Raw genomic sequence first — 60948 nt, forward strand, 5'->3', positions numbered from 1 at the left:
TCCACATCAGCGGCGATAGTACTCCACCCTGTGGACAGCCTCCACGATCCTTTTTACCCGCTTTCGGAATAAAGACCACTTTTTCCCGTCTCCATGCCCTTGGTATGTAACCCAGTGCTATGCTCCCCCTTACCACCTTAAGAAGAGACTCTAAGATAATTCCTAGGCTTCTCTGGATAAGTGCTGGGAAAATGCCATCTACTCCGGGAGATTTCATTGGTTTAAAAGTTCCCACTACCCATCTTAGCCTAGCTTCTGAGCATACCTCTTTTGCTAGTTTCCAGCTCTCCTTCCTTCCCCTTTTATTCGTTGTTAGGGTGTCAGGCAGACTGTTGCCGCCTGCCACCGAGAGGGTAGGACCCCGGGAAATGAGTTCTGAGAAGCAGGTGTACCCTGTCCTCCTCATTCTCGGTAAATGTCCCATCTTCCTTTTTCAAGCAGACAGAAGATATTCCCCCATCTTTGGCTACAGCCTTGTACAGCTTGGTTGCTTCTGTGATCTGTTCAATCCCTTCACAGAAGTCCCTGAAGCTGTTCCGTTTCGCTTCCCTGATCGCGTTGCTACACGTAGTCAATGCAGTTTTATACCTCTGCCAGTCTCCGGTTTGTTTTGCCCTGATGTCACCGCCCCCTTGAAGGTGGGCAATGTTGTTGCTCAAGTGCGTTGTGTAGGGTTCCCAATCCGTTCTCTTGGGATTCCTTATTATTCTTTCTATTTCGGAGTTACCCTCAATGTCGAATCTGATTATCCTGTGGTCAGACAGAGGCTTCATCCGACAACCTCCAATTCCTGACCATTCCGTTCATTAGGGTATTTCCTAGAGTTATATCTAGTACCTCCTGTCTGGTGCTGGTCACGAATGTAGGAGTGTTCCCTACGTTGTATATTTCTAACTTATTGCTAAGAATAAATTCGAGAAGGTACTCACCTCTACGATTGGTGTCGCTGCTTCCCCAGACTTCGTGGTGGTGGTGGGCGTTGGCATCGCAGCCGAGAAGAAGTGGTAACGTCCTCTCCTCGCAATACTTCGTCAGGTTTGCGACTTGTTCAGGTGGAGCCCGGATTTCGTCTCCTGGGAAGTATCACGATGCCACAACTGCCTCTCGAGTGCTCCTTCCGGCTTCCAATGAGACTTGGAAAGGCACAAGGTCCCCGGTTAAGAACTCTGAAAGACATATGTATTTTAAATTACGTTTGAGAATTATGCAAGCTCTTGGTTTTTCACAAGAGGAGTCCCAAATTACCTGCATGTCTCCTCCTTGCAGACCGCGAATCTGCCCCCCGTATACCCAGGGCTCCTGAGCCAGCACTATTCCAATGTTCTCCTTGGAATTTGCCCTTGCAATCACTTTCCTGCGCGTCGCTGTCCACCCCGAGCCCTAGGAGTCCTAGGTCTAGGTCGTCCAGCTTCTGCTCTTCACTGGGCAGCAGGTCTATTTCCCTGTTGATCCAGTCCTTTCTGCCTCTATTGCTTTTGAGACTTCTTCAGGGACCTCGGTAAGTTTTCCACCCGATGCCTCCTCCGAGGTCTCTTTCCTCAGCTTTTCCCTGTGCGCATGTACGGGTATGTTGCCAAATCGGTAGTTGATATGACAACTCCGACGTTTAATTACCTCCATGGATCGGTCATCTACCCCGATCGTGAGGAGTTTACCCTTGCCCTCTACCTTGCTTCTGAAGACTCTCCATAGTCGAGTATGGAAATCTTCATTCTGAGCAATTAGGAGGTTCATTAGGTCTTCCGTTTCTATTGCCGCGGCCTTTGGCAGAAAAACTGTCACTATCTGGGCTCCTGGTATATCATCCCCAGGACATGTTGACAGTTCCACCCCTTCCCAGCCTGGCAATCTAGGAACTATGGTTCTAACCCATTCTGCGGTGTCTTCCGTCGCGCAGTCCACCAGTATAAGGCCTGGTCGAAAACGTATCCCGGTGAACACCAGTTTCGACGTCCAACCCTTGATGATCTGCTTGACGACAAGGTCCTCAATGATTTCCTGCTCCTCACGAGTGAGTATTTGGTCGGGAAAACTTTTTGGCAGTATGGCCAATCGAATGCCCTTGACCGCACTAGTATAGCTAATGACGGGCTTCCTGGGTCCTGCCTTCACTCCTGACCTGCCCGGGTTTTCTCCCCCCTTGGGTTCAGGTTTGGATTTTTTGGGAGCATTCCCTTCATGCGGGCTGATCTCTGCTGCTCCCCGCTTTCTCGGCTCTGGTAGAGACGGCTTAGGTCTGTCCTGAGCCTTCTTAAGGGCCTCTTCTAGTTTCAGGCCTTCCTTCAGATAGCGCAGGTACCACTTAACACCGGCGCCACTAAGACCTGTCTGCCTCCTGACGTCTGTCATATTTATCTCAGACCTGCTTTTGCTGGTCCCTGCTCTTTGAGCAGTGGTGTTCGTTAGATGTTGTCCACGCAGTATACCAATGCTCAGGTTGGATCCACTGCTTGACGTCCCAACTTCTCCCTTCTTGGTTGTAATCACCTGGCTCTCAGTAATTCGGAGACGTGCCTCCGCCTGATTAACCAGTTTTGGTGTGGTACGGGGCCCCGCTTGTTTGGTTTTCGTTTTCTTTTCTAGTTTTGTACTCATTTAATTCCCACGAGTTACGGGGTTAAGAGGTCCGCCGTGCCAAAGCCCCCCGTAGCACGGTAATGTCTAACTTACTCACTGAGGCGACCAGGTATCATTGAGGCTCCATTCGTATACAGTCAGTTACTGCAAACTATCCAATGGGCACGGTTCGCATGACACCCTGGATTGCGGAAGGTGTTTTTCGACTCCCCAGTCTAGATCCGTAGCGTTTTGTTAATAGTAGGGTCACCTCGTACAGGGTGTGGCTATCACCACTCACTAACGGTCTTGATAGACGAGAGGCTTGACCCTTGAAAAGGCACACACCGTCCGAGAGGAGAGGCAGCTCATCCTCAGAGAGATAGGTTGGCCTCAGGGAGCTATGTTCCGCATCAGTCTATCCTGCATGGCACAACTTGACCCCTTTTATATGGTAGAAGAGGGTCCGGATGAATCTGCGTTTACAACTTTAAGAGTGCGACAGTCACGGATGCGGAAAGGGACCAGACTACACAGCAATATTCAAGGATATTTCGGACAAGGAAATTGAAAACTGTTAAGGAGGGCTGAACTGAGCTAAAGCCGGAGAAGGAACATAGAATCAAACCAGACATTTTGGAAGCTCTATTGATGATGTCAACGAAGTGGGAAGTGAAACGAAGTTTGTCGTCGAATGTTACGCCCAGGTCTTGGAAGGAGGTCAGTAGTGAAAGGGGTTGTCCACTCAGAGAATAGGAAAAAGATGTTGAGGCAATTTTACGTGAATAGCACATTCAGTAGCATTTGCTGACATTCAGTGTTAGCTTGTTGACCAAACACCAACGAACCAAATTATCAAGGATGAACTGCAAGATAGCACAGTCCAGCGGAAACGAAACGGAGGGGAATAATTTAAGATCGTCTGCGTAAAGCATACACGGGCAGGGGAGAATGGAGGCGAGTACATTAATAAAAACAGGAAGAGTAGGGAACCATATAGAGCCTTGGGGAACGCCAAGGAAAGGAGAGAAGGAACGAGATGAGTAACCATGAAAAGGAACTTTGTAGGAACGGTATGAGAAATAGGAGGAAAGCCAGGAGATGACTGAGGGAGGAAAGTTGAGTAATGAGAGTTTAAAAAGAAGAATATGATGGTTAACGGTATCAAAGGCTTTGGAGAAATCAGCATAATAGCATGTACCTCATCATCATCATCAACAGCGCAACAATCCGTACGCGGTCTAGGACTACCTTAATAAGGCACTCCAGACACCTCGGTTTTGCGCCGAGGTCCACCAATTCGATACCCCTAAAAGCTGTCTGGCGACCTGACCTAAGCAATCGCTCCATCTCAGGCAGGGTCTGCCTCGTTTTCTTTTTCTACCATAGATATTGCTCTTATAGAGCAACGTAACCCCTTCATCAGTACAAAGCTACGTCAATTTGATTGAAAATGGTCCCGTTTGGAGAGGGCCATGTATGTCTGCGGACCGCTTTCCGCGCAAACTTGGTACTTCCAACAACCATTTCGTGCCATACTGCTAACTGAATAATCCCCAGTTCGTTACTATTGGTATCCCTATGTAAGCTATGGGAGCCGACGTATCGCCTGAATACGGGCTTCATCCCTACTTGACTGTTGAAATCTCTAAGTATGATTTTGATTCTTGGGACAGGCTTCGTGAAACCGCTGAACTGCCTCGTAGAAGGTATTCTTCTCCGACTCTGCAGCCTCCTCTCTAGGGGCGTGAACGTTTATGAGGGTTATATTTCTAAACTTGCCTCGCAAACGCAGAGTGGATATCCTTTCATTTTTTGGCTGACTAAGAAACCTACTCGAGCACATGGTTTACTGGATGGCTGCTATAATATATGATGTTGCGCCTCTTCTCCCGGAAACCGGTCCCTATCCATCGCACCTCTTGCAACGCTGTTACATCAGCCTTATATTGGGACAGGGTATCGGCTAGTTGTTCAGCAGCATTCGGTCTGTACAAGGAACCCAGGTTCCATGAAATCCATCATGTCCGAGGCTCCTTCTATGGCTTCTTAACTTGGGTTTTCCCGGTAGGGTTGTTAGCCGCACCTAACCCCCAACCTAGAGGACCAGTTGGTACATTTTGTCCCGTTTTTAGGTGCGGGAGACTCGCCTTTATCCTTCTCGGTCCTCGGTTTTTCATGAAGAAAGAACTTCCAGCGATCACGAGATGGAGGTGGAGATAGAGTTTGGTAGTAGAACTGTTGGTGTTGGTTCAGCAGACGTTTCCCAGGTTTTATGCTCCATCGTGGGTACCAATCCGCGTTTCGCCATGGGGCCTATACTACCCTCTGCCCGCCTCCATTCCATCCCTTTTGCCATTCCAAAATTGATTCACTTCGTGCTAATTGTCGACGATAGGTATAGGACTCGCTGATTGTATTTGATGGGCCATACAGGTGTCGACCCTCGTTCGCAAAATGCCGATGGGAACCATGCTTGCTATCACACAGACTGCTTCGACTGATGTTGTACGGTAAGCGCACGACGTTCGCAACACACTCATTCGGTATGGAGCTGCGATTTATCTTCTATTTGCATTCAACTTCAAAGACGGTGCCCGGACTGGAGCTGCATAAAGCAAGATGGAGCTGACTACTTCCGAGATAAAGAGCCGACGGCTTTGCCTAGGTCCATCTATATTTGGTAACATTCTTGCCAACAATGTAGTCACCCCTGAAGCTTTGGTTGCTGAATTTTCAAAATGAGGCTTGAATTTCAGTCTTTGGTCAACCATGGCTCCTAGGAATTTAAGTGTTGACTGCGACTATATGATATGTTCACCAATCGTGACTTTTATCAACATTTGCTTGCTTCACTTATTGATCAAAATTACCTGGGTTTTATGCTCTACGAGCGTCAGACCAGCTTCCTCTAGCCAAGACCTGATTTCAAAAATTGCCATGATAGTCACTCCGATGTCGTCTGCGAAGCCGATGATTGTCACTCCTTTGGGCAGTTGCAACTTTAAAATTCCCTCATATATTATTATCCACAGGAGAGGACCGAGAACTGATCCTTGTGGAACCCCACAGGTTGTTTTATACGTCTTAGATCCATCGTCCGAATCTTAACACAATATCCTCTTCCGCAGAAATTCCATAACTATGTGCACCAGGTATTTAGGAGCGCCCAGTTTGACTAAAGCCGCAATAATTGTTTGCTCCACTTTGGCGTATTGAAGGCATTCTTCACGTCGAGAGTAACTACCGCGCAAGATTTATTGGCCTCCATTGCTTTTTCCGCAATTTCCTTCACCGTGCTGATAGCATTGACAGTAGATCTTTTCATTTGGATTCCGAACTACCTGTCTGGGAAACCACCCTCCTTTTTTGTAATTGGTAGAAGCCTATTGAAGATGAGCCGTTTGAAGAGTTTGCCGATGCCTTTTAGCAGGTATACAGACCTATAAGTCAAAGGATTACCCAAAGGTTTATTTGGCTTCGGGATTAGCACAAGCTTCTGTTTCCTCCACTTTTGCGGAAAAATCCCATCTTTGAAGCACGTTATTAATGTTTCAGCGAACCACATTAGAAGTGTTTTGACGGCCACTGTCAGTGAGTTATTCGGAATGCCATCTAAACCTAGGGCTTTATTTTTGGTAATCTTGTGTGACAGACTTCTTACTATTAGTTACAACATACTTCCAGGAAAGTGGAATGAGGACTACCAAGCAAAGTCCGTGAATAAAGGACGGTTCTTATATAAACTCGCAGCTCCCAATCAAGAATATTGTCGCCCTCTTACTCGTGCGTGTCAAGGAAATGAAAACCAACCACAGAGTCCTCATTGGCCGCACATTTCGGAAGCTTGCTTGTCGGTCCAACACCAAATGGATGCGGACTTAAGAACCCTCCACCTTTAAACCAAATATGTTCAGCTCTGCCCAAGCTTTGGACCATCATGTTCAGCGAATTATATAAAAGAGCATTCAACATCTGTGAGCCGCTTCGGTCACGTTGCTCCTAGGGCAGAGGTGAGGCAGCGTCTGACAATTTGCCTCTGCCCTGGTAAGAACCCGTAAGGCCGTCTTCGCCTAATATATAAGGTTGATTGTCTGAGAGATGTGCCAGCAGCTAGAGTTGCAGCGATTAAGGTTCCTGTGGAAAGCTCTCTTCCTTCGTTGGAGTAACTTATTGCAATCCCTAATAAGGGATAGGGTTTCCTGTGAGACGAAGCCATACTTGGAGTAGGAGGATTTTTAATAAAGTGCGGGCTTATTGATAGTATTAGAAAAGGAAAGGGAAAGATCGCAACATGAAAGTCTATTTCTGAGTTGGTATGGGTTTTGCTTAGGTCAAGAGGTGAGCCAAGTGCTTGAGCTAGATCAGCACGAAAATCGCCCCAATCTACTTGATTATAAGACCTGGATATATGGGGTTGAAAGTTCAGATGGTGCGTCTTGAAAGAGGGTACCGGTAAGTAACAGAGTATGATGATCGGAAAGGGATTCCAAAGTAGAACAATCAGGAACCGCTTGTGCAACGTCAGGGAACATTACAAAGGAGACAATGAATGATGAGCCTCTAGGGAAGGAAGGAACCCCGGCATTGATAATTTCTGCTAGAGGGTAGGGTTCATCGAAGAACCATTCGTGAAAATGAATACATTTGAGTTGCCAGTGGAGTCTCCCCCGAGGATAAAGGAATCATGTGACGCAGCGCGTTCTAAGATCACGTCCAGCTCACGGAGCATTCCTCTCCCAATTCTGCTAGGAATGTATAGAGCTCCTATTAACACAATTATGGATCTTCCTCCGACACTGGGAAATCTAGCTGCCACGATAGTTATATTAGTTTCTGGATCACGCAAAGGAGAAAGGTGAGCTGATATACTTTTTTTTAACCAGTACGGCCATGCCTCCTTCGAAGACTAAAGATGAAGAAGTGTGGTGCATAGATTCTAGCCATAGGAGCCTCGTCCAGAGAGGTTTCACTAAGGAAAGAAATCTCCGCTCCGGTAGATTTAAGTAGGTTAAATAGCGCTAGTTTCTTGTCGTTTAAGATAAGGGAATTAACATTGAGGGCATCGATAAGGAGATCTTAGTTCAAAAACAAAATTAATATAAGCTAAGGGTTTGTCTTGGGAGATAGATTGGCATCAGATGTCCAAAAGGTGTCGACTTTGCTGAAGAGGTCTGTCAGCGGCAGTTGAAAAGGTTAAGGCATTCATTGGTGAGGGCTTATATTAGTGGTGGGGTCTTTTTTTTTTATGGATGGAGGTGGGAATCTTAGAAAGACGCTGCTGCGCCAGGTTGCAGCAGTGTGTGGGATTCGCACCCACTAAAACCACCCCCACTCTTCCGCCCCTTCCCGTGGGACCACCGTGAAGTATTACTTCGCAGAGGAGGCTCTGGTTCGCTATACCAGCTCGTCCAGGTCACGTCTCCGTCGCGCCGCCTTCCGAGCTCGATCCAACTCCAGGAGTTTTGTCTGCACCACGGCTACTGCCTCATTTACCGCCATCCAGTTTTCCTACGACTTCAGCATTTCTTCCACCAGGTTCGAGGGCTCGATGTCCGCCCCTAAGATGCTGTTCAACCTCATTTTCTGCTGCAGAAATCTGGGACAATGGAACATAACGTGCTCCGGGTCTTCGGGTGTAGCACCGCATTCAGGACAGTTGGGAGACTCGTCCAACTCGAAGCGATGCAAGTACTTCCTATAACCACCGTGTCCCGTAAGGAACTGTGTCAGGTGGTAATTCAATTCTCCGTGCTTTCGGCTGACCCATTTCTCGATACACGGGATCAATGTATGGGTCCACCGGCCCTTGTCGGAGTTATCCCATCGTTGTTACCACTTGCCACACAACTCTCTCCTGATGGCTTTTCGGAAATCCGCATTCACCTCGGCTGGATTTGCCTTCCGTTTTTCGTAGAGCCATTGTGCCTCGCTCGCTAAAAGATCTATAGGGATCATTCCTGCGATGATACACACTGCCTCCGTCGACGCTGTCCTAAATGCGCTGCACACCCTTAGCGCAATTGGCCGGTATGCCGAACTTATCTTCCTCCGGTTGACAGCGTGGTTCAACGCTCCCGCCCAGACAGGGGCCGCGTATAGCAGGATCGACCTCACCACTCCCGCGATGAGTAGCCTGCGACTATACTTCGGCCCTCTCACGTTAGGCATCATCCTTGCAAGGGATGAACTAGCATTTGCTGCCTTCTCCCGCGCATAATCCAAGTGTCCCCTGAAACTCAGCTTGGCATCGATCATCACTCCCAGGTATTTGACAACCAATTTTGAGACGACCTCACGATTACCAACCCGGATGGTAACCGTGTTGTTCTTCCTATGGTTGGTAATGAGGACCGCCTCCGTCTTTTCGTCCGCCAGGTCCAGCTTGGCCATTCGTAACCATGACTTGATGGTATGAATGGCTTCATTTGCATAAAGCTCCACGTCCTCGGGATGCTTTGCAATTGCAACTACCGCCAGGTCGTCCGCAAAACCAATCAGCGTTGTCTCCTCCGGCACACGAAAGCCAAGCACTCCGTCGTACATTATGTTCCACAGCAGCGGTTCCAATACAGAACCTGGAGGCACACCTGCTGTCATAATATACTCCTTCGGCCCGTCGTCCGTCTCGTACCAGAGAAGTCTGTCCGAAAAGAAACTCTCGATGAGCCGAGCCAAGTAGCTAGGACCACCCAGTTTGGCCAAGGCGCCCTTAATGCAGCCGCAGTTGGCTGAGTTAAAAGCATTTTTGATGTCCAGCGTCACCAGAGTACAGCATTTGTCCATGGCCATTGCATTTCGAGCCAATTCCACGACCTTTGCTACTGCATCGACCGTAGAACGGGCTCGTCGAAACCCATATTGCCGCTCTGAAAGACCACCCGCAAGCTCGATGAACGGGAGCAGCCTGTTGTATATCACCTTCTCCAACATCTTCCCCATGGTGTCTAAGAGACAAATAGGGCGATATGAAGAGGGCACGCCGGGTGGTTTTCGGGACTTCGGTAGCAACACCAGCTTCTGCCTCTTCCACTGGGCGGAAAACACTCCTTCCGCCATGCACGATTCGAATGTGCTTGCGAACCACCTTGGTCTGGCCTTGACCGCCACCTTCAGAGCCCTGTTTGGAATTCCGTCCATTCCCGGAGCCCTGCTGCTCCCAATACGTCTGCAGATTTCCCAAAGTTCCTCTTCGGTAACATCAGGGATCGAGAAGACGTCTTGCTTAGCTGCCAGTTGGGGTTCTCTTTCGTCCTGCTCCTGCTGCGGGAAATGAGTTGTAATTATTTGCAACAAGAGCCGTGGGCATGTCACTTGAGGTGATTTTTGCCCGCGGATCTTCTTCATTACAACTTGGTAGGCTGTACCCCACGGATTCGTATTAGCCTCCATGCAGAGCTTCCGGTAGCATTCCCGCTTGCTTCTCCGAATGGCCTTCTTAAGGTTGCTTCGCAGATCCCTGTATTCCTCCTCACGCTCCTGGTGCTTCGGCCTTCCCCTTGTCCTGTGGGAAAGTCTCCTCGCTCGGAGACAAGAGGATCTCAAGGCAGCGATCTCCGTGTTCCACCAGTAGTTTGGCCTCTTGCCGTGGTGCAAATGTCGTCGTGGCATCGTAGCGTCGCATGGTTCGTTTACACGCTGTGACAGCTGTGTGACCCTTTCCACCGCTGTTCCATCCGGATCATGGGCTCCCTCCAATGCGGCCAGGAATGTCTCCTCGTCGAAAGCTCTGAGAGACCAGCCAACCGCCATGACTTCCTGAATGGCTTGTCTCCCGCACGCCCAGATTGCGGCGTTGCCAGACGCATCCACCGCCCAAGTCGCAACGCCGTGGTTTCTGTACGGCTCGCAAATAACCGCGACATCGACATTCGACTCTCGAATGGTTTGCGAGAGCAGGTTATGAGCTGCCTCACAGTGATTGAGATTGATTTGTAGCTGATTCCGCCGGCAAACTAATAATAGCGGTCTGTGTGCCGCCATATGCCTTCTTCATCCTTTTTATGGCACTCTGGTCTATATCGCTAAGGTTGAACTGTTGCTTTAGCGCAGCACAGATGTGCTCCCGTGAGGTGACCTCATCTAGGTCCTTGCATTCAACCACTATCTCCTGTTTCCAAGCTCTTACCTCAGCTTCCTCTCCTAGTACACTTTCCACCTTCCCGCGGAAGTTATCGGCCGACTTGTCAGCGAATCTACTTAACTCCAGCATCAGATCCCCTCTCTGTGTTCGCCTGATACGGCTCACACCATCCCCCAAATCCTTCAATACCGGGTGTGACTTCACCTTTCGGAGGATGTCGGCATAGGACATATTTCCCTTCTTGGAAATAATTATTATTTCCGGGCGCAGCTTCTTTTTGTCCTTTTTTCTCTTGTTGCTCACCTTAGTCCATTGTTCGGGCCTCCGGGCGATGGTTTCTTCCACTTTTGTAGGTGTTGTGGCTGCAATCGTGAGATTACCAACTTTCGCGGGTACTCTCGCCGGCTCCGCCTTCTTTGGTGAAGACGCTTTTTTCTTCTTCGGGACTTGCTGTGGTCCTAGAGGCTCGCTGGTACCGTCTCTAGCCCGTTTTCCTGTCTTCCCGCCTGCCTTATCATGGGGAGGCGTCACCTGCGTTTCCCTGGTGACCTTGCCAACTGACGCTTGGGAATTCTTTTCTTCTTTTTTGGTGGATATTCCGCCTCTCCTTGATGAACTCGCACAGTTCATTTATTCGTTCCCCGAGTGTAACGAACGCCATTCCGGTATGTTCCCGTTTGCTTTCGCGCCATGCGCCACAAGGAATGATGTCGATCAAGGAACTATTCACGTTTCTTTCAGAGTCCTGCGACAAATCTCAACTACCAAAAAGAACCATTGTTCTCGGTGGTGATCTCCCAAGCTTCTAACTCCTCCTAAAAGGATCCGGTGTGGACCTAATTTCCACTCCACCATTATCTATAAGAGACAAGAGATAGTGGTGGGGTCTGAAAATGGGTAGTAGACAGAGAGTTATACTGTGGAGGGGTCACCGGTGAAGGTAGGCTGGGGTATGTTTGGTTGGAGAGGTTGTGAGTGGTGGAAGTTGGTAGGATTCGTAATGGGGACAAAAACGTTGCTTCCTTTCGATTGCTTTGATTCTTTTAGTGCATTTCCAGTAGTTAGCTGGGTGGGATTCACCGCAGTTGGCGCGCAATATATCCAGTATATTGAGCAGTATCTACTATCTTCTTCGCAAAAAAACCAAAACCAAAGTGGTGCTTCTCAACCCCTTTACGTCGCTTAGCTTACCTTAACATCCTCGCCCAATTCAGCCGTTCCTAGACAAATGTTAACGTATGCCCACGAGGAGAAATGCAAATATTCACATAAATAATTCTTCAGATAAAACAATCCCAACGAAAAATGTCACTTTTTTCAATCTTGTACGGATTTTAATTGAATTTCGTTGATGACAATAAAAAAAAAACGTATAAACCCCTTAACACTGCACACCATATTATCCTGAAGTCCTTGCCATTTGACAAGGCAATTTTTACAGCCCGATGCAGGGATGGTATTGAAATGCAAAGCGTTTCTCCCTTTTCTCCCGTTGATGTCGATACCGAGGTAGTCAGGACATGAGTGCTAAGATGCGTGAATTTATGGCAGTCAAAGGAAATTTTGTTGTGTTTATTGTCCTGAATTCCGAAATGAATTCAATTACGTAAAAAAAATTTAAATGGATTATTTATGAGGATTGATCCTGAATAGAGAGGAATTAACAAAGAAATTTATCCGCTTCAAGGATTATTTTGAAAGAAAATATTTTCGGTGTTGCAAATCCGTGGATTGGTTTTTTTTCTACTTGAATTTAACATTTTAAAGAGGTTAAAATTTTGAAGCATTCGCTGGAAATTTCATTGTGATTGTGCCTCTCCTTTTGCTTATTCCACCCTCTGCTGTGGTTGCATAATATCAAATGTGATGATAATGAATCTGAAGCATAGTTTTGAGGGTAGCTAAGCAGGAGTGCATGCAGTTATTGTATCAGAATTTCCACTTTAGTCTGATATTGACATTCAATCCCTCTCTCAGTTTCTAGTCCCTGCACTCCCCTCCTTTACAACTATTGCAATATCAAAACTAAGATCCTTTAACGAAAGTGTCAATCGAAACCTTTGATTTGACCCCAAATGGCTACATCCCGCAAAATAAGGTTACGCTTCTTTTCGCTTGTACGAGGATCCTCCCCTCCAACCTTAATGTGAAACGATAGCACTTTCTAACTTTCCACCAAACTCGATGTCAATAGGTTTAACAGTATCTGAGACAAGTCCCTCTAACAAAAACAATGGCAGACGGACAGAGAGACGCTACCAGCGGGGCCAGTATTAGTTTCGCCAACGATACCGGACTACCAGTTAACGCTTCCTTGCAGCGAATTTCCGCTAATGGAGCAGTTTGTAACACTAAGTCGTAGTCGGAAAACCCTGTCCTTATCATTACGCGGAAAAAGGCCATATCAGTGAAGATTAAAGATGGGTCAAGCAGTGCACTGCAAGATAGACTAACGTGGAATATAACTCACTAAGGCCAAACTATCTTTCTTTGAGGGTGAGCTGTCTCTCCTTCAGGACGATGTGTGGCTTCCCAAGGACCAAACCTCTCATCAACCAAACCCTGTGCGAGTTGACCCTATTATCAACAAAACGCTGCGGATCTAAACTGGTGAATCGAAAAATACCTCCCCCAATCCAGGATGTCATACGAACCGTGCCCATTGGATAGTTTGTAGTCGGAGATAAATGATTGTATTCGAACGCAGTCTCATTGATACCTGGTCGCCTAAATCAGTAATTTTGACCTTACCGTGCTACAGCGGGCTATGGCACGGCGGACCTTCTAACACCCATACTCGTGGGAATCAAATGAGTAACGTTGCAAAAATGAAGGAAATAAAAAAACTACAGCCAAACAAGCGGGACCCCGTACCGCACACAAACTGGTTAGCCAGGCGGAGGCACTTCTTCGAAATACTAAGAGTCAGGTAAAGAACTGAACTCAGCAGTTGGACAAACTCAAAAGACTGGCTTGCGTGAGTATCAGTGGAACGATGAGGACATGCCCAACGCATCCTTCGAGGTCCTTCTGGGTTTTTTTTTTTGGGAGTAGGGTAGGTGAATGCGTTTACGCACAGAGTGTTGGACTCCCGCCACAGCACGCTGGCGGACTACCAACTAAACACCTCCCTGTCATCAGAGAACTAGCCTGGAACCGTTTGACATATTACTTCGGGCTAGCCCTCCCGCTCTCCCGGCTTTGGGAGCCTTCAAGTCAGGGAATTCCTTTCACCAACGGGAGGGGAGGGGAGGAAGGGAGTTGATAGTTCAGGGAACCCCTTACCATCCGATCCCTCTGCCGGTCGAGTTCAATCTTCTTCGTAGTAAGAAGAGCCCGAACATAATGCCCAATACGATTCCAGCTGCCAGCGCTCTTCAGCATCTCTCTGACAATGTTGTCTGGAGAGAGCTCCCCTGTGTCTGCATAAAGCTGCTGGCGGAGGCCGTCCCACCTCTCGCAAGAGAAAAAGGCGTGTTCAGCGTCATCCGCCACTCTATTGCAGAACATACAATCAGGAGATCGCGCCTTCCCAACCCTGTCCAGGTAAGACTGAAAACCTCAATGCCCTCTTAGAAGTTGGGTAAGGAAGTAATCAATCTCACCGTGCTTTCTGTTCAATCATGGGTCTAATTTGTCGATGAGCCGCGCAGTCCATTTGCCCCTTGGCTCATTTTGCCAAGAAAGTTCCCACTCGTTAAGGGTGCGTTGACGTTCTTCACGGGCAACCACTTCTCTTAAGTTTTCGCCCTTACGGCGATAGATAGCTTTGCGCTCCTTGGCAAGGAGGGCAACGGGGATCACTCCCGCAATCACCATCACAGCCGGTTCGGAGACCGTGCGATAAGCAGACGCCACTCGCAAAGCTCCCCGCCTCTGCACTTGAGCGAGGCGTTTACGATGCACCCCCTTGTCAAGGGCATCAGCCCATACCTCCGCACCATAGAGAAGACGGACTGCGTTGCTCCCATGAGGAGACGTCTCCTAGTTGATATAGGGCCGCCGACATTCGCCATTAGCCGACTCAAGGCCGCGACTCCTGCTGCAGCCCTGTCCGCTGCTGCTTTGATTTGCTCGAAGAAGCTCATCTTCGAGTCGAGCATTAAACCAAGGTATTTAATCATTGGTTTTGACTCTATAGTCAACTCGCCGATCGATATGGGACGCAAGGTCGGGATTCTCCTTCTGGTCAGGATGACTACTTCGGTTTTTCCAGCGCAAGGTTGAAACCGTGAGCAGTCATCCGTCCGCTTACCCGTTGCATCAATATGCCAAGTCTGCTTTACGCCTGTTCAACAGTGCGTCCGGCAACAAGTGCCGCAACGTCGTCTGCATAACCGACCAGGCGCGACTCTTCGGGCATATCAAGTCTCAGCAGACTATCGTAGGAAGCGTTCCAGAGGTCCGGCCCTAGGATGGATCCCTGCGCTACTCCCGACGTGATTTCCATCCTCCTCTGGCCCTCTAGCGTCTCATAGAGCTGGGAGCGGTCTTTCAGATAATCCCTCAATATCCGCCAGAGATAGCTTGGCACGTGAAAGGAGTTCTCTAGTGTGCCTGTCCATCTTACGGAATTGAAGGCATTTCTGACATCAAGCGTTATGAGGAGCACTATCCATCGAGATCGGTGGCTGTGTGCCCCGGCTCGATTAAACACATCTGCGACCTCCATAACAGCATCCACTGTAGATTTCCCTGTTCTAAACCCGAACTGCCTTGCGGATAAGTCCCCGGCAGCACGAATCGCTTCAGCGAGTCTACCCCTGATGAGCTTCTCGAGCACTTTTCCGACCGTGTCAAGCATACACAGCGGTCGGTATGCAGACGGGAGCTCCGGGTCTCCTTTACCCTTACTGATCAACGCGAGTCTGACCACTTTCCAGCGACAAGGAAAAATGCCCTCCTCCAAGCACGCGTTGAACGCTCCAAGCAGCAATTCTGGCCGTTAACGGAACACCAGTTTGTAAACTTCCGCTGGGATGCCATCAGGACCTGGCGCCTTCCTGTTTTTCATAGTGAGAACCGCTTCTTCAAGTTCTCCCATTGTAAAAAGGGGGCAATGCCCGACGCTTTCCGCGCTATTCACATCAACCCGTACAGGGTATCTGGGAAACAATGTCCGCACAATGCGGTCCATCTGGTCGGTGCTCAATATGCAGGGCTTCCGCAGAACCCCGATTTTCCGAGTGAGAAGCTTATAGCCAAGTCCCCACGGGTCATCATCCACCTCATTAACAAGATTTTGCCAGCCGCGAGCTTTGCTTTTCTTTATAGCGCTGCGGAGTCTCCTTTTTGCTGATCTATATTGTGCCTTTATGGCACATGCCTCCTCGTTGGCGTACAAACGTTGTGCCAAACGGCGGAGCTTATGACACTCCTTCCGTAGGTCGGCAATTTCCGCCGTCCATCAGTACATAGAAGGTTTGTCGCGCCTGGGGCCTCTCCGGGGCATGGAAGCCTCACACGCCGTCGTTATCAGATTCATCACTGAATTTACGACGGTGTCAGCTGCGACACCACCACCCCCCGGAGTGCCCCCCAGCGCGGCCCTAACTGCTCGAAGAGCTTCGACGAACCTTCCGATGTTCACCCTCGCGACATTCCACACGCAGGGGGAACTACATGTTGGTGCTCGCCGGCAAGTAGCGTCAAACACTTCGAACGCAATGTACTGATGATCACTTGCCGAGAAATCTTCTAGTACTCGCCACCTGTCCACCGATGATGCCAGAGATTCCGACGCAAAAGTGATGTCGGGAATGCTTCCTTCACAACCTGGGCGCCGAAACGTTGGCGTGGATCTGGTGTTTAAAATTACGAGCCCGATTCTCGTCGCCATTTCCAGAATCAGTTTCCCTCTGGAGTCTGATTGAGGCATGCCCCATTCAAGAGCCCTGGCATTAAAATCACCGCCAACCAGAATTCGTCCCTCCGTGCTCGAAACGGCGTCCTCCAGAGCATCAAGCCGGCGCTGAAAGTCCGGAATCGACTCATTCGGCGTCAGGTAAACCCTAAAAAACGTTATCCCTAAACACCGGATCCAGACAAATCCGTCCCCCCGGCCTTCGGCAAGAACACGAAGTCGATCGTCGTCCCGAACCCAGATGGCAGCGGTGCCCGATAAGTCGAGATACCATGAGGACAGGTCCTTGTTTCGGTATTGCTCGCTAATCAGCACTAGATCAGCATTTACTTCCGCAGCGAACTGTGCTAGCAACTGGTGAGCGGTTGCACTCCGGTGCATGTTAATTTGCAAAATGCGGATCATGGCGTTCGCACCCTGGCCCTCTCCAATTCCGCCCTGAAGATCGGACACCGTCCCGAGCCCGCAGTGTGTGCGACGCTTTCGCCAGACGCGCCACAATCCCTGCAGAGAACACAACTCTCGCTTTCCTTGCAAGTCTTCGCTTGATGACCCGCTTGGCCGCATCTCCGGCATGCTGTCCTCCTGTCCGGACCCTTGCAAGCTGCTATCGTGTGTCCATAGTGCAGACACCTGTAGCACTTGGTGGGGACTATCCGCATTCGTACTCTGCATACTTCCCATCCGATTTTGATTCTCCCGCTGTTAAGGAGTTCCCTCACATATTGCTCGGGGACTTCCACCACAGCGAGCTTTTGGCCTCGAACATTTACAGAGGTAATACCTACCCGGGCATTGGTCACCTCTGGACATTCACGCTTTAGCGCCTCCTCTACTTCGGCCTTTTCTGAGCGGCACTATTTCTAGAGAGCACATGGATTCTAGGCTGGAAACAAGAGCCTTCTCCCCCAATAGCCCCTTGACCGCTTCGCTGAACGTGCTCTTGTTGGTCGTCTTTGGGCCCAGTTCGACGAGAACTCCACCACTCCTCGTTCTCCGTATCGAAGACACCTCTGCTCCGTTCTCCTCGGGTTTGATCCTGTAGCGGATTTCACTAAGGACTTCCGCAAATGTCTTGCCTTCCGTCGGCTTAATGAGCAGAGCCGACGGTCTAGTCCATCTTCGTTTCCTCGTTTTTTCCGCTACAAGCCAAACAAGCGGGACCCCGTACCGCATACAAACTGATTAGCCAAGCGAAGGCACTTCTTCGAAATAATAAGAGTCAGGTAAAGAACTGAACTCAGCAGTTGGACAAACTCCAAAGACTGGCTTGCGTGTGTATCAGTGGAGCAATTAGGACATGCCCAACGCATCCTTGGAGGTCCTTCTGGGATTAACCACTCTCCATCTGCACATACAGATGCAGGTAAGGAGGACAATCTTCAGCATGACGGGGGATATCAGTGAGGTGGGGAGCTGCCTAAATCGAAGGAAGATTGATATTCTTTCTAGGCGGTATTCCGAATTATTGATACCAAGCGATAATATGACAACAAAGTTGCACCTCGACGAGAAGTTTGAAACACTTTGGATTAACAAAGCAAACTGGGAGAGCGCGACTATGACATATGGCTTAAACTAGCGACTGATTACTTGGTACTCTGACGGATACCCCACTGCAGAGGGAGCGGGTGCCGGGCCATTGGTCCAAAGAAAACGAACTTGAAGCCATTGGGTAAGCACACTAGCATATTCTAGACAGAAATACACGCCATAGGCAGATGTACCCCCTTTAAGCTAAAAAAGAACTACAGGGGACAGAACATGGCTATTCTCACCGAGAGCCAAGTACCGATCAAGGCACTTAGGTCCAACCAGGCAAACTCTAAACTGGTATGGGAATGCCTTGAGAGACTAAATATACTCGGCTCGCTCAATAAAGTCTGGATACATTGGGTTCCAGGCCATGTTGGGTAGGAAGGCAATGAGGCAGCGGATGAACTAGAGAAGAAGGGAGCAGAGACCCTTTAGACGGGCCAGAAACCCTTCTGCGAAATCGGAAACGGGTTCACGGCTATGACATTAAAAAATGAAGGAGAACGATTGAGGGAACTATGCTGGGCGGGTCTATCAGGATTGAAGCAGTCCATGGTGCTAATTGGGGGATACGAACTCAAGTGCACAAAGGGATGCTTAAACCTAACCAAAAAGAACCTCCTTATTGAACGAGAGAGATCGAAAGTACTCATTCACAGCTGAGTCGACCGGTATCCAACATTCAGACACGATAACAAATCACTCTGCCACTAGTGAGATTTGAACCGCGGCCTTCCACTCCGACAGCACAACGGTCTAACCACTTGAGCCATCTGGACACTTTGGGAGAGGAAATTTTATTGGAAGCGAAAATTCCTTCCTATGAAAAGCCTTGTCCTTCTTGGTAAAAAATAGAGAATGCATTTTGAGCCGGCTCAAAATTTTCTGCGCTCTTTACGAATTTGGAGAATATATTTAAGTTCGGGTAACGAGAGGTCCAACATTCTCCATTTGAAAACCTGAGGGCTGGAAACCTTTTACATTCTTTCTATAATTGCGGGCGGAAGGTCTTCCTTATTTCTTACTATCTCCCAAAATTATGCACTCCGTACATGGGATTCAGGGATTCCAATTTCAGCTTCAGGTATGAAACGTTTTGTTAATCTTTCATGTTATAATATTCGCCCGATGGTGTCATTTATCCATAGCTCGTAGTCTTACTGGTAGGTCCACCGACGACGCCTTGATGCATGTTAAGAACTTTGTTGTCCGTTGCCCTCGCAAGTACGTCCTTGGAATCTTTGTTGATTTCAAAGGCGCATTTGATTACCTAAATTGGTCGTCTATTGTAATGAATTAGATGGGAGAGTTAACGGGGGTAATGGCGATGAAAGAGAAACAGGTACTGGGGGTCGATCCACTCTCGGAGGATTCTTAAACGTGGAAGAACGCTGTTCCTCGTCCAACACTTCCTTTACGAACATACTTAGCCTCGACATCAATCGGGCTTCCAGATATGACATCGACGGCGATTCCGGTGTCACATCATATGGTCCTCTAGCTTAAGTCACCGTGCTAGAAGTTCCCTGTTGGGTGTTGTCTGTCGCTGGATAGGCGGAGTCTTCGCAGGTTGCCGAAGTCCAACACTGCTTTGTTCGCGCCCCCCGATTATGGGTCGACGCCCAGGCCCCTGCCTCTCGTTCGTCTCCATTCGCCACAGGGTCACCTTCGTTCTCGGACATTTGAATGAAATTATTGACTATGCCAAGAGATGAAAAATAATAATAATAAAAAAACCAAATTTTTCATCAGAAAATTGCAGCAAAAAAAAAGGAAAGCGAAAGAGAGAAAAAAAATGTACCCTGAGGACTCCTCTCTCTCTAAATGTTCAACTCCTGTAATTAACTCCCGCAGAACCTGTATCAAAAGGGACATCCTCAAACATGAAAAACTGACCTGAGGGTGTCAAGGAAGGGTGGGAACCTCAGGGGCCGCGCCTCATTCAAGATCTGAAGCGGAAGTGGCAATAATCGGGGTTGTCATCCGTCGTGGATCTTCCCCTCCTTGATCGCGGCACTCGGGTCCGGAGAGTTACGGTTCCACGCGCGCGGTCGTGCTGTTTTTTTTTTATTTTTCAATTTTAGTTCGGGTTCGGGTTGCTATTCGATAGGCCGTCACGAATTCCCTAGTCTTGTCTATTTTAGAATCCGGTGCGCACCCACGCATCGGAATAGACACGTTCATTTTTGGTAGTAATGAAGCGTGAGGGATCAAAGCGCTCAAAGGACCCTCCACATTCCCGAGCCTGGCTAGCACAGAGGCGTGCAAAAGCGTGTCGACCGAGCACTTTGATGGAGCCTCAATCTTTGCGGGCGGACCTTCACAGTCAACTTAGCCAATTTGTTTAGCTTTCTGGGATAGCTCTGCCCTCTAGGTCGTTATCGGCCACTTAGGATGGTCGATCTGATCATTCTGCCCATCTAATTCATTACACTGTGTTGTCCAAAGTTTGTGAGTGTGACTGCCAGGAATTGGCTCTGTGGAAGAGCTACTTCCATGGCAGAAGAGCATTTGTCCAAGGTGTCAGTGAACGTATGTGGGTGAATGTAGAGCGCGGCTGCCCGCAGGGATCTATCGCGGGTCCATTTATACGGAACCTGATGATGGACGAATTGTTGGATGACCTTTCTTCCGCTGCTGAATGTGTAGCTTACGCGGATGATGTCCTCATTCTTGTTGAAGGGAGCACTCGCCGTGAGCTCGAGCATCAGGCTGCCCAATACATACGCGTCGTTAACGCGTGGTCCATTAAAGTCGGTATCGCGATCTCAACGGATAAGACCGTTGCGATGATGCTAAAAGGCATCCTACGTCGTCCGCCTTATGTCAAGTTGAACGGAATGTCGTTACAGATCCGGCAGAAAGTGACCTACTTGGGAGTCACGATCGCGGAACGCATGTCTTTGGTCGCGTATCTGCGCGAGCTCAGGCTGCGCCTTACTACTTTAGCGTGTATGTTGAGGCGTGTTATGAGGTGTGAGTGGGGTCTACGCAGGAGAGCTGCTAGATCCATTTATGTGGGGCTCTTTCTTGCGTGTTCTACGTATGGGTCCCCTTTGTTGTGTGATTTGGCACTGACGGTAACGGGCAGGCAGCTGCTCTTTGTCAGCAAGTGGCTCTGTTAGCGTGTCTTTCTGTGTGTCGTACGGTCTTGACCGACGCCATGCAAGTCTTGTTGGGTATTCCTCCTCTTGATCTGGAGGTAGTCTGGCGTGCCAAGGCCTACAGGATCAGGAGGAGCGTACCTTTGCTGCAAACAGATTTAGTCAGTGTTAATCAGGTTGAAGGGCTAGGGCTGCTTGCGGTCAAAAAGGTGTTAGACGAGAGCGTAACATCTAAGTGGCAGCTTAGATGGGATTAATGTGGGAAAGGTCGGGTCACATATAAGCACGTCAGATATGTGTCTGCCAGAGGAAGTTGTGTCGTGGAGTTTGGGCTTGAGATGGGCTTCCTCCTGACGGGGCATGGTAGCTTGAATGAGTTCCTCTTCAAGCGCAACCTTGCCTCCAGTCACGGCTGTGTTTTATGTGGGGCTGACTCGGAGGACTGGTTACATGTTCTCTGTGCCTGTCCAACGTACAGTGACATCCGCAAGCTAGACGACATGGGCGTTCACGTATTGAACGGTATCTTCGATGTTAGCCAGTGCCTTGCTAGCAGTGGGACACTTAAATGCGCTAATGCGTTCGCGCGTGCTGCCTTCGGACGAAGGAGGGAGCTTCTCGACGCTGCTTTGCTTGCAGCTGATGGGAAAATGGCCTAGTGGCCGCGGTGGTTAGCCACCAGTCTTGTGTGTTTGGTGTTAGTTTTGTCTTGTGATGTCCTTTGTGTTGTATTGTACGCAGAGCGGTAGTTAGCTGGTGAAAGGTTCCGTTGCGGTTCTCCGCCTCGGGCTGATTCCAGTTAACCCGTTGGGGAGTTCCGTCAGCACGTACTCGAGGAGGGCGATCAGACCCGAGTCTGCAAGAGACTCATCTGAAGTGGCTCTGCCACGAAGTCTCACCGGAGGTTATTTGGTATCATGGGAACCGGGATGGCCCTCTGAGAACATATGCTCAAGGAGGATTCCTGGAGGATATGTTCTCGGCCCGGTTATTTGCGGTTGGCCCCCTAGTGGGAGTTCATGGTGGTTGTGGTTATGCCTACATCGCCGGCAGAGATCCCCGGAGCTCAAGGGTGGAGTTACGCTGTACAACTGGGGTGAAGTACTCCTTAGTTGCGGCAGAGGTGTTAGATAGGCCTCGCATCCAATGGTATGAATGCTGAGCCTGCACTCAGTATAAACCAGGACCGCTGTGCTTGCATGGCGGGGCTCTGATTGGGGTCCCAAAATTAATCCGTGTCCGAAGAGGACCGTGAGATTATGCCTTCACGGCAGGTACTCACGTTTTTTGGGGGGTAGTTTCTAAGAATGGCCCCTTACCTTAAGTGGCCCATTTATGACCCCCGCACTCCTTTTTTTCGCGATCTGCTTCTTTGGCTAAAACCTGAGCAATGGAGGAGGGAGAAGGCCTCTCTCGAAACCTATTTGTTTATTTAAAATAAATATTGCTACTTAGATAAAGAACGTTTATTATTGTGTATACATTCGAGCTACGGCTACACGTACATAATACCTTAAAAATATATCTTTATAAAAAAAACCCACAACAGATACTTTTTACAAACTAACACAAGAACAAATACACAACAATGGAAGTCCATTGTTGTCTACCAAATAACATTGTAACGTTATTGCTTACAACGCTTTCCACGTTTCGATGTAATATTTTCCTGCCACCATTTTTCATACCAGCCAGCGCTCAACATGAGTGCCTTCTTTTCATCGACAAGAGGTTCATAGTCTAAATGAATGTCAGCTCGCAGTCTATTGAACATCATAACGGACGCTGTATAGGATGACAGGGCTCGCGGTGAATATTTCAGGGTGGTACCCAATATTGGCTGTAACAATTTCACGACCATTTCAAAAAGGAACGCCAAAAAGTAGAAGAGAAAATGTGGTGTCGACCACCATGACTGATGGAATCGAAGGGATTCTGTCTCTCGTCCGACACGTTGAATGAATCGCGAGACATCGTGAACGGGAGTGTCATCCGTGATGAAAATCGGAAGTCCTGCAATTTTTTTCGGTTGAGATTTTAACGTTTTGTAAGCGCAGATATGTCCCCATGCTGAATTTCCTGTGGAAACATCAAAGAGAAAAATTTTGAGAAATGAAATTTTCTGTATGGCAGGATACGAGATGAAGGATTCAAACGAACAACGGAATCATACTATTCAAACAAAAGCTGTAAGGTTCCATGGTCAAACGATAGCTTTGATCTATGTACATAGTAAACAAGGAGCGGATTTTTACGCTTCCAGGACTTGTAGTAAAACCAATACCTCACGCCAATAATTAATTGAAAAAATATACTCACCAGCATAGATAAGCTGCTGCTTGCCACCAGCCCCGGAGATCCTCGGGAATTGCATATTATGCTTTGATAAATATTCAAAACAAGCCGGCATGAAATGTGGGTCACCTTCGCCATAGGTCAGCGGAGGACGCAAGGCAACAGTTTGTAAGTAATCTGCGAAGATAAAGGTTAAAGATATGTTGACTCTTATTATAAGGAACAGTGAAATGCGAGACATTAATAGGTATGCAACCAATTTTTAATTGATAGGTCACTTTCAGTTCGGGTTGTAAGTTCTGCCTACGAAGAAGCACAGTTATTTAGTAAAAATTAAGGTCATATACTATTATTCACTTTATTTGAACAGATACCGACATGGACGGTATATCGGACCCTAGGCTCCAAATAGTAGCAGCCTCGGTCGAGTAGTTTCTGAGAATGGGACCGTTAAAGAAACGAACACTTTCGAACCCCGCACCCCCTGCTTCGCAACTAATGTCAAAACTAAGACCAGCTTCGGAAGATACTAAACGAGACCTTTCATTTGATATCCCACATGACTATATTTGGTAGAAAAAAATGTACACCCGGATGCCCCTTAAATTCGATGTAGAAGGATGTAACTTACTGTGAGCGTTCACAGCTCCCACCTTTCCACCAATCCACCAAATTTAGTATCAATCGCTATAACCGCTTCCGAGAAAAATGCATGTCGCAGACATACAGACAGACGGGCAGACGGACAGACTGACAGACGGACAGACGGACAGACGTACAGACGGCACACGGACAGACGGACAACGAAGGATGTGTAAACACCTTTCAGAAAGGGGGATCTACCTCAATCGTAGACCTAACTTTTGTCAGCCCTGCACTGGCACGTGGTATGTCTTGGTGCGTCAGCAAGCACTACACCCACAGCGATCACCGGGCATAAGACCATCATGCCCGAAACCGAGAAAGATGTCAGGCTGGTCCGCTAAAGCTCTGGATGAGCAGACCTTCATGGAGGTGTGGTTAGACCAACCTAATAAAGCAGGCGCCTCAACGGAAAGAGCTGCCCATGTGGTCCAATGCATCGCCGAAGCGTGTGACGCGTCCATGCCGAGGAGGTGCTCATTCCCCAGTAGAAGACCAAACTACTGGTGGAATGCTGAACTGGCCAGCCTTCGATCAGCCTGTCACCGAGCCAGACATGTCCGAGGGGATATTTCCTGCATCATGAAAACGACAGAAGTTGGTGTTACTCCCTAAGGCTGGCAAACCACCAGGTGAGCCAACCTCTTACAGACCTATTTGTCTTTTGGACACTGTGGGCAAAATGCTAGAGCGAGTAATCTATAATAGATTACTCCCGGTTGTTGAGAGCCAGGGAGGTCTCTCAGATCGACAGTATGGGTTCCGTAAAGCCAAATCAACCATTGATGCCATCAAAATGGTTACTGGCTTGGCCGAAGATGCAATCCACGGAAGGGGCAGTACTAGCAAATATTGCATAGTGGTGACCCTGGATGCGAGAAATGCATTCAATTCGTCCAATTGGAACCTAATACGGCAATCTCTGGCGAAGATTGGTGTTCCCGCTTATCTCGCAGCTATTATCAACAGCTATTTACAAGAACGGAGGCTTTGGTATGACACCGATGACGGACGCCAAGAGTACGTTGTGCCCGCGGGTGTCCCACAGAGCTCCGTACTGGGCCCACTGCTGTGGAACATCATGTATAACGATATTCTTAATCTTCCCCTTCCGGAGGAAGCCACGGTGGTGGGCTAGGCCGCTGATATAGCGCTGGCTGTTGTCGCAAAGCGTCTCGAAGATGCTGAGGGTTGGCTTGATAGTTCTGGTCTGACACTTGCGGAGGAAAAAACAGAAGCGGTCCTCATCACCAAGCACCGTAAAAGAAATTTTGCCCGTATTCAAATTGGAAATCATATCATCACTTCTAAGCCTGCGATCAAATACTTGGGAGTGATGATAGATGGAAAGCTTAGCTATAAACCACACGTGCAGTATGTCTACGACAAAGCTTCCACTGCGAGTGTGGCCCTGGCAAGAATGATGCCGAAACTGGGAGGGCCCCGGCATGCTTCCAGGTTGCTTATAGCTAAGGTAGTGAGTTCGATCCGAGCTCCAGTTTGAGGAAAGGCATTGCAGGTTACATCTAACGCTAACAAAGTGAGTTCAGTCTACAGAAGAACAGCCCAAGGGTGTGCTCGGCATTCAGGACTGTCTCAGATGATGCAGCATTCGTCGTCTCTGGAATGATGCCCATTGATATCCTGGCAGATGAGATGACGAATATATATAATGCGAAGTCTATCTCTCCATTATCGCAGACGAAGAACGCCGAGAGGGAGAGATCTCTAAATAGATGGCAAGAGCGTTGGGAACGCTCGGGAAAGGGTCGGTGGACACACAGGCTCATCCCTGCCATCAAGGAGTGGTTGGAGAGACAGCACGGTAGGATTAATTATAATCTTACTCAGTTTCTCACGGGGCATGGACGATATCGCCAGTACCTGTTCAGATTTAAACTAGATACCTCACCCGATTGTCCAAACTGCAATGGAGTCCCAGAGGACCTAGAGCATGTATTCTTCCACTGTCCAAGGTTTGGGGAGGAAAGGAAAAACCTAGAGGAGACTCTAGGAGAGATGCTAGTACCAGAGAATCTGGTGCGAAGAATGCTAGCATGTCAGGAAGACTGGGATGCGATCAACTCCATGGTCGTAACTACCCATAGCAAACTGCGAAAGGCAGAGGAGAGTAGGAAAGCGTGGATACGTACTCCGCGTAGAGACGAAAGGGGACCAAGCTCAAATGAGCTGACTCTGCCTACCGTACGGTGGTTCCATGGGGCTTGGGAGGAGTCGAGGGTGCTTTTAGTGGGTAAGAATCCAACACGCTGGTATGTCCAGACCAGTGTTTTTTGAAGATTTCCACCTCAAAAAAAAAAACAGATAGACAGACGAACGAAAGGACAGACAGACGAACACACGGACAGACAGAAGGCAATTTCAACTTTTCATAAATGAAATTCCCACAGCTGAATTTTAACGATTGTCAGGCAGCCCAGAACCTGCCGTCCCAAAGCGTGCTTGAAAATACAATTGACGTTGCCATCATATGTGAATATTACAAAGATCTCCCCAGTGGTGTTTTTATATCAGATAGAAGCGGAAAAACAGCGCTCTGGACCTGTGGAAACCGAGCAATCGAAGACACGAAGAATAGCCCAGAAGATGGGTTCACATGAGCTAAGGTAGGAAGCGATCACATATTCAGATTAACGAAGGTGTCCCCATGATACCAGGTTCAGATATACCGGCGGTAGTTTCTAAGTTGGGAATTCCCTGGGTTCTAACATTTGCTCCCTCCTGTCTCCGCCAGGCCGTTTTCCGCGTGGCTGCGCAGATTGTTGGGTCGCCGGACGAAAACTCTTGGGCCACAGCCGTTTTCTGCTCTGGTGCTTTATTCCTGTTCTCTTTCCGCTCACATATATCATCAGGAATATGTCGCGCGAGAATAAATCCGCAGAAGGCGCGATACTGGCGCGGCTGGCGGCAGTCGCGGTTAGGGTGCCCTCCCTTTTGGGCGTAGTTCAGACAGCCGGTAGTGCAATTTCCGTTGACGGGCGGCACGGCGGACGCCATCAGGTTCAACCACGCCCTCATCGGTATCAACGAGGATACCATCGGGCTTGTTTCGGACGTACTTGGGGAGTGCTCGTACGTCCGCTTGAAAGAGCAGCTGATTCGGCGCCTTTCAGTAAGTGAGGAAGCAAAGCTTAATCGCTTGCTGAATGAGCTGACGTTACCCCCAGCCAGTCACTTCGTCATATGAGGCAGTTGTTTGGTGATAAATTTGGTTCAGAGCTGCTGAAGTCTCTCTGGCTGCAGCGACTCCCAGAGAACACCCGCACTATCTTGACCTATACGTGCTTGGGATTACTGGAGGTGCTGTCCGGCATGGCTGATAAGGTACACGAGGTTTGTTCTGCTAGCTTGTTCAACGCAGCGCAAAATTTCCAGAGGTTCATCCACCCTGTCTTGCGAAACTTGAACTTTTGTTTCGTTTATATGAATGATGTTTTGGTCGTTTCCTCTTCAAAATCTGACCATCTCAAATGCCTTTTTCAACATCTCCTTGAGGCCAAATACGTTCTAAACGGTGAAAAATGCAAATTCCTACAAAGGCAGCTTGTTAATGAAACACTTCTAGCGTTTCCCAAGACAGATGCACCCCTGGCTGTGTTCGCCGATGCCTCAGATACAGTGGTAGGCGCCGCTCTTCACCAACAGATGAACCAAATCTGGCAACCGTTTTACGTCTTTTCAAAATAGCTCAACCCGGCTCAATGCAACTATAGCGACTACGATCGTAAGCTACTCGCCGCATACCCTGCCATAAAATACTTCTGCTTCTCCCTTGAAGGCAGGACGTTCATTGTGTCCACGGGCCAGAAACCCCTTACTTTCGCGCTTAGATAAAAACCCGACAAAGCGTCCCTTTGTCAACTTAGGCACTTGAGTTATATCAGCCCGTTTACATCTGATATCCAACACGTGTATGGAAAAACCAATATTGCTGCAGAATCTCGGAGGTCACAGTCCCCACCGCGGTTGATTATAAAGCAATCCTCGAGGCACAAAAAGACGAAGCAGAACTTCAAAACTTGAAGGCAAACTCCAAATACAAATTGAAGGAGATTCCTAGTTTCGGCTCAAACTCTTATTTACTCTGCGAGACCTCAGATAAGGGACCCAGGCTATTCATTTCGACCGATTTTCCCAGGGAAGTATTTTACACAATTCACGATTTTGTGCATGCAGGCATCAGGACGACGAATCGGTTAGTTACTGAATGAAAATGCTTCTGGCCGTCCATGAACAAGGACGTAAACTCATGGGTCAGACAATGCATCGCGTGCAAAAATTCAAGGTCAACAATCACGTACGAAAGGAAGTAGATGTATTCACTGTATAGGCTTCCACACCATCCATCTCAACATTATCGACCCTTTGCGGGACTCCCACGTATTTAAGTATTGCCTCACAACTATCGACAGGTTTACACGGTGTCCTGAGCAATGCCTCTGTCTGACATTACGGCACAATTATGTGGCGAGGCAGTCTCGAGAGAGTGGATTCCCCGCTTTGGTGTTCCAGTCGTAATTATCACGGACCCGGGAATACAATTCGAATCGACTCTTTTCGTGGACTTGGGAAAGCTCCTTGGCTCCAAACGGCATAGGACTACTGCATACCATCCACAGTCCAATGGTATGCTGGAACGTTGGCACCGGACGCTGAAGGCCGCCTTAATAGCTCGCGATGACCCGTCGTGGTCGTAGACCTTGGCGTTCGTCCTCCTCAGCCTCTGTACAGCCCAATTCTCGGCCAGCCCCGTGGAGATGGTGTACAGGGAAAATCTGCGCCTCCCCGCGAACCCTGTGCTGGTCATCAGAGCAGACTCAGGAATGCTGCGTCTGCTCAGGGACGCAGTTTGGAAAATGCGGCCAACTCTACCGTCCCGACACGCAACAGGGGAAGTCAACACGCCCAGGGAGCTTGAGACGTCTACACAGGTCCTCAGTAGAGTGGATGCTCCTCGGAGGCCGCTGCAACCACCACACGAGGGCCCCTTTAGAGTGCTGGAGGCAGCCTAATTGGATCTCTTTATCGAGACTGAAGGCCTTCGACGATCAGGTACCCGCTTCAAAAAAGCACCTGCGCAGTGTCAAAATATGTAGGAATATGGTTGTTTTTTGTTCGAGAATTAAGAGAGTGCTAAGTCCGCATCCAGTTGACGACAGATCGGAACAATTGGGAAGAAAGACTGACCGTATTGTCCAGAGCAAAGGCTACTCGCCTAATGCTCACCCCCGTTAAATTGCTACTCCCAAGGCAGAGGTGAGGAAGCAGCTCAAGAGTTCCCTCTACCCATGATGAAACCGTCAGTTGTCCTTTTTGAAAAATATGCATTTAATAAAAACTCAGACAGCCACTTTTCGCAAGCCCCTTTTGAAGCCAACTTAGTAGCACCAAGAGCATTTTGCATGGACCGAAAGAGATGGTAATCACTTGGTGCCAGGTCTGAATTATACAGTGAGTGCGATAGGACATCCCATCCGAGCTCCTGTAGCTTCTGGCGGATCATCAAAGATGTGTGAAGCCGAGCGTTGTCCTGGTGGGACAGACCTATTGACCAATCCTGGCCGCTTCTGGTCAATCGCCTGCTTCAAACGGTCGAGTTGCTTACAGTAGAGGACCGAATTGAGGGTCAATTGGCCATAGTTGAGCAGCTCATAGTGGATAACTCCCTTCCAATCCCAGCAAACACAAAGCAAAACCTTCCTGATCGTCAATTCGGGCTTGGCGATCGTTTGGGCCGTCTCGCAGCGCTTCAAGCACAATCTTTTTCGCTTGAGATTTTCGTACGTGGTCCACTTTTCATCACCAGTCACTATCCGCTTCAAAAATGGGTCGAATTCGTTCCATTCCAGCAGTGCATCATAGGCGTTGATTCGGTCCAAGAGATTTTTTTCCGTCAAATCGTGTCCTTACCCAGTTCCTGACCAATCGAGCCAATGCTCACATGCCTGTCTACTTGGTCGATTTCGACGATTTTATCGGTTTCTACGACGATTGGCCTACCAGTACGGGGTGTACCTTCGACATCCACTACATCAGAACGAAATCGATCGAACCAACGCTGTGTTGTGCGAATCGTTACAGTATCGGACCCATAAACTTCACAAATTTTTTGTCCGCCTTCGTTGCATTTTTACCTCTCAGGTAGTAAAAATGTAAAATATGACGAATTTCTTGCTTGGTGGACTCCATCTTTGACGCGCTATAACTTGAGACTGAAACGTACGATCATAAAACTGTCAAAGAGACAACGCCGTATAGTATGACCCGATGCGATAAGTACAACACAAGATATGTTTAAGTGTCGCCATCTATTGACAAAATACGACATTATTTTTTCCCCAACCTAATATTTATGGGACAAACTGTCCCTAGTCACAAAGGACCTTCACAACACAATACAAATACACCTTTCTGGGGTCATACATCATCAGAGTATTGTCCAGCTCCAACCGACCCCTTGCTGAGTACAATATCCTCCTTGTGAAGGTTTCATATTGCAGCTTACTGAACCAGAATCTTTTGCATAAAGGATTCACCGACTAAAAGTATCAAAAAACCAATATTTTCCTCCAATGAAAACCATCATGAAAACCTTTTATCCTACACACAATGCCATCCATGTGTAATCAAAGCAACGATAAAAATTCCCTGACTAGTTTCAACTTCAATTAGTAACAATTCATCCCACAAAAGCCAATCATTCCAGCAACCCAAACCACATGTCTACTGACCCAAATCGTCAGGTTTTCATCTATCCACATCTGACTTCATTGCCACCTTTGCCATCTGTTATTCATCTTGACTCATCTTTCCCAAATGCCAATAACAAATCCGGATGCTATCAACTAACCACATCAGACATAACTCTCGTATTTTTATCCTCACAAAAATGTCTCTGGTCTGGAGTCTCTGAAAGGATACAACACTATATCCTCAAAACTGGCATTAACCCATGACCGTGACGATGATGAAGTGCCCTGATATCCTTGCTGAAATGTACACACACCTGCATAGAAAGAATTGCATGTCTTACCTTTGCCATTATTAAGCTTTGCACCCGACGAGTTAAGCACCACTCGTTCCGCCCTCAATTTCGACGCTGCATATCCTGGAATCAGGAACTTCTTATCATTCTCCCTCGTCGATTTTTGCAAATCAATTTCAGGTGTCACAGCTTTTGATTCCGTTTGATTGATTGCTATCGCAAAGGTGTTTACACCCTTGTATGGGGTAAATGCTACGGATGCCGAGCTTGTGTAGATTAAACGAGGTACGTTGTGCTTCAGGCAGATTTCGATAATGTTCTTTGTACCTGGAAAATTTATTTATCAAAGCCATGTGGAAAATTTTCAAAGTTATCGTTCTAATTTGAAAAGTGTCAAAGTTTTTCTCATGCAGATAAAGATAGTACAGCCATCGAGTTCGGTGCGAGATGCTCGGTCGTTGGAAGGATTATTTGCACCCCTTCAGGAGCGACTCTGTGGCTTCTGAATCGATTGAGGATACATGGCGTTTTGGGGGTTGACTGTGAAGCACTCATTACTTTTAGATATTATCTCCAGGAGGTTCGTTTTTGAGCTTGCTTCCCAGCCCGAATCATAATCAATTATAATAGCCGCCTCGATAATTATGACTGATAGCCCCACTAACATGTGAACTGCAAATATGAAATTCCGGAAGAAGATAATTCCAAACCTCGCTTCGCATCTAAATGGGCGGCAGCGAAAAATTCACTCATCAGACTTCAACCAACTTTAGCACTGAACATTTAGTCCATTCAAGGTACAAATGATTTTGGCAAACGTCAGGCGTCATCAAGGACTCGCGCGTAATCACCGAGCTCTACCACTTACCCAGAGAAAAAAAAATGAATCTTTTCGATTCTCGGATGCCGTTTCAGTGAAGCATTGAGATATGGGAAAAAATTCGAACGCCTGCACAACAGAAACGAAGGAAGGACGTGGCAAAAAACGCAACTTTCACTGTACAGGAAAACATTAACATCAGCGAAAATATTCGTTTTTCCCCGTGTCAAAATGATAAATGGTTTCAGGATTCAACCGAAGAGCGTTCATGACGTTGGTGGCATTGACACCACCAGCGCACCACCGCCATCAGTTTAGGGCATATCAGTAGCGCGTGTTATGAAGGCGAGGATTCAAAATATCGAACGGAGGACACGACGCTCGAACACATCAGTACAGAAGAACGTAGTGGAAATCGGCTAGATAGGTTGGAAAATTCAAATTGATCTATGTGTGCGCCGAGTCTTCGGGAAAATCTCATTTGTCTTACGGTTTGATATCCATCCAGGAGTTCAAATATGTGCAGGACTCTGGAGAGACGGCAGAACAAAAAGCCTTAAAAACAAGGACATATGACATATCTCCAAAATGTCAAACGAATCCTTTTTGAAATGCATCCTCGTTTCCTGGAACCGCGAAAAATTTTATAAACACTCCTGGTTTGGACGCTTTCTTCACGTGTCACTGTCCTTTATGAACTTTCCAACCACCCTCGTCTGTGACTCAGACATATCAACCTTCCGCAAACCACCTCTTTAACTCGTCGCCTCCCAATATCCGCCACCTCGCACTTCATGTTGATGTTTGTACTTTTTAATTTGATTTTTCCATCATCGTCACCATCAACGAGAGTCGACCTACCAATGACATTAACGCGCTCCAATTCATCAAAATTTGGCGGAAATTGAATACTAATGTAGGCAGCACAGTGGAAAACACAGTCAACGCCGATAAATGCTTTTTCGATTGTTTCCGGTTTACAAATGTCGCCGACAAATGAGATTAGATCCTTCGATTCACGATGACCTACGGAAAATAAGACAAAATGGAAATCATTTCAAATCGATGTACGAAATTGGGATCCATCTAAGGATACGACCGAAGGACCCATGCTTTTTTGGCCCATGCAAATTGCGAATGCTTTAGATAGAAGTATCTATTTTGTGCTGTATGTTAAAGCGTGCATGTCATCTATAGATACGGTTAAATCCTTACCATTTTTAAATTAGTAAATATAAGCAATATCCATTAGACCAACCACCAAAACCCAAAACCCACCCCCTAAATGTTAAACCTCCACCAATACTTCATGAATGAATCCAATATTCGTGCTTGAGGCGAATATCCTGCAACCAAAAAAACCAATAACACTATAACCTGCCCAACACTTGCGTGCCCGGCCATCACTCGATAATGAATTAACCCCGTATCCACTTGAAGATACAGCACATTCCCACCTTTTGGCGCTTTATATTTGCCGCCACACACCCTCTACGTAGGTAGGAATATGCCGAAAATGCAAGTGAAAATGAAAATGAAAATTTTCAATTTACCAATTCGATTTTCATACGGCTTCAAGTCAACGGTACGAATTTCCTTGATTCCGAGCTTTTCCTGTTCCTGAATTAAAAGTTTAATTATATGCTGTCCCAGGAAGCCGCTTCCACCTGTGTGCGAAATTCGAAAAGGTGAAAAATAAATCATATTATCGAAAACGGCACACGGCTATGTTTTTCCGTTTAAGGATAATAAATCTCCGATTTTCTGTAGGACGATTTGCCTAAAGGATCTGTGCATTTGCTGGATAGTGTGTTTCGTAAGCGAGTTGAAGCCAAATAAAAACGCCATTTATTTCAGTGTGCATCCTTCCTGGAAGTTAGTAAGCTAATCTGCTCCTCTCCCCCCTGTGATTACCCGTGTTAGAGGAACTTAGTAGATCTCTCCTACGAACGCTCCTAATCTCCAATTTAACCTTTCTAGAAACCACTTAGATCGCACTCTTGACCTTGTCCTCTCTAACCTTCCTGTACGTTATCTTTCCCAATCCCTTCATGCTCCGTCTTACGTTGCTCCTGACGCCCATCATCCTGCTCTCGAGTTCGATGTTCAGATATCCCGACTCCACTCCCTTGTCGCTCGCAAGCCTACCAAGTTCAACTTTCGTAAGGCGAACTTCGAAGGTCTGAACTCAGCCCTGGCGTCAATCAACTGAGTCCCCCTACTCTCTCCATTTACATGTGACCAAGCACTCAACCCTTTCTATACCATTTTATCTGATCTTCTTCCTTGTTACGTTCCCTCCTCTCCTAAGTGCTTACGCTCTTACCCCGTCTGGTTCACCACTGAAATTCACAAAAAACTACGTCAAAAACAGACTGCGAGAAAGAAGTTTCTGTCTTCTAGAAACGTTGCTGACTTAGTTTTTTTCCAATCCCTTCGTTCCTCGGTCAAATCTTTAATACGTAAGTCCAGACACGAATATTTGTCCAGCGTGGAAGACTCACTAAAGCGCGGAAATCTGAAACCTTTCTGGTCCCACATTCGCAACTCCCGCTGCCCCGCCCAGTTATCCCCTCCGTCCATTAAATTCCCTGGCTTCTCAGCTAACTCCCCCCAACGATCTTGTGATTTACACTGCCGCTACTTTTCGTCAGTCTATGTTCCTCCTCCTTCCTCCGAATCCCTCCCGAAAGTAGATGTAGCCTGCCCCGCATCGCCTACCATCCTCCTTCTTACTCCTATCCTTGTCGAAAACCTCATTGGCGAACTTGATGCCAAGGTCGGACCTGGCTACGATGGTCTTCCAAACCTCTTTTTGATCAAAACTGGTAAGTCCATCTCCCTTCCCCTATCTCTTATTTTCAACAAAAGCCTGGAAGAGAATCATTTTCCCAGCTTGTGGAAAGAGGCTCTCATTATCTCCATTCACAAAAGTGGCGATCGTTCGCTTGCCGAGAATTACCGTCCCATTTCCCTCCTCTCCTCCTGTTCCAAAATCCTGGATAGATATGTCAGCGACTGGTTGACCGCCCACTTTGGCCAACACATAGTGAAAGAACAACACGGCTTCGTTAAACGGAGGTCCACTGCCTCGAACCTGCTTGACTTTACCAACTTTGTCGCCAAATGTCTAAATTCACGGCAAGAAGTGCATACCATTTACACTGACTTCGCGAAAGCCTTCGACACTGTAAATCACAAGATACTTCTATCCAAACTCTCGTTCCTAAACGTTCCCATACCACTTGTTTTATGGCTTGCCTCTTACCTTTCCAACCGATCCTGCCGCGTCTCTTTTGACGGCTGTACTTCCCGCTCCTTCTCCCCCTCTGCTGGCGTCCCACAGGGGTCTATTCTGGGTCCTTTGCAATTTCTATTTTTTTATTAACGACCTTCCTCCCCTCCTTACTTGTCCCTGTTTGCTCTATGCAGACGACCTTAAGCTGTTTTCCGCTATATCGTCGCCTATGGACTGTGTTTCCCTTCAGAATAACCTGGACACTCTGGTTCATTGGTGCTCGACTAATGGTTTAGCGCTAAACGTCAGAAAGTGTCACTCTATGTGCTACTCCCTAAAATCCTCACCCACTTCTTTCTCCTACTCGCTTAACGGACATTCCTTATCCTGCTTAAATTCCACTCAAGACCTCGGAGTCACTTTCGACAATAAGCTCCGCTTTGGCACCAATTGCCTCGATGTCATCAATCGAGCAGCAAAATTGTCAGGCTTTATTCTTCGCTCCTCCTCTGATTTTGACTCCATCCAACCCTCCTTAGCTCTGCTCAATTCCCTCGTTAGGAATACCCTCGGGTATTGCTCCGTGATCTGGTCACCCACTCGTAACTGTGATTGTCTTGCCCTTGAAAATGTGCAACGTAAATTCACCCGTTCTCTCTTCTTTAAGAAAAGCTTCCCTCGTGTGGATTACCCCTCCCGCCTCCGCTTTCTAAACCTTCTCTTCCTACAGCAGCGTAGATCCTATCTGGATCTATGCACATTCTTTAAACTTTCCTCGGGCCTGATGGACTGCTCCGCCGCTGACGAGATCACCTGCCGTCCTGCGTCTTATAACACACGTAACGCAGATATTTTCAACGTACCCTTCGCGGAGCTCGAAGTCTATTTTCATTCCCCGATTCCCAGGCTTTGCCGAAATTATAATGCAAAACAGCTTGGTCCTTTTAACTTCCCTACTTTAAATAGTTTTAAACGTAGGATAAGTTTTTTGCTTTCTCCTCCTACTGAGGACAATAATTAATTGGAATTCTCTCTGTTTGTTGTCCGTTAATTAAATAAATAAGTAAATAAGTGACGCTAACTTTAGAATTACGGCGCAAACAGAGCTTTTGCGCAGGACCGACGCGAAGGGGGATAGAGTCCTCTCCCCGCGACTTGATTTTCCGCATAATTTTAACCCCAAGGCACGGATTTCCTTACTGCAGCCCTGGTTCTATGCCTACTGTTATTCCAACCCATTAAGATCTCCCTCGAAGCCTGTGATGAGTTGCCAAACCTCCCATCAGGCGCATCCCCCCGTGCAGATAAGGGAACGCTCGGTGGATGCGTTATGGCTATGTACATGCATTCATCAGGAGATCTGCGTGCATGGGCTTGCCTATGTGCAGGCCGGATAGGTGGGAAGTAAACCCCCACCTGTAGATAAAAATTAGCCACGGGAAGGACACCCAGAAATCAAATCAAATGGAGGACGAGAGCGATGTTTTTTTACGATGCGGGGCTTCGAAAACCCAGTACCGGCGGTTTTTTGGAGTGGGCAAGCAGGATCCCGGCTGTCGATATCCAACGACCGCAGTGCCTCAGTAGTGGGAAACTTGGCTACTTTGGCATCTAATGCTAGAAGAGATCTTAGTGGAGTGAAAATGAGATCTACACCGGATCCTTTTTGCAAAAGCTCAAAACTTGAGAGGTCGCCACCGAAGGCAACTTTACCTCTAAGCAGTCAAGATTCGTCGAGGGACTCGGAAAGGAACTTGGAGAGTCCCCGGACTCACATAACTATCGATGCTGTAAAAGTCCATCGCGGAAGGCAGCAAACTGGAACAGCGTTTGTTTCGCTGGAGGAACACATAAATGAGCTCTGTGAATTCTTTAAAGAGAGGCGGAATATCGACTAAAATGTCAGGGCTCTGATACGAGGTATTAAGTTGCCCTATATTAGGACGGCGGAGGAGAAAAACGCCCAAGCGTCATGTGGCAAAGTCACGCGGGAGACGTAGGTGACGCCACCTCAACATAAGATAGGTGAGAAAGCGGGCAAACGGAGTAAGGATAGAATAAGTGAATCCCTTGGTTTCCAACAAGCGGCCAAGAAGAAAAAAGCCTCATCGCCAAAAAAACCTTAGCCGACGAAAGTTCCGGATTATTCTTCGATTACAGGTAAAACTTCGACAAAAGGGGAAGAGCCTACAGCTCGTAGACCCGAAGAATGAGCAAAGAAGAGCGGCCGAAAGCGACACAAGGATAAAAAGAAGACTCGTCCGGAAGTAATCATTATTTTCAAAAAAGGAGATATGTCCTACGCCAATGTCCTTCGGAAAGTCAAAACTGATCCAGAACTGACAGACCTGGGTGGCACTGCGAGCCGTATCAGGCGTACGCAAAATGGGGATCTGTTGCTGGAACTAAACAAATCTAGAGAGGAGATAGTGGATAACTTTCGCGGCCAGGTGGGGAAGGTACTAGGTGAGCAAGCTGACACGAAAGCTCGAAAGCAACAAAAAGTGACCGAAAGCAAACACCTAGACGAGGTCACATCACGAGAGGATACCTGCGCTGCGCTAAGAGAACAATTCAACCTTAACGAAATAGAAGAAAGTGCCATCAAAAAGATGAAGAAGGTATATGGAGGTACAGAGACCGCTGTTATTAACTTTCCGATGGAATTAGGGATTAAACTGATTACCGCGGACAAGGTAAGAATAAGTTGGATCGTGTGCCGACCTAGGAAGCAAGTATCTCTCAAAAGACGCTTCAGATGCCTCAATATTGATCATTTTGCAGCAACATACGAGCAGCAACTAGTGTGTACAATAGGTCGAGAAGGTGCCGGAAGTGTGGAAAAGAGGGCCACCTTATCAAAGACTGCACTGAAGATCCACGATACAGAATGTGCAAAAGGAAAACGGGAGTAGACGACCGCCGCTTTGCAGGTGGTGGCAGGTGCCCGGAATATAGGAGAGAGCTGAATCGTAAGGCTAAATTAGGTTGATGTTAATCAACTTCAACCATTGCGAGGCAGCTCAATACTTGCTCTCGCAAACCATTCGAGAGTTGAATGTGGACGTGGCGGTAATATGTGAACCGTACCGAAATTACGTTAGTGCTACGTGGGTGAAAGATTCATCAGGAAACACGGCAAGTGTTCAAGAAACAATGGCATTCCCATGAGCCAGCTTTGTACGGGCGAAAGTCAACGGCGTCCATATCCACAGCTGCTATGCTCCTCCTAGTGCAACATCAGCGCAATTGAGCCGATACTAGACGGCTTGGCTTTGGACGCTAGAGACCACAGCCCCAAAATCAGTCCCGACAGTTTAGACCGAGGAAGGCGAGTGACGAACACCAGGGGCCAAATCCTGCTTGAAATCTTCACGGAGCCAAGCTGGATGCGTGCCTACTTACTTCAGTACCTGGTTGGTGAGAGGAATGGTTTGGCGGGTAAATGAACACTACACTCACAGTGACCGTCTGGCCATCTTTTTCGACATCAGGACCGGGGAGGCGACAGTCGAGTGAGCATCAAAAGTAGAAAAACTAGCATAGCTGGATGGTCCACTGGAACTTTCGGGGAAGAGACATTTTAGAAGTAAATTACGACCCGAAGGGAACGCCGTTGGAAAAAGTGAGCCAGTTATGTCAACGGCTAACTGAGGCATGCGACTCTACAATGCCGCGACGCAAGTTCCATCACAATAGGAAACCAATATATTGGCGGTACCAAAAAATCGCGCTTTGCCAAAGAACCAGATGAAAGTCAGAACATCGGCAATCGGAGAAGGAAAACCACGATCTTCGAAGTAACTTTCACCTATACGGGAAAGTAAGCGAAATTGATAGAAGCAGTTGTGTCTAGAAACAAATACGAACCCGTAGGGCGCTGCTTACAAGGTTGTAATGAACAAGATTCATGGACGAAAATCACCCCAAGTGACGTGCCCGCGACTCTTGTTCGAAATAATCGAAATCCTTTTCTCACAACAAGAAGAAAGTGGACCTCAACGAATGGTTCAACAGGACGTCTTTTCAATCCCCGGAGTCACCCAAGAGGAACTACGGGAGATCTCTGGACGAATTGGGGACAATAACGCTCCGGGATTGAATGGCATTCCGAACAAAACCCTAAAGTTGACTGCTAAAATCAGGCTCGCATGGTTCATAAGCATTTTGAATCATGAAGGAGTGTTTTTCGCTCAGTGGAAGAGGCGGAGATATGGTTCTGTTACCGCAGTTCCAAGAACCACCTGGCGCGTCCTCTTCATATCGCTCTATCTGCCTTTGAGACACAATGAGGAAGATGCTGGAGGGGGTGATATACAACAAGCTACTTCCGTTCGTCGAGCTAGCTAGTGGTCTATCGAAGCGGCAGTATGGGTTTCGTAGGCCGCGGTCCACGGTTAATGCCATTGCAACGGTCGTGGAACTGGCCCGGTTAATTATTAACCGCTGGGAGATGCTGTGCGATAATAAGGTTGGATGTCAGGAATGCCTTTAACTCAGCCAACTGGGGTTGGCTAAACTGCGGATAATCGAGAATTACCTCCCGGAGAAACTTCTTTGGCACGAGACGGACGACGGGCCGAAGGAATATGATGTAACCGCAGGTGATCCCTAAGAGTCCGTATTGGGGTCCCTGCTGTGGAACATAATGTATGACGAAGTTCGCGGCCGCGGGTCAAAGAAGGTAAGGTTAATTGATTTTGTAGACGACCTCGTAGTGATATTAGCTGCGAAACACCACCAGGACATAGAACAGTATGCAAGTGAAACCATTCATGCCATCAAAACATGGCTCAAAATGGTGAAATTGGACCTGGCGGCAGATAAGATGGAGGCGGTCCTCATTACCAATTGCAAAAAAAAAAACACACTGTCAAAATCTGGGTTGGTAATCACGAGCTCGTTTCAAAATCGATCATTAGATACCTGCAGGTAATGATCGATGCCAAGTTGAGCTTCAAGGGACACCTGGACTATGCGCGAAAAAAGACTGCAAAGGCTAGTTCATCTCTAGTAAGGGTGATGCCAAATATTAGAGGGGCAAAATCAAGTCGCCGGATGCTTATCCCAGGGGTAGTGAAATCCATCCTGTTATACGCGGCTCCTAACACAGTGGACCATGGAAGGGTAAGCACACCAACCCATCGTACTGAGGGTGTGCAGAGAATACCGGACGGTATCTGGTGAAGCAGTGCGTGTCATCGCGGAGATGATTCCCTTGGATCTTCTAGCAAATGAGGCATTCTGTCTCCACCGGAGAAGGAGGGTGAACCCGGCCGAAGTGATTATGGGCTTTCTAAAAGCCACTAGGAAGGAGTTGTACAGGAGATGGTAACAACGGTGAGATAATTCCGAAAAGGCCGTCGGACCCATACACTGATTCCGTGTATTGAGAGATGGGTCGAGAGCAAGCATGGAGAATTAAATTACCACCTAACGCAGTTCCTTACGGGACACGGTGGATACAGGAGGTACTTGCATCGCTTCGGATTGGATGAGTCCAAAGACTGTCCGGAATGCGCCGCTATACCCGAGGACCCGGAGCATGATATGTTCCACTGTCGGAGATTCGTGGATAAAAGAGGGAGGTTAAACGGTGCCCTCAACGCAGTTATCGGACCCCATAATTTCGTGGAGGAGATTCTGAGGTCCGCAGCAAACTGGAATGCGATTAACGGAACAGTAACTGCGACACAGAAGAAGCTGCTGGAACTGGATCGAGCCCGGAAAACGCGATGGACGCGTGATTTCGTTGTGCTTGTGTAAACCAGAGGTGATCCCACGAGAATGTGGATGGTGAAGTAGGGGTGGTTTTAGTGGATGAGAATCCCACAGGGGCAGGGGTTCGGGCAGTAACGGCCAAGTTTTTATTTGCAGCCAGCCAAGAATGGGTCTTGTTTGATGACACCAAATATGAGAAAGCGGCTCCTCATGGACACAGGTCCCGATTTATGCATTTGTAGAAAGGCACGGTTAGAGCTTTCGGCTGCCAACGGAATATCAATTGCCGCATACGGAATTGCTAATATCACACTCAACCTCGGCCTTCGACGAGATTTCCCGTCGAGATTTGTTACAGCGGACGTTTCTAAATCCATACTAGGAGCAGATTTTTAACACATTACGGACTCCTTCCAGATCTTCAGCATAGTTGTCTTCGCTATTCAACAACTCACGTTACCTGCCAAGGAGAGATGGTAGAATATACAATTCCGACTATCACAACAATTAATGGAGGAACCCCGTATCATGATATCCTATATGAGTTTCCGGAAATAACTTATCCGGAGGAAACTAAAAAAGGCGTGTCACCAGTTTGGCATTATATAGTCACAATTACAAGACCACCAGTTGCTTCAAAGCTCAGACGATTATCTCCGAACAAGTTGAACATCACAAAAAAAAAATCAAAAGCATGCTCCAGCTAGGATTGTCCATCAAATAGTCCGTGGGCTGTACCCTCGCATACTTTACCTAGAAAAGTTAACGAGTGGAGACCAGACTTCTGCCGACAAAGTACCCAGTTGGAAACATCAAAGATTTCACCCAAACGCATTATGGAAAACTATATTTCCAACTGGTAAGAGAATTTAACCAAATTCCGGCAGCTGAAGAATGTGTACCAGTCATCACAACAACGTTTGGGCGTACGGAATGCGGCGCAAACGTTCCAACGATTCATCGACGAGGCTTTGAGAGGTTTGGACTTCTGCTATGCCTACATCGATGACATATTAGTTGCTTCATCTTCACATTAAAAACATGTCTGCCACTTAAAAGCTCTGTTCCAAAGGTTGAAACAATATGGAGTTGTCGTGAATCCAAGAAAATGTGTTTTTGGTCAGCAAGGTGTCAATTTTTTAGGATATCTTGTCTCAAAGTAGAGAACACGTCCCTTGCCAATCAAAATCAAAGCGATCCAATTATACCTGCAAACAACGAACGTGAAGCAGCTCAGAGCATCATCTAGATTCGAGCACGTTCATCTGGAACTTATCGTTATGCCTTATTGCGAGGGACAACGCTACTGCCTGACCATGGTAGACCGTTTCTCACATTGGCCGGAAGCAGCACCAATCCCCGATCAAGAAGCCATCACAGTTGCCAAAGCATTCCTTGACACGTGAATCTCTAGGTTTGGCATACCACTTCGGGTCATCACAAGTCAAGGAAGGCAGTTTGAGTCGAGGTTGTTTCAAGAATAATCGGTGCAACCCACATCAGAGCTACAGCATATCATCCGGTAGTTTATGGCATGGTCCAGTATTTTCATCGTCAGCTCAAACCAGCAATCAGATGTCACAATAACCGCTGGACTGAAGCATTGCCTGTGGTGCTACTAGGCATTCGCACAGCTTGGAAAGAAGACTTCAGGACAACTGCAGCAGAAATGGTCAGCCATTACCCGAATTTTTCGACTTACAGTCCAACAACGAGCAAGTATACACGTCTGACTCCGAGTCATTTTGGGAAGTACCTACTTTTGTTAAATTCAAATATAGTTGACTGTGAGGCAGCGTTTGAAGAGTTGATACAGCCCTGCGGTGAAACTGTCAGCTTCCGGCAGAAATATGGGTAAATTTTGTCATGGGATCTGCAGCGCCTTTCCCAACTATACGAGTTCCGAAATGAGTTGGTGCCATGCCCCAAACGAGGGATCCGCGGACCAAATAAACGTGGGAGTAAGTTGCTCTCCATTTGGTCCGGTCCAACAACAAGTGGTTGTGGACTTAGGATCCCTCACTTATCCTAAACAACCATCATAAATTTTCGACGTTCTTCCTGGGACTATGGCAGCCCTCCTTTCATTCATTGTTTAATACCATACTTAAACTGGTTACTAGGAACTGAGGCTGAAGAATCTCGTAATCTTCAAATTCTCCCATGGAGCTGCAAGTCAGCTAACCGAAAAGAGGGTAGAATTTGTCTCCACAAAGGATCACCAATACCAACTTATCCCTACGAAGTGCAAGTACCTCGGAGCAGTTCGGCCCCTAGTCAACTATCAAAAAATGTTGAATATAATTGTTGCACCTCCTTCTTGAGAAAGACATAAATTTCCCCTTAAGATATTCAAGAAAAGATATTTCTCTGAATGCATATCCGCAAGACAGCAATTATGCTGCCACACTGGTCCGAATGAATAATTGATTAAATGAAATAATTGGGGCTGAAAAGTATATTATTTCAATGACTTGGCATTTATCAGTAACGCTATTTTGAATCTGCAATAAATTGCTAAATTTTTCACTCTATTACGAGACACACTTTTCCGCATATTTCAGATAATTTTATTTCAAAACGAAATGCATACGAATACGTACCCACAACCAGCACCGTTTCGCCTACTTTGTCCATTTCTCTGGTTTTACTTCAATATCTAGTGACCACGATTCGATAGGAACTGAAATGAAAAGAAAAACAAAAATAAATGAAATAATCAATATCGGGGAAAAAAAATGTTCAATATAATTGAAAGGATGCATTTATGCGGTATTTATCAAGTGATGAATTAATACAAGATCAAATAATATCCATTCAAATTAAATTTGCTTGTTCAGTTCCATTTTTTTTTTCCTTTTTCAACTCGGCCTTTTAATTGAATAAGCTCAGATACAATATATTTTCAATAAAAGTTCGATGGACTCCAAATGAATGGTTGAATAAATAAATTTAATGTTGATAGGGAATTATTTTGAGTGCCGGCAGTGATATGTGTGTTCAATGAATTTCAAAACCCTCAGTTTTCATTATGAATCGACAATCGGCCAAATAGTTTTTCCAGCGCTGGAAAATGTTTTCATCGAAAACACAGAAATATAAGGCAATGTAAATTTGTCACAGATAATTTGTTCGTTTGTGAAAACGTAAAACAAGAACCTTTGCCATGTTTTTACCGGCTCAAAAGACTATACACGGGGACGATATACGTGGCCAGATACTAGATACGAACTTTACTCTTCATTGGAAAAAGATACGGATTTTCTATCAAGTAGAAGTAGTTATGTAAGTATATAGGAATAATACATAAAAACTCCTATCCACTCCAATATAACCGAAAAAATACTTATATCTGAAGGTTTGATTACATCACCCTCTGCAACTGCAAAGTACTATCACCAAATATCTTCCACTCAACACAAGCCACATGACACACTTTATATTGCCCGAAGAAACCAATAATATATCTCCTCAGAGTAATGCCTCGATTACCAAACAAACAGTGAAAAACTGGCTTTTCGTGAATGAAATTGAGATTGAGATTGAGAGTACCCAACGAAAGTGTTTCATGACCCTGGCCTTCTTCCATGAACTATAAATTGAAGGATTTCGGCCACTCTCAGATATTTGTACTCGCAGATGTTATTTGATGTTGATGGATAATCAAGCTTGGAACTTCCTCAAGATTCATGTACTGCAACCGATGTTTGTATGTATAGAAGAGTATTCAGATAAATCTAGATGAACTTGGTTGTAATTACAGTCTTCCGGCTCCAAGTAGTTAAGTAGATTTTAATTCCCATCAACCCTGAACGACTCTTATAACCGAAAAAGATTATCTCAAAGTGCAAGTGCAGTTGCATCTTCACGGAAGTACACACATGTTTGGACAAGGAGAGAGAAATTCAACCATCATTTTTAGTAATAGAGAATAGACTTCACAACAAAATAATTTTTCCAAATAGATACTTCGGCAGCAAATTTAATCTAAGATTTTAAATTTAGTACTTAACCTAATAATGTGATGGTAAACCGATTATTTTGAATGAATCTTGATGGAAAGCTGACTAAGTCGGAAACTGGAGGCTGCCCCAAAATTCGCTTCCACTGACAGTGGAAGTGGTCTGGACGACTTAATCCCACGGTCTTCTTAAGACACGGATTGATTTTGTAACCACAATCAGAGCCCCGCTGAGACAAGCAACAACGGCACCAGTTTATACCAACCAATATAATATATACCAATATGGCTTAGCATTCATACTGGTGGATGCAAGACCTACCTAAATCTCTACCGAACTAAGGAGTACGGCACCCCTGTTGAAACGCAACACCACACCGAGGCCCGAAGGTCTCTTCTCGATTGAGTATAACCAACAACCCCCATGAAGCTCCCACTAGGGGGCCAACCGCAAACAACCGACCTGTACTCACATAAAACGGGAGTTCACCCGAAGTATGAGAGTCCAGGAACATTCGCCTACTGCATCACAGCCGGCAAGCCAAAGTGAGTACTGCATCTCCCGGTGCTACCACTATGGAGGTTCTTCTCAGCCACTTGGTTTTGGTTTGGCCGACAAGGTTGCCGCCCCGTCTTCCTCACCGCCACCTCTGAACACCCACTCCCAGTGACAGATATTTGCATGTAATTGAAAATGTTAATATCTCGTATTAACACTCCACAACGGCTCAAATGTAAAATCTACTACAGTATGATTCGCCCTATTACCCACTATGGTCTAAAGTGCTGACCAACCACCAGATACAATGAACACTGCCTCGCGGTAATGAAGGCGAAGAATCAGTGATATAGCTTGCTAAGATCACGTCCAAAATGACAATATTCACTATCAATATTGGATTGCATGGACCATGAAAAAAAAATTTAAGAGAGAGAGGCGCACTGACGAGAACTAGCTAAAACTCTCCTCAATATCGGAGTCGATATGTTAATTGGTGATTCGACAAGCGCTCCACTCTACACGGACTAAGGCTACGACCGACAAAGTAGGGAATTTTATCGAGGCGAATTGAGGAAGATAAAAGATCGACAGTACAAAGAAGCAAACGAAACTGTATTGTATTATGCACCATACTATGTATTCTTCAAGTGGCTGGAAAGATCGCTACCCTTACAATGAAATTAAGGGAGCTTTTAGATCAATTTCAAAAATTGCATAACATACAATTATTAAGTTTATTGGAGTTTCTACGAGATAAGGATGCATTTTGAGGTGTATCATCGTAAGTTTTTCCTAATTTTTCGATTGGACAGTTTCTGAAAATGAGTCCAGTCTCATTTCAAGCTCGTAATTTTTGATCCTCTATTTGGCAATTGATGTCAAAACTAGTATCTGCTCGTGAAAGTGCTAATCGAAACCTATAATAACTATTTAACTCTGCGGGTTAGCCAACTAACCATTCGAGTTTACCAATGTCAACCGCAACCTAAACTTGACAATTCTACTAAAGTGTCGCAACAACGGACACTTACACGATTCTGTGCTAGCCAAGCATGAAAATGCTTAAGGTCATTTTGACACTTCCGCTTCTCAGATATCATTGACAAAATTGTTCACGTGCCCTTTAATCCCGAGATACAAAAAGGGATATCAGGATATCAAGCTGAAAATGGAAAACAAAAAACATGTCTCAAAAGCGCACGTGGACACCTTTGACCACTTTTCCCCATCTATCCGGCAGCAAACGAATTCCGCGTCGAAAGGACTCATCATCCTTTGAGGCGATCCACCAATCATGGTAAGAACAGAAATGCCGATGGGCCAGGTCAGGATCGAAAAAGGAGGTAATCAGATGGAAGGATGTCAGGAGAGTATGGCGGGTGGAGTATAACTTGCCATTTCAGGGTCTGCAAGTACGTTTTCACTGGCATCGTTGTGCAGCAAAGTCACTTTTTCGTGCCTTTCCTCAAACTGTGACCGCTTTTCCTTCAGTGCCCATCTCAAATGCATCAAGTGCGTTCGATATCGTGTGCCTGTAATAGTTTCACGCGGTTTTAGCAGCAAACCCCATGACTTTCTGCATTTGGGAAGCAGAAGCAGAAATCCCTTCCGCCGTTGCCTTTAAAGCAGCTGTTCGCAACCAAACAAACGCCGCTCAATGCCCCTCAGCTTCAACTCGTATTGTACTTTGAGGTGCTTGGAAATGGCTAGCTAAGTCACATGCAATGATTCCGCAAACTCTTCTTGGGTTTGGTACGAATCTTCATCGAGCAAAGTCGTCAACTCTTCAAACCCAATTTTCCTTCTTTCCAGCGTTCTTGAAGCGCTGAAACCAACCTTGACACGTTCTTTCACTTATTGCTGCCTCATCATACCTATCCGAGAGCATTCGATGAGCCTTGGTTCAAATTTATTTTTCACGTAAAGTAAAACTTCTCGCAAATAACGATAGTTTGGCTCGAACATTTTAAAGCGATTAAAAATATATGAAACGAGTAAAAAATCACTTAAGCTTGGAATTGATGCTTTCCACAGATATATAAAGTTGCCAAATGACACTTTAGCCCCGACAGCTCTATTCACCACGTATCTCTAAAGCCATCTATCAAAAAACGGCGAAAGGAAAGGACTCTGAAGATCATCATCATCACCGGCGCAACAACCAGTATCCGGTCTAGGCCTGCCTTAATAAGAAACTCCAGACATCCCGATTTTGCGCCGAGGTTCACCAATTCGACATCCCTCAAAGCTGTCTGACGTCCTGACCTACGCCATCGCTCCATCTCCGGCAGGGTCTGCCTTGTCTTCTTTTCTACCATAGATATTGCCCTTATAGACTTCCCGGGCTGGATCATCCTCATCCATACGGATTAAATGACTAGCACACCGCCATGGTATCACTCATAGATTTCATCGTTATGTAGGCTACCCTGAAGATCGAAGGGAGTTAATTGATGCATTTACTTCAACTTCAAAGCTTTGGTCAAGCATTTGGAGAATGAATTGGAGAGCTTTCGCAAAATGGTTAGCTAGAACGTTTGGTTTTTCAAGAGGAGATATGTTTTGTGAAAGGATTTCATTACGGTTGGCAGTTATGCCAAGTCGCGGAAATATTTACCTGGGCTCCCTATATGTATCAAAAATTTAACTCAATGTTGGGGAGGTGATTGTGGAGGTGGTTAGTATACAGGGTGAAGATCTTTCGCGGACGGAGCTGTCGGGATCATGGATCTCGTTCTTATGGAACGAGTACTGCGGGGAATTGTTACGTACGCAACAACTGTGGCCCCACGTTGGACGTCAACTATGTTACGATGAGAGTGCACTGTGGTATCACCTTGGCCCCAACACGGTCACCAAACTTATTAACAAACCAAACTCGCCTAACAGATTGGCCAGTCGTCAATACCCACTGCGCGAAACAATGTATGGAACCGGACGGTACGTGCTGGATCTAACCCGAATACTAGTAGTTTGGCGAAATGTGAGCCGGGGTTCTTGATTATCACATATTATCTCCCTGTCAGGGCACAGAGATTTAATCACGTTCCTTGATTCAGAGTCAACAAAACAAAAGAGATATTAACTCTCAAGGCGGAGTGATACCACCGAAAAAATGTCAAACGGCCTAATAAGGGAGAGGACTAACTACAAAAACCTAACGCGCAAGAATTGGTCGGAGAAAGATCAGCTCTGAGCCGATTCGGGCATCTACCCGATGATCGGCCCCTGCCTCCCTTTCTTCTTCATGGGGGGCCAGATAATATGGTGCCCCTGCGACGGCCCAACCCTAAATAAACATGGGAGGACTGACGCTCCCTGGGAGAGGATTAGAGAACAACAAGAACTCTAGAGTTCAAAACATTACAATAATTATTTCTTGAATGAATTTCTCAATTTCGCCTGGGGAGACAGATAAATAGATAGACAGACAACGAAAAAGACCTGAAGATGTTGAATTGCATGCTACTGAAACCAGCAGTGCCATAAAAGCGCGACTGGAGGTGGCTCCGCTTGATCTTGCGGTACAAAAGACAGAGGTGGTCTTGATTGCTAGCCGTAGAAAATGATATACAATTACTATTCACTTTGGCGAAACATCATCACAACAAGCCGATTATAAAATACCTGAGAGTGATGATTGATGCGAAAATCAATTTCAATCACCTGGAGTATACCTGCCAGAAAGCAGCAAATACTAACATATCGTTAGAACGAAAGAATATTAGACCTCACATTGGAGACTCAAGATAAAGCTGCACCACATCCAGCACCCGTAGGAAACACTATTGTTTGAAAGCAATCAGAGAAAAGTACACATGACTTTCTTCATAGCGGCGATAAGGGTGTGCAGCACCTTCAGGGCAGTCTGAACCTCTCCATGTTGCTGTGGCTGCACACCTGCCGACGCTACATCTTGGTCTCCATTATCGCAAGACGCCGTTCATTGGCTTTTATAGTTGGCAAACACTCAGAACCATAGAGAGCGACAAGACGGATGACATTGCGGTGAATTTTAGATTTGAGACTTTCGCTGATACCTCGATCTGAAAGAACACCGGTTGTGAAACGCCATTTCATCCAAGTTGCATTAATGTGTGAAGCAATTTCATAACGCAGTTCTCCATCGGCTGATAGCATTGACCCGAGATATTTAAATCCCTCAGTTCTGGACAGGTCACTACCGCTGACAGCAAATGTGCCTGTCCTCATGAGGTCGTCAAAAACTCAGTGCATTGTATGAGGCAATCATTATTCTTGAAATGTTACTCGAGATGATTTTTGCTATTAGACGCTAGGAAAACATCATCTACATAAAGCAGTGTGTAGGGCGCCGGACGTTGGATGTCCCGTGTGACGGTGTCCATAACAAGAATAGAAAGGAGTGGTGAGAGGGAGCTTCCTTGATGTACGCCAACAGAGGCACGAAGCGGTTTCCATACACCCGCCACACTTTGAACTTTACTTTTCGAGTTCTTCTGGCACTAAATGCTCTCATAGAACATACCAGATAGGTTTGTGTGGCACACGGTCAAACGCTTTCTCCAGATCCAGAATTGCAATGTAAAGGGATGTCTCAATCCGTCCTTCCGCGTCGACTGAGGTGGACGCCCTAGCACTTTTCCGAAGCTTGCTACTCAATCTGAAAATGTTGTTTCTAACGACATTGGAACATTTTCTTGGTCGTCTTGTCACGGAACTGGTCGGAAGGAAGATCAGAAAGGATTTAGCATTTATATATTACATATCCAACTATACTTTATTTATCTCTTTCCCTGATCTCAGCATTTTCACTCAGCCTAGTACAAAGTACGTTGCCTCAAACCTTGTCTACATTGGCCCGCTAATATGTTAAATCTTTCATCTACTAAACCCCCTGAGAGGGTATTAGCACCGGCATCTAATGCATTTCGTGAGAAAGGGAGGTTAATGAAGTGGATTCGGCCGGTTATCGAGCATATCATCCATGTGTCCAAGAATTAGTTGCAACGCAATCTTCTGTTGATCAGCACTCAAGTACTAGCCAACTTCCAGGGTCACCCCTTGTCATTTTGTCGAGGATAACAGGTAATAATTTTCTTTTTTTTTCGCCACCAAATGCCAATGCTGACCATGGGGGTAGGTAGGTAGGTATCAGTCGCCGCTCCGAGGAGCCCAATTAGCGCTTTGGTGCGCCGTTTTGATGCCACAAACTCCTAAGACCGTGACTGTTGTTATAGGAACAGGGAAGCGGAGTCCAGCTGGCTCGGATCTTCAGAGCCAGCCCGTAGCATTCACGAAGGAAAGCAGCTCTCCGACCCTGTAACTAGAAATCTCACTGAGGTCCCCAAAGAATGATTTACCCAGTGTCCGCAGCCTGACTCGAGCCAGAGCCGGGCAATCGCAGAGAAAGTGCATGAGGGTTTCCCTTCCGCAGCTTCGGCAATGCGAGTTGTAGGGTAAGCCGAGCCTAGCGGCATGGTCCCCTATGGACCAGTGCCCCGTGCAGACCGCCGTAATCTTGAATGCATTTGCACGCGTCTGGCACAGGAGCTCTCGTGATCGGGCTATGTTATAAGCGGGCCAAATTCTCCTTGATTTGGCACAGCTTGTAAGCCTTCGCCATCTTAGGCCCGCGGCTGCTAGGTAGTGCGAGTAGACTCGGCCCCCGACAGCCGCCACCGGAACACCGACTGTGTTCCCCGAGGGACTGCCAAGAGCAGAGCCTTGCCTGGCCAATCCGTCAGCCCGCTCATTCCCTTCTATGTTCCTATGCCCGGGAACCCAGAGGAGAGTGATCTTGAGCGTGCCGCCCAGATAGTTGAGCGTGTCTCTGCACTGCCCCACGAACCGGGAAGATGTCGTCGTTGAGTACAAGGCCTTGATGGCCGCTTGGCTGTCGGTCAGAATGGCTATGTTACGCTTGGGGCTCGAATCACGCTCCAACCATCGACAGATTTCCAATATCGCCAGTACTTCCGCCTGGAATACACCGGTGAAACTTGGGAGACCATACGACTTGGATACACCGTGTGTACTCGAGAAACCCCCCGCGCCGACTCCATAGGCTATCTTTGATCCGTCCGTAAAGAATACCGTGTCATAGTCTTGCAACACGCCGCCCTGGTTGGAAGGTCCACAGAAAAGTTTCTCATGAAGTTCAGCTTGCGTGTGACATAGTCCGTGGGGGATATCCAGATTTCTCGAGGTATTTCATCTAGAATGTTGCTGTGGCCGTAGGACTTCGCTGCCCAGCATCCGGACTCACGTAGTCTGACGGCACTGCACGCTGCAACATATTGGATGTGGAGGTCAAGGGGGAGGAGATGCAGGAGTACATTGAGAGCATCTGCCGGGCAGGACTGCAGGGCCCCCGTAGCACCTGCATACGCGGTTCTTTGAATCCTATTAAGCTTCGTTCTATTGTATTTCTTCTTCAAAGCCTGCCACCATACAATAGATCCGTACGTCAGGATCGGACGCATTACAGCGGTGTACATCCAGAAAACCATCCTCGGCCGGAGACCCCATTTCTTGGCAAAGGTTCTCTTACAGGCATAGAAGGCTATACAGGCCTTCTTAACCCTCAGTTCTATGTTCAACCTCCAATTTAACTTAGGATCCAGGATTACACCCAGATACTTCACATTAGAGGAAAGAACCAATCTTTGTTCATTCAGCCGTGGTAGATGGAATTCAGGTATCCTTGTCATGGTGGTGAATAGCATCAATTGCGTTTTGGTTGGGTTTATGCTGAGTCCACATCTTGCGGCCCACAGGCACACCTTTCGCAACGCTCCTTCCATGATGTCACTCATAATGGACAGAAACATCCCTGATACTAATATCACCAAGTCGTCGGCATGCGCCACCGCCTTCACCCCGCTACTGTCTAATGTACATAAAATTTTGTCCATTACTATTAACCAGAGCACCGGTGAGATAGCACCACCCTGAGGCGTGCCTCTGTTCACAGCTCTGGTCAAGTGGTTGCCTCCCAGATCCGACTGGATTATCCTGGTACTCAGCATTGATATAATCCAATGCGTGAGATACCCCTCCAATCCAATACCGGTCAAGGCTTCCTTGATGGCGTTGGTACTGACGTTGTTGAAAGCTCCTTCTATATCCAAGAAGGCAGCAAGGGTATACTGCTTGTACTGCAGCGACCGCTCAACCGTGCCAATTACCTCGTGGAGGGCGGTTTCTGTGGATTTTCCTTTGAGGTAGGCATGCTGGGACTTAGAGAAAGGCGTTCTCTCCATAATCGTCCTTGAATGTCCAGGACGCGTTCTAGGGTCTTCAGCACGAAAGAGGTCACGCTGATTGGCCGAAAGTCCTTCGCGGACTCATGACAGCGCCTGCCCGCTTTCGGTATGAAAACCACCCGTGCGCACCTCCAGGACTGCGGTACGTATCCTAATGCTGACCATGAGTATAATTCTTTTTTGAAAAAGGCTTTTGACCCCGAACCGGAGACTTGTATCAAACCTTGAAGTTCCAGATACAATATTTATCTACAACTATTAAAAATGCAGGATAAATAAATAATCAGTTGATGTCCACCGTATTGACATGTTGTCCCCTCATTTTAATTGAAAATCCTTAATCTTGATGATTCACAATAAAATAATGGTGCAACCCTAAAGATACTCGTTTACCACAATAGCTCATGACAAATACCATTAAAGAAGGGAAAATAAGCAAATATTATGACAAAAATGCATTCATTCATATTTTTCTCATTAAGACCACACTAAGGTCGTATTAAGAAACAGTGCATCGTGAAAGTATACTACACAACAATGTACTGAATTTAAAACTGGTTAAAGATTTTTTTTTGTCTTGCTGCGGCCAAGGTTTAATACGCACCACTTAATCATGGCTCGAAAAAAAATGAGAGACGAAAGCTGATAAATTCAAATTTTGTAGTCCACGTGGTCAAGGCTAGATTAAATGTTATTATAAGAATTAATCACATAAAAAAGTACACCAGCCGTATCGCATTTCAGATAGATAGATGGTCAGTTAGCCTTCAACAGCTAGGGAAAGGTCATAGTTTGGAGCTTACTTGGTTGTTATTAGATACCGGCTTATGGCATATTCAGCTTTGAACCAAAATATATCTCTAAATAGACTGATTTTACGATGTTTGAAAATCCTGACTTTCTTAATTCTGCGAAAATGATGATGATTTAAAGGAGCCAACCTTGGGCTGCTATATATACGATTGACAATATCCGGATAATGGTTAGAGCGTTCACTTTTCACACTAAAAAGATCGTGCACTGAAAGGATTTTTGTCATAGGCTGGAAGTCAGTTATCAATCGAGTCAGTTGTAAGTAAGGATTTGGCCGGGCAAGAGCAATATAGACCACAATTGTGTCCAAGGGTAAGGTTACTGTCTCGAAATGAAGTGTTCTAAAATGGTCCAACACAATAGGCAATTAAATTTCGACATTTGGTTTAAGGACCTAGATAATTGAAGGAATTTCTGCTTGTAGGTTAACTCCTTAAAAGGTTTGCCGAACGACTACAGTTATCTTAGGCAAACTTATGAAACTTTCGGTCGTCGGCATAGGGTCCTAAAAGCTAAGGCAAGCCTTCCTCTAACGCGGTTAACGTTTCAGTCAGTTGAGGCCTATAAACTCTAATAAGGATAATCAATTCTAAGCCACCGTGCTTTGCAACTTGGCAAACGTATTCTACAACTTTCACTTCTTATCACAGTGAACTTATATGTTTTCTGTTTAGTCCTTCGTAATGCGTGGGCAAACCTGATGAGAGGGAAGGGGAAGGGTTGATTCTCCTTGGGCCTGGAGATTTCTCAAAGGTCCGGAAAAGAGAGATTCGATTTGTTTGACAATACAAAGGCATCCGTATTCGTAGCCGAAGTCGAAATGCGGCAGGACCTCATATTCATGTTGTGCGAAGGAATGAAGGTGTCACATTGCTTCATTATTAACTGGAATAAAGTTAACTCTTAAAGTATTACTCAGGATTTGGATTCCCAGATAACTTCCGAACTCAACTCTATAAAAGTCCTCTCAATAACATATGGACTGAGATATACACTACGCCCCCCCCCCCTAATCAAAATATAATTACTAATTTAATAGATGCCTGTCCAGAAGATGGTAGTCAACGAAATAACGCCTAAAAGGGATCTTGAGTTAGTTGCGTGATGAAGTAAATGCACGCTTGGAAAGGCTCTGCACAGTGATGAACATACATTTTTCGTGATTTCATGGACGTTACAAATAGACGACTCAGAAGCCATATGTTCCCGCGGATCACGTGGATTAATTTCCTGCTGAAATTCATTTAAGGATTTTTTCTTCGGCAAAGAGGGAATCGTGGCTGTCATCAAAGTCTTTGAAGATGAGCACTACCCACAGAATCAGAGAAGAACTGCTGGAAATAGTCCGGAATGCAAACTTAATAGGATCTTCCAGCTCCTGGCAAAAACAATGTCGGATAGGTTTGCTGAGTTTTCCGAAGTATTATTTGCAGAGAACGTATTCCCTGCATTATGGCGTCCGTACTTTGTGAACTTCGTAAACCTCCAGACGAGCATTATCTTATTGACCCATCTGAGATTAGTGTTTCCTGTTCACTTCTAGGTTGAGTGCAGAGCATCCACACAGTCAGATTGTGCTTCAGTTTCACTGTCATCACACATAACGCTTTGCAAGTGGCAAGTTCACAGCGCGAGATAAACGCTATGATTCGGCGCCGTTAAATGAGATTAACAATTTATATGGTTACCCTTCACCCCTTGGTGGGGCATAGTACATCAACTACACCTACAAGCAATCGTTCACATTTGCCTGAAATCCACTTCAGCTCCTCCCACGACTTCCCGAGGTGCTTGGAACCCTTCTCTACTGTTCTACGCCAAATGCCGTTGGGACGAGTGCTAAGTCTGTACGTCGAGCATGTTTTTCGTTTGAGATAGTGTCAGGCCAGCATTCCCTGTTGATACGACGCAGACAAATATTCATGGAAGCTTGAAGCTTTTCTGTAACAGCGGAGTTCACTTTCCATGTACTACTCCCATATAGCAATACAAAAACAAACACATTTGTATCGTGATTTGACGTCCAATACCAGTCGACTCAGCTGTGAATAAGTACCTGAGTCAAATCAGGGTAATAATCTCGAGCGAGCGCAATTCTGACCACATTGCACATAGTGTACTATAGTGTATCGTTAAGGTCTTAAATGAAGTGCTCTAACGTACTTCAAGACCCTGATCCAATATGGATTGTTCCGGCAACGATTATTCTTATTATTATCTTCAGTCCAACTCTATTTGTCACTCTTTCCCGGCCAAGGTCCATGACCCGGTGAGAAAGCAAACAGATGTCATCAGCATAGTCTATTGAATTCCTCCATGTCCCCATTACAAGGCAGCATGAATAACGTCACCGGTAACAAGAGGAAATAATATCGGAAACAGAATGAACCCTGGCAGACTCCGCTTCGGATCGGAAAATCCTCCGAAATTTTGCTTCAGTGCAGCACTTCACATTTATTGTTTGATTATCCTGAATGCCAATCCTGCGTAAAACACTCCAGACACACTCCCTGTTCACATGCGCGTAGAGCTTTCTTGATGAAGAGCAGGTGATCTAAAAGGATCTTAGCTCCACGCACTGTTCCAAAGTTATCCGTAGGATGCTGATGTGGTCAAGGCAGGACGATCCGGAGCCCAAACTAGCCTGCTATCTGTCGAGTTTTCGAGATGTACTTTGATGAGTTCCAGGATTGTTTTATTTATTATCTTTGCGACGACAGGGAGCACCCAGATGCCACTCCATTTGTCACACTCGAAACGGATCCCCTTTTTGGGATCTTGACCATCATCCCCTTCTTCCACTCTCTGGTCAAAGTCTCGGATTCCCAAGATTTCCGTGGGAATCAAAGCAACAGATCTGCCGTAATTGCAGGTGCAGCGATAAATAACTCTGCGGGGAGACCGTCAAGCCCAGCGGCTTTACTCTGTTTGAGTGCATGATGATGGCCGAAATGATTTTTCTTCTGTTTGAAGGAACAGTCCGCATCCGCGAGTTATGAGTACCAGCCATTTCACCCGCAAGAGGAGGAACCCCACTGAATATGATACGGTTAAGAACCGTGGTGAAATGTTCTTTCCACCTCTTCAATAACTCATCATCGTGGATGAAAAGTCCACCGTTGACGGGACCATTAAAAGGTTCGCGACCACATGCAAGCCCTTTCGTGATGCGGTATACATTTCTGAAATCATTGGGATTGCGGCATCTTCCACTTACCTAACCAGCATAATAGCACATTCTCGCTTTTCACGGCGTACACTATGCTGAATTTATTTTAGTTGCTACTGGAGTTCGAGCACGTCAGCACGTCACGTCCATCATCACTCACAACGTTCAGTAGAGCCTTCAAGCCCTTTCGTTCATCACAACTCTGCAGTCAGCCAGATCTTTTCGCGCCCCTTTGTGACGTGGCCGTCGGCCTGTGCAGCTCCCAGAAAAAGGAGCATTTTTGATGGCGGCACAATGCTCATCGATATTCTCAAGCGGGTTACTCAGTATATCTACCGTTCGATCAGCAAGATGGCTCTCTTACGGTCGTGCGACAACTGGGTCATACAAGCGAATGTAAGCTACCATCAGATGGTGATCCCTTTCGAAGCCGATGTGAGCACCTCTCTTGTTACGCCCATCTAACCGACAACTACTAAATCTACTGTTGATCGCGAATTAGCCGATCTGATTGCCAGTACGGTTTCGACCGATTAAAACCCAACTGGATGCATGAAATTTACATGAAATGTAAAAGTTTCACCTTCTATGACTTTGTTAATTATAGTTGCATTTCTTTCAAACTTCCCAAAGTTATACCTTATGTTATTCCCTACAGCACTGCCTTGCACTTTGCACTTCTAGCATGAACTTAAGGTGGGTTTCCGGCTAAATTTCTAAAATATGCTAATGTACTATTATTAACTTTATTTGTGAGGATATCGGAACGGGATGTATTTTGAGGCTTAGATACACTGCTGCATTTTTTTTTCAGATTTTTCGGTAGGATAAGTTCTGAGATTGAGACCAGTTACAATTTTTGGGGGCCATATTTTGAGCCTCACTCCCTACGTTTCAGCCGATATTAAATGTGGCAACAGTTACGAAAAGTACTAATTGAGCCCTTTCATTTGATACTCCACATTCCGTGAAAAAAAATGTTGCCCCCTCCTTTCACATAAATGAGGAGCCCCCCTTAAATTCAACACAAAATGGCGCCACTTGCATTATGTAAAAGGAATCTATCACCTTTCGTGACAATCGGTCCCGCCGTTTCCGAATAAAGGGTGTGACAAACGGACATACAAATGTACAGCGGATATCTTCGCAGAGCTGTTCGAAGCGTGTATGTACGAGGGTATCTTTACTGCACCATGGAAGCGGCAGAAGCTGGGGTTGCTGCCTAAGGCTGACAAAACTCAAGGGAAACCATCCTTCTATAAACCCATATATCTTCCAGACACTATGGGGAAAATATTGGAATGGGTAATTTATAATAAATTACTCCCGGTCGTCGAGAGCCAAGGAGGCCTTTCAGATCGGCAGAATGGGTTACGTAAAGCCAGAACAATTATTGATGCCAACAAAATGGTTACTGGCTTGGTCGAAAATGCAAATTGCGGAGGGGGTTGTACCAGCAAATATTGCGTGGTAGTGGCCCTGGGCGTGAGGAATGCATTCAACTCAGCCAATTGAAACCATATACGAAAATCTTAGGCGACGATTGGTGTTCCGATCTACCTCGCTGCTATTGTCGATATCCACTTGCAAGAGCAGACGTTCTGGTGTAATAACGATGATGCGCCCAAGGAGTACGTTGTCTCCGCGGATGTCCCGCAGGGCTTTGTACTGGGCCCATTACTGCGGAACATCATGGATAATGTAATTCTTAACCTTCCGGTTCCAAACGAGGCTACGGTGGTGAGTTACGCCAACGACATAGCACTGGTTGTGGTCGCAAAGCATCTCAAAGATGCTGGGTTGTACTCAAGCGAGGCAATCAGCGTTGTTAAGGCTTGGTTAAAAAGTTCTGGAGTGGCACTCGCGGAAGAAAAGACAGAAGCGGTACCCATCACTAAGCGCAAGAGAAATTACGCCTGCATTAGATTCGGGAATCATATCATCACTCCCAAGTCGGCCATCAAGTACTTGGAAGTAATGATAGACGAAAAACTTAATTTTAAGCAGCACATAGAGCATATTTTGTTAAAAAGCATCCACCATGAGTATGCCTCCAACAAGGATGATGCCGAACGTAGGAGAATCGCGGCATACTTGCAGGCTGCTCATAGCCAGGGTAGTGAATTCCATCATGCTGTATGCGGTCCGGGGAAAGCGCTGCATGTTTTAGGCAATGCCCGTAAACTGAGTACGGTTTACAGAAGAACAGCTTTAAAGGTGTGTTCTGCCTTCAGGACGGTTTGAGATGATGCAGCGTTCGTCATCTCGGGAATGATACCGCTTGACATCGTGACAACCGAGATGATGAACATATATAACACCAGGTCCATCTCTCCCTTATCGCAGGTGGAAAAAGCTGAAAAGCAGAGATCCATAAGCAGATGGCAACAGCGATGGGACCAATCAAAAAAGGGTCGTTCGACTTACAGGTTGATACCTTCCATCGGGGAGTGGCTAGAGAGAAAGCATGGGGTGATCAATTATAATCTCACCCAGTTTCTAACCGGCCATGGAGGATACCGTCAACACCTGTACAGGTTTAAATTTGACACCTCACCTAATTGTCAAAACTGCGATGAAGTCTCAGAGGACCCAACGCACTTATTCTTCCAATGTGTTAAGTTGGTGGAAAAAAGGAGTAACCTAGAGGAAACTAGATGAAGTGGTACCACCAGAAAATTTTGTCCAGAGAATGATAGCTTGCCAGGGGGATTGGAATGCGATCAATTCCATGATCACAGCAATCCAGGATAAACTGTGGTGAACCCGGGTAGACGGAAAGAGACCTAGCTAAAGTAAGCTGACTCAGACCCGTGATGTCAGTCAGGGGTGATTTTAGTGGGTAAAAATCGCACACTCAGGCGGGCCTAGGGCGGAGACTTTTGAAGATTTCCACCTCCTTAAAAAAAAGACAGACAGACAGGCATCAACTCGATTTTAATAAGGTTTTCTTTCACAGAAAACCTTAAAAAGGAAGTGGTGGTCTATTACGAAATCAATGCGCCTGTGATCCGAGAGAGTGATATCGTTTGATACTATCCACTCGCCGACAAGAGCCGCAATGTTAGGGGATCCCACCATGATGTCGATGGCCTCTCGTCTGATCACGTTGATGAAAGTGGGTTCACTACCCAAATTAAGGATCTGCAGACCAGATATTCTAATAGTCTCGATCCTCTTGACATCACATCCTGCCTTTACTTTTGGCGTATTGGATTGACTAGATATTAATTGAACCCTCACTTGCAATATTAATCCTACACATACTGGCGAATACTACTCAAAGACGTTTCATTCAAATGTTGAACAGTCTCAACGTTAAGCATCTATCTACGAAGATGGCACGTTGAAAGGTGAACTGTAAAAGTGTAAACGCTAATGAAAAAAAGCTTTTTTAAATCTTACCTTTTTGCTTTAATAATATATCCAAATGAAGGTGGCTTGCATCAAGCTGGTTGTTAATACCACAAAAGGTCAAGCACAATCACAACATGAAAATTTAAATAAAATTTGAAATTATTTCTTCATTTCAAAATTGTTGGATTTTTTTTTATTTTAAAAAAAGATTTTCTGTATTTATTTAATTTATTTATTTATTTATTATTATTTAATTGAGCACTCAGAGTTTTATATTCAACTTCTAACAACATCAACCAAAATCTTCACTTTTGTGGTCCTTAGAGCATCTCAACACCAACAAGAACTTTTAGCTATTTTTCATACCGTTAATAACAAAACCCCAAAACACACAACTGAAAACGAAAGTGAAACTCCACGTTCAGATCACAAGTCGGAATTACGTCTTCACGATTCAAAATCAGTTTAAGCTTTGAAGCATTACTATCAAACCACAACAAAGATCAGGTAGCGTCCACCTGAGGCTCAAGATTGTGTATCTTTCGTATTTCTCTCCCAAGCACAGCCTACGTTCCTCCGTCCTCGTCTTCTTTCTGGTAAGATAATTATCGTGGCAGATACAAGTATAACAAAGCGTTGGATACGTGATGTTTGGTAAGATTCAAGGTGTTACGACATAATTACTTGGTTGTGGAGTTGAACCCGAAGCGGCGTTCAACTCACCTCTGAATCAATGCTGTAACGTTGACCCAACTAGACGAAGCTATCTCATCTGCGCATACTACGATAGGGCGTTAGATAGCATGGACAAAACGATATGGGAATGAGCCAGAGGTTTCAGCTATAAATTGACGAACTATCAGATACGAATTTATGAGAAATTTACCCACAAAAATGATTCCCATGGGGGATCAAGATATCTTCCTATAGATCCCAGAAGGATACTATCCTGGAAACCCTTGTAAGGCTCCCCACTTAGGAATAAATTCTGTCTCCAGGGGTTTCTATTTTGACGGGATTCCTTCAAGACCAAAC

General features: G+C 46.4%; 1 protein-coding gene across 1 annotated transcript; it reads right to left on the minus strand.

The window, feature by feature from the left end:
* Positions 1–22596: 22596 nt before the first annotated feature.
* LOC119650207 (3 beta-hydroxysteroid dehydrogenase/Delta 5-->4-isomerase) lies at positions 22597–60564 on the minus strand. The gene is made up of 8 exons (XM_038052773.1): positions 60280–60564; positions 59962–60007; positions 43468–43547; positions 33459–33572; positions 32767–32931; positions 31134–31412; positions 23462–23614; positions 22597–23221 (listed from the first exon to the last, which is right to left on the minus strand). The coding sequence occupies exons 3-8, from the start codon at positions 43499–43501 to the stop codon at positions 22770–22772; spliced, it is 1197 nt and encodes a 398-aa protein (XP_037908701.1). The 5' UTR covers positions 43502–43547; positions 59962–60007; positions 60280–60564; the 3' UTR covers positions 22597–22769.
* Between the last annotated feature and the right edge of the window lie 384 nt (positions 60565–60948).

The sequence above is a fragment of the Hermetia illucens genome, chromosome 2, assembly GCF_905115235.1.
Source record: "Hermetia illucens chromosome 2, iHerIll2.2.curated.20191125, whole genome shotgun sequence".
Classification (NCBI taxonomy): domain Eukaryota; kingdom Metazoa; phylum Arthropoda; class Insecta; order Diptera; family Stratiomyidae; genus Hermetia; species Hermetia illucens.

What these genes read in the sequence shown, in the direction of transcription:
- LOC119650207 (XM_038052773.1), bottom strand. Translation starts at nt 43,501, where the DNA reads ATGGACAAAGTAGGCGAAACGGTGCTGGTTGTGG. An exon ending in GGAGCGCGTTAATGTCATTG is followed by an intron (nt 31,413 to 32,766) that starts GTAGGTCGACTC and finishes TAAATTTTCCAG; the next exon opens with GTACAAAGAACATTATCGAA. An exon ending in AAAGCTTAATAATGGCAAAG is followed by an intron (nt 23,615 to 31,133) that starts GTAAGACATGCA and finishes TTATCTTCGCAG; the next exon opens with ATTACTTACAAACTGTTGCC.